General features: G+C 33.7%; 4 protein-coding genes across 6 annotated transcripts; 2 read left to right on the forward strand and 2 right to left on the reverse strand.

The window, feature by feature from the left end:
- Positions 1-14461: 14461 nt before the first annotated feature.
- Positions 14462-20051, forward strand: LOC107630856 (dual specificity protein phosphatase PHS1-like). Of its 3 annotated transcripts, none has more exons than XM_016334120.3 (11): positions 14462-14921; positions 15253-15342; positions 15437-15594; positions 15824-16025; positions 16379-16555; positions 16658-16818; positions 17050-18127; positions 18445-18591; positions 18662-18889; positions 19113-19270; positions 19473-20051. In XM_016334120.3, the coding sequence occupies exons 1-11, from the start codon at positions 14862-14864 to the stop codon at positions 19828-19830; spliced, it is 2817 nt and encodes a 938-aa protein (XP_016189606.1). In that variant the 5' UTR covers positions 14462-14861; the 3' UTR covers positions 19831-20051. The 3 variants fall into 3 exon arrangements, with proteins under 3 accessions (XP_016189606.1, XP_020974885.1, XP_020974884.1); XM_021119226.2 differs by having other exon boundaries at positions 19113-19280; positions 19473-19536; XM_021119225.2 differs by lacking the exon at positions 14462-14921 and adding an exon at positions 14944-15168.
- Positions 20052-20701: 650 nt separating this feature from the next.
- LOC107630857 (chaperone protein ClpC, chloroplastic) lies at positions 20702-26362 on the reverse strand. Its single transcript, XM_016334121.3, has 10 exons — positions 26117-26362; positions 24602-25183; positions 24145-24260; positions 23912-24034; positions 23639-23824; positions 23278-23493; positions 22856-23073; positions 22459-22534; positions 22297-22386; positions 20702-22135 (listed from the first exon to the last, which is right to left on the reverse strand). The coding sequence occupies exons 2-10, from the start codon at positions 25164-25166 to the stop codon at positions 20957-20959; spliced, it is 2769 nt and encodes a 922-aa protein (XP_016189607.1). The 5' UTR covers positions 25167-25183; positions 26117-26362; the 3' UTR covers positions 20702-20956.
- A 3292-nt stretch (positions 26363-29654) lies between these two features.
- On the forward strand, positions 29655-34073 carry LOC107634598 (uncharacterized). Its single transcript, XM_016338025.3, has 4 exons — positions 29655-31145; positions 31317-31577; positions 32973-33143; positions 33812-34073. Exons 1-4 carry the CDS (start codon positions 29949-29951, stop codon positions 33902-33904), a joined length of 1722 nt encoding a protein of 573 aa, XP_016193511.2. The 5' UTR covers positions 29655-29948; the 3' UTR covers positions 33905-34073.
- A 528-nt stretch (positions 34074-34601) lies between these two features.
- LOC107630858 (auxin response factor 2B) lies at positions 34602-39563 on the reverse strand. The gene is made up of 15 exons (XM_021119227.2): positions 39129-39563; positions 38917-39029; positions 38727-38822; positions 38569-38625; positions 38286-38441; positions 38106-38190; positions 37894-37984; positions 37648-37812; positions 37346-37465; positions 37115-37190; positions 36862-37033; positions 35853-36766; positions 35574-35764; positions 35282-35481; positions 34602-35126 (listed from the first exon to the last, which is right to left on the reverse strand). The coding sequence occupies exons 1-14, from the start codon at positions 39244-39246 to the stop codon at positions 35304-35306; spliced, it is 2532 nt and encodes an 843-aa protein (XP_020974886.1). The 5' UTR covers positions 39247-39563; the 3' UTR covers positions 34602-35126; positions 35282-35303.
- Positions 39564-72089: the final 32526 nt, after the last annotated feature.

A 72089-nucleotide genomic window follows, 5' to 3' on the forward strand; every position in this document is an offset into this window, starting at 1 on the left:
AGGGCGAGCAACATTCTAAGTTTGGTGTGGTAAAACAATTATGTGAAGGATCTATAGCTCAGTGGTAGAACATGTGGCTGCAAATCAAGAGATACCTCAGGGGATGCACTTCCCTCCACATAATTATTGGAAGCAACTGAGGATAGAAATACCAAAAATCACTAGGAATCAAGCCACAAAGGCAAGGAAGAGACATAAAAGAGCTCAAGAACATTATTGGTGCCTCAAGAAGGAAATGCCATCATCACTAAGGTTGACTCGTTCCTTGTTCTTACTTTCTCTGTTTTTCATTTTCTCTATGTTAAGTGCTTATCTATGTTTGTGTCTTCATTATATGATCATTAGTAGTAATTAGTGTCTAGTTTGATTTTATCCCCAATTAAGTTATAGTCTATTTTTCTCATCATCAGCAAATATGAATAAAATAGTAGATCTTTTGAATAAGAGGCAATAAAATTTCGAGTTTTTAATAAGAAAAATTCTAATTAGTAACATGTGGTGGCAATGCTTTCTGTCTTCTGAATGAATGCTTGAACAGTGCATATGTCTTTTGAATTTTTTGTTTAAGACTGTTAAATATGTTGGCTCTTGAAAGAATGATGAACATGAGACATGTTATTGATAATCTGAAAAATCATAAAAATGATTCTTGAAGCAAGAAAAAGCAGCAAAGAACAAAGCTTGCAGAAAAAAAAATAAAAAAAATAAAAATAGAAAGAAAAAGAAGAAGCAAGCAGAAAAAGCCAAAAGCTCTTAAAACCAAGAGGCAAGAGCAAACAGCCAATAACCCTTAAAACCAAAAGGCAAGGGCAAATAAAAAGGATCCCAAGGCTTTGAGCATCAGTGGATAGGAGGGCCTAAAGGAATAAAATCCTGGTCTAAGCGGCTAAACCAAGCTGTCCCTAACCATGTGCTTGTGGCGTGAAGGTGTCAAGTGAAAACTTGAGACTGAGCGGTTAAATTCAAGGTCCAAAGCAAAAAGAAGAGTGTGCTTAAGAACTCTGGACACCTCTAATTGGGGACTTTAGCAAAGCTGAGTCACAATCTAAAAGGTTCACCCAATTATGTGTCTGTGGCATTTATGTATCCGGTGGTAATACTAGAAAACAAAGTGCTTAGGGCCACGGCCAAGACTCATAAAATAGATGTCTTCAAGAATCATCACACTGAAATAGGAGAATCAATAATACTATCTGAATTCTAAGTTCCTATAGATGCCAATCACTCTGAGCTTTAACGGATAAAGTGAGATGCCAAAACTGTTCAGAAGTAAAAAGCTACTAGTCCCGCTCATCTAATTAGAGTCTGAGCTCCACTCAAAAACTCTGAGATATTATTGCTTCTCAACCTATTAGTCTTCTATTTTATTTGTCTAGTTGCTTGAGGACAAGCAACAGTTTAAGTTTGGTGTTGTGATGAGCGGATATTTTATACGCTTTTTGGGGTTAATTTCATATAGTTTTGAGTATGTTTTAGTTAGTTTTTAGTCTATTTTCATTAGTTTTTAGGAAAAATTCATATTTCTGGACTTTACTATGAGTTGTGTATTTTTCTGTAATTTCAGGTATTTTTCTGGCTGAAATTGAAGGAGCTGAGCAAAAATCTGATTCAGGCTGAAAAAGGACTGCTGATGCTGTTGGATTCTGACCTCCCTGCACTCAAAGTGGATTTTCTGGAGCTACAGAACTCGAAATGGCATGCTTCCAATTGCGTTGGAAAGTAGACATCCAGGGCTTTCCAGCAATATATAATAGTCCATACTTTGCACAAGGATAGATGACGTAAACTGGCGTTCAACGCCAGTTCTCTGCCCAATTCTGGCGTCCAGCGCCAGAAAAGGATCAAAAGCTAGAGTTGAACGCCCAAACTGGCACAAAAACTGGCGTTCAACTCCACAAATGGCCTCTGCACGTGGATTGCTTAAGTCTCAGCCCAGCACACACCAAGTGGGCCCCAGAAGTGGATCTCTGCATCATCCATCATAGTCTACTCATATTTTGTAACCCTAGGCTACTAGTTTAGTATTTAAACAACTTTTAGAGACTTATTTTGTATCTCATGACATTTTAGATCTAAACTTTGTACTCTTTGACGGCATGAGTCTCTAAACCCCATTGTTGGGGGTGAGGAGCTCTGCTGTGTCTCAATGGATTAATGCAAGTATTTCTGTTTTCCATTCAAACACGCTTGTTCCTATCTAAGATGTTCATTCACGCTTAACTGTGATGGTGGTGATGATCTGTGACACTCATCACCTTCCTCAACCCATGAACGTGTGCCTGACAACCACCTCCGTTCTATATCCGATTGAATGAGTATCTCTTAGATTCCTTAATCAGAATCTCCGTGGTATAAGCTAGAACTGATGGCGGCATTCATGAGAATCCGGAAAGTCTAAACTTTGTCTGTGGTATTCCGAGTAGGATTCGAGGATTGAATGACTGTGACGAGCTTCAAACTCCTGAAGGCTGGGCGTTAGTGACAGACGCAAAAGGATAGTAAATCCTATTCCAACCGGATCGAGAACCAACCGGTGATTAGCCGTGCTGTGACAGAGCGCGTGAGCGTAGTTTTCACTGGAAGGATGGAAGGTAGCCATTGACAACGGTGATCCACCAACACACAGCTTGCCATAGGAGGACGTGCGTGCGTGAACAAGAAGACAGAGAAAAGCAGAGATTCAGAAGACAAAGCATCTCCAAAACTCCAACATATTCTCCATTACTGCATAACAAGTAACCTTTACTCCATGCTCTATTGTTTATTTGCAATTCAACTGATAAACATAATTGACTTCCTGACTAAGATTTACAAAATAACCATAGATTGCTTCAATCCAACAATCTCTGTGGGATTCAACCCTTACTCACGTAAGGTATTACTTGGACGACCCAGTGCACTTGCTGGTTAGTGGTACGAGTTGTGAAAAGTGTGATTCACAATTTGTGCACCACTGCCTCCAGTTCTCTTCCAACATAGTTACAAAGGCTTGCTCGACTTCATCTAACATCTCCCAAGTATATCTAGATACCACTACATTCTTTTGCCATTCTAAAGGAAAGCTGGGCTCGCTATTCTCATCCAAAAAGAAAGGACGGGCTCCTTCAACAGCTCGGACCTTGAAAAAATAGTTCTTGAAATCGCAAAAAGATTCATCATACATTGAAAAAATTTTCTTTCCCTGGGCAGCTCGGAAAGATGCCCAAGCAGCCTTCTTCTTAGCCACCCCGGGTTTAGTCAAAATAAAGAGGTAAGGGAAAAGGGTTTGAGATGGTTTAACACCCAACTCCTGACACAGTAATTGAAAAATCTTAAGGAAACCCTACGAATTCGGGTGAAGATGGGATGGAGATACATTGCACGACCACAATAAATTGGTCTCAAAAGGAGTAAAAGGAAAAGTAATGTTCAGCTGGCTGAAAAAAAAGTCATAGACATAGAAGAATGGACGCTCTCCCCGGACCGAGGTCGGGAAACAAACCCTCTCATCGGGATCAGGCGCTACTAGCTCATAATTTTTCTCTTGTTCCTGTCTACTACAAATCCTGTGATGTTTCCTCAGCTCTACACAATACTCAGCATTTACCACAGAGACACACATCAACAAGAGGGAGTCCAACCAATCTGACATGCCCTCAGGGACACTGGAAGAGGTCTCGACAATGTTTTTGCGAGACGACATGGGTCAACTAGTCCTACAGTAAGAAAAAGAAAATGGATTACTAACCAAAACATCTTGGACAAATATGGATACAACTCGGGCTAAAGCATACAAAACAGCAAAAGGAGACCCCAGGACTCACACCAAGGTCCAGGGGCACCCTTTGGAGGCAACAACAGAGTAAGGGTTCAAAAGAATGCGACCTACGTCCCGACATCCCTCAAACAAGAAAACAATCCTCCTTTGACAGCGACATTCCACAAGAAAAAAATACAAAATAATCTATCAAAATCATCACCTTTTACAGCCTATCAGCAAAAGCAAAATAATCAAACATCAAAGCATGCAAAGGGGAAATCATCAAGGGCGCAACCTTTCTCATAATCCAACGGTTCGGCATTTCAAAGGAGAAATCATCAAAGGCGCGAATCAAGAAGATACAATCAGAGATAATACCAACATTCAAAACCTTAACTAGCAGGAAGCACGAAAAAGTCATACACATCAAGGAAACTCTCATAGCACACATTTGATCAGATACACAACAAAGGCAGAAAAAGGTTCAAGCTTTCCAACGTAAATTCAAGCAAAATCAAAACTTTGCTAAAAACTAGAATAATGCAAGCACGAAGAAGAACGGTGAAGAAGTAAAAGAAAGAGGCAGAAAGAAAACCAACCTGTAAAGGGGAGGAGACGATGAACACTGAGAAGTTGAAACAACAACAAAGCCAAAAATCACCCGTCAAAAGAACGAAGCACCAACAATCATTAATGGCGCCACAGGGAGAAGCGCAAAAATGTGAAAGCAAAGAGTCCCAGGTGAGCTAGAAAAATAGAAGGGTAAAGAATGGAGTTTCAAAGAAGCAAAGAGAGAAAACAGAAAGCAAAGTCTTTTTTTCAATTCAAAATGAAAAAGAGGAAAAAACGGAACATTAAGGAGTTAATGAGGCATTAAAAACCCTCGCACGTTCCCAAAGCAAGGAACGCACGTTTTCAAAATTAAAGAAGTAAAGAAAAAACGTTCCGCATTCAGAAGGAAGCTCTACGAAAGAGATCAACAAATGCTCGAGCTCGGCTTCTCCAGAGAAGGATTGAAGTCCTAAAACTAAGGACTCGACCTCAAAAGAAAGACCACACTCGAGTAGGGGCACTGTTCATACCCTGGGTCAAACTGTCCGACCTGGGCTAAGTCGACCGACCTCTTCAGGTCAGAACTACCCGACCTCTTCTCAAAAGAGGTCGGCCAAATCACTACAGAGGCCCAAGAAGGCCCAGACAAAGGAATACGGCCTAAATCTAAAGGCAGCCAAAGCCTAGAAAGATAAGGACGGTTCCCCTAAAGATAAGATGACTTCACTCAAAGATAAGATAAGATAAGATAACTATCTTATCTCCAGAAAGATCGTTCCACGCCATTATAAATACACTGGAGCACCCAGGTATAACTGAGACTCTGATTCTACTAAAAACCTGCTTAATACCCTTGCTAACTTAAGCATCGGAGTCCCTTGCAGGTACCACCACCCTCCGATGACAAAGGATCAGCAGCATCGCCAGTTCAACAAGTCGAACACGACAGCTCCGGCCACCGCCCACAAGTCGGACACGTCACCTCTAACCAGCATAGAAGATCTCATCCGAGATCGACCTATAGTTTCAGGTAACTCACGGAACAGAAACCGTTCAAACCGTTTCCTCGGGTGGGTAAGTTTACCAACTATACCCCTCTAACGGTATCTATTGTGGAAGTTTACCAAAAAATCGTAAATAAAGGCATACTGTCGAAACCTCGGCAGCTCAAAGACAAAACGGGTGAAAACAAAAGTTTGTACTGTGATTACCATAAGGGCTTTGGACATAAAACCTAAGACTGCTTTGATTTGATGGATGCTTTGGAACAGCCATTCGGGAAGGCAAGCTGACTAAGTTCTTGCAGTTCATACGAGAACCGAGGAGGAGAGAGCGAGAATAGTCCGAGAATGACCGCAGTCGAGTTGTGAAGCTAGGGCAGGGCCCCCTCGATAATGCTGACACCGCTCCAACCATAGTCATCAATGTCGTAGTCAGGAGAGATGCACCACCCAAGTCGAAGTCAGCAGCAAAAAAGGATGCTATGATCTTAGCAGTGACTTCGGGAAATCCCAAGTCTCAATCCACGGAACTCCCCGATATATCTTTTGGCCCTGAAGACCGATGGTGTCACGATCTCCTTGAAAACCCAGCCATGGTGATTACGGCAAAAATCGGGATGGGCCTGGTCAAACAAATCCTAGTGGATACTGGAGCTGACTTCAACATCATGTTTAGTAATGTGTTTGATGCCCTGGGGTTCAAAGGAAACGACATTAAAAACCACCAGCATGGGATCATCGGCTTGGGTGATAACTACATAAGACCTGATGGGCTAATCACACTTCCGATCTGTGTTGGATCTGGGGAGAGCAAGAGGTTAGTAATGGCAGAGTTCATGGTCCTGAGGGACTCTACAACTTACAACGTCATCTTAGGAAAAAGAACTATCAACGAGTTCTTGACTGTCATATGTACGAAGTTCTTAACAATGAAGTTTGTGACAGACAGTGGAGCTGTAGGTTCCATCCGATGAGACCTGGAAATAGTGGTCCCTTACGACATTGCTAGTTTGTCCTTAAGGAAGAAGTCAAAGGAAGCAGTTGGGGTGTTCCTAGCGGACTTGGATGCGAGAGTTGACGACAAGTCAAGGCCAGAGCCTCAGGGAGACCTAGAGAAGTTTCGAGTAAGAGACACAGAGGATAAGTTTACCTTCGTAAACCGAAACCACCCCCACGATCTAAAAGAACTTATCATTGAGGCTATCAAGGCAAACAAGGACTTATTTGCCTAGACCTCAGCTGACATGCCAGGAGTGGACCCCACCTTCGTGTCGCATCGGTTAATCGTGAAGCCAGATACCAAGCCAGTGGCACAATGGTGGAGGAAGATGTCACCAGAAAGGGCTAACGAGGTAGTCAGGCAGATGACTAGCTTGTTAAAAGCCGATTTCATAAGGGAATTGGAGTACTCAACGTGGCTCTCAAATGTGGTCCTTGTCAAGAAGGCCAACGGGAAGTGGAGGATGTGCGTAGATATTCAGATCTCAATAAGGCATGTCCAAAAGACTCTTTCCCCTTCCCAACATTGATGCCCTAGTAGACGCGGCAGCGGGGTACCGATTCTTGAGCTTCATGGATGCGTACTCGGGGTACAACCAAATCCTGATGCACCGTCCAAACGAGGAAAAAATGGCGTTCATTATGCCAACAGGGACTTATTGCTACATATTGATGCCCTTTGGGCTGAAGAACGCAGGGGCAACCTATCAAAGGTTAATGAACAAAGTCTTCAAGGATCATATCGGCAAGTCAGTGGAGGTATACATCGACGATATACTGGTAATAAAACGGCCAAGCCGAGTAACCTAGTCACCGATTTAGAGGTCGTATTTGAATCGCTTCGGAAGCACAATATGAGGCTCAACCCCCTCAAGTGTGCTTTCACCATGGAAGCCGGGAAGTTTTTCGGCTTTACGATCACACAAAGGGAAGTGGAGGTCAACCTAGACAAGTGCAAAGCCATCCTTTGGATGTCAAATCCAGGATGTGTCAAGGATGTCCAAAGATTGGTAGGGAGGCTCACGGCTTTGTCTCGTTTCCTCGGTACTTCGCCAGCAAAGGCTCTTCCCTTCTTTAACTTGATGAAGAAAGGGATAACTTTTGAATGGACCTCGGCTTGCGAAGAATCCTTCAATCACTTCAAAAAGATCCTGTCAGAACCACCAATGCTCGGAAAGTCAAAAGAAGGAGAGACCTTATACCTATATCTAATTGTGACGGAGGAGGCCATGGCGGCCATTTTGATTCAGGAAGAAGACAAAATCCAGCAGCCGGTGTACTTCATCAGTAAGGTACTCCAAGGAATAGAGTTAAGGTACACCAAATTGAAAAAGTTAGCCTATGCTTTGCTAATCTCCTCCCGGAGATTGAGGCAGTACTTCCAGGGGCACCCGGTCATTGTGAGAACCAACCAAGCCATCAAGCAAATCTTATAAAAACCCAACCTGACGGGTCGTATGATGACATGGCCAATAGAGCTATCCCAGTACAACATCCAATATGAATCCTGACATGCGATCAAGGCTCATGTGATGGCAGACTTTCTGGTAGAGGTGGCTGGGAATCCTCCTGGGGACGCGACCACAAAGTGGAAGCTCCACGTAGACGGAGTGTCCAACCAGGCTTTTGTAGGAACCGGGATCATCTTAGAAAGCTCAGAAGGGGTGACTTACGAGCAATCAATCAAATTTGAGTTTACAGTCTCAAACAACCAAGCGGAGTATAAGGCCCTAATAGGCGGCTTAATCTTAGCCAAAGAGGTCGGAGCAGCGAAACTCGAGGTCAATAGTGACTCACAGGTCGTGACGTCTCAAGTAAACGGGACCTACCAGGCCAGAAATCCTTTGTTACAAAAATATTTAGAAAGAACAAAAAGGTTGTATGAGGGTTTTGAAGAAATGGTGATCCAGCATGTACCCAGAGAGAGAAATGCTAGAGCTGACCTCCTATCAAAGCTGGCGAGCACCAAACCCAGGGCAAGAAATCGATCCCTAATCCAAGGTCTAGTGAAGGAGCCATCGATGACCCTTTGAATGGCCCAACTCCCAAATCTTCCCTCATGGATCAATCTAATTCAACATTTTCTTGAAGATGGGACACTTCCCGGAGAGAAAAAAGAAGCCAAGGTGATAAGGAGAGAAGCCACCAAGTATGTAGTAATACAAGGGCAGCTATACAAACAAGGACTTAATCAGCCTCTATTAAAGTGCTTGCGTCCCGACTAGATGGACTATGTTCTAAATGAAGTCCATGAGGGATGTTGTGGCAACCACATTGGAGGGAAAGCACTAGCCAGAAAACTTGTCAGGGTAGGGTATTATTGGCCCTCTATGATGGCAGATTCCCAAGAGTTCGTAAAGAAATGCAAGAAATGCCAAGAGAATGCAAATTTCTACAAGGTCCCAGCAGAAGAGCTAAGTTCCATGTTGGCCTCCCGACCTTTGTCCTAGTGGGGAGTCGACCTTCTGGGGTTGTAGCCCTGGGGTAGGTTAAGTACCTCATTGTGACCATTGATTACTATACGAAGTGGGTAGAAGTAGAGCCATTCGCCAGCATATCATCAACAAATTGTCGGAAGTTTTTGTGGAGACAAGTAATCTCCAGATTTGGAATCCCGGAGATCATGGTCTCGGACAATGGGACGCAGTTCTCTGACAAAAAGTTTTGGGAGTTCTTATCTGGATTGGGGATCAAGCAAAAGTTTTCCTCAGTGGAACACCCCCAGAGTAACGGTCAAGCCGAGGCGGCGAACAAGGTTATCCTCAATGGGTTAAAAAAGCACCTTAACCAGCGAAAGGGCTCTTGGGCAGACGAAGTGGCTTTCGTGTTATGGTCTTATAGGATAATGCCGCAGTCTTCCACTGGAGAGATGCCTTTCCGACTTACTTACGAGGTCGATGCGGTCATTCCTATGGAAATCAGAGAACTAAGTCCAAGGCTATTCCTGGGCGAAGATAGTAAAGGAATTGAAAAAAATTTGATTGATGAAACAAGAGAGATGACCCACTTATCGGAAGGTGCACTAAAACAGAGGATAGCCTTGCGTTACAATCGCAAAGTGCTAAATAGAAGCTTCAAGGAAGGTGATCTGGTGTTACAGCATAATGACATTGGCCCGCTGACTCCGGGAGAAGGCAAGCTGGTAGCCAACTGGGAAGGCCCGTACAAGGTAAGAGAAGTTCTTGGGAAAGGTGCATACAAGCTAGAACAAATGGATGGGAACGAGGTCCCAAGAACGTGGAATGTCGCGAACTTGAAGAGGTTCTACTCTTGAATGAGGTCCCAACCTAACGACCTTTTTCTTCACCCTTGTTATCTTTCATTTTACCACCCTCTTTGTTATATGTTTCATTTTCTTTCACGTGTTTGTAACTTCGTTCGGCTATTAAGGAGGCACTCTTTCCCTTTACCCTCCACACGAGGTAACAGTAAGGGGTTTTAACGAGACCTACTGTTGAAAACCAAGTGATTAATTTACGTTATTCTTAGTCATACTTGTGGTTTATTATTGTTTTATAAAAACGACAACCCGGGACTGATCACCCCGGAGACCACGGTGATTGCAATTAACGGATATCTAACGTATAGCAGTTTATGGCCTAACAGCCAAGCAAAGAAGCAACAAGTAAAATAGCCAAAACATTCTATGAATGAAAATGTTAGTTTAAAAAAGGCATCACTTCGGTCCATTAACGTTCTAAAGTCGATGGCACCAAAAATCACGACAACAACTTAACGACAATAAAAGTGAAATTGTTTCAAAGTTATAAGTCGGGGGTACCACATCGGTCCAATAAAACAAAACGCAAATAGAAAGTACAAGATTTCCATTTTTACAAAGAGGCCTCATTTCCTCGGGATGTCCACAATTTTTCCGTCTTGAACCATCTTAAAAGCCCCAATCAAAGAGGCATTAAGGTCGGGAGCATGGAGGGAGACTTGATCCTTAATCCCCTCTTCGGTAGCCTTGACCACTTCTCGAGCATCCTTGACAATTTCCTTATTCTTTTTCTTCAAATCCAAGGCATCTCGTTTAGCAGCCTCGGCCGTCTTCACGGCCTCGGAAAGCTTTTCCTCTAGCTCCTTAACCTTTGCCTCAGCTACGGTGGCCCGACCTTGAGTAGTGTTTAGTGAACTTGAGAGTGAGAGGTCGCGCTCCCCCAGGTGATTAATCTCATCAGCACTCTCCTTAGCCTTCTTCTCCTCCTTGGCAAGCTATGTCCTCAGAAACTCTTTTTGGGCTTTCAAGTCAGTGATTTCTTTTTTAGCAGTCTGGAAGTTCCCCTCCCAAACTTGTCCCTGCGCTAGGATGGGTTCCACCTTCTTAGCAATGGCGGAAGCCCGGAGGAGGCTGCGATATATCCACCTCGTTTGGGCAGCCAGGTCCTCTTCCTAGAAGAACTCCTCTCTATCATAGTAAGAGTCTTCCCGGACTCCAGGGTTTTTCTCTTTTTGGGGTTGGTAGTAAGGATTAGATCGGGATCACCCTTGCCCTGAGCCTCTTTATCCCGTCCCCCTTCATCAGTGATCGGGATCTCCTCAACAAGCACCTCGGGAGAAGGTTGAGGTTCAGTCTGAGCACTTCCCTTGACGACGACCTGAGGTCCGTGCTCGGCCGAAGGGGTCGCCGAGCTATCATCATCGCTATTGTTATCAGGGAAGAGGTGTGTCATCAAACAAGCCATCGAGGTATTCCACCAACCATGGCAACTACAAAAATTAAAAATAAATTAGGAAGTCAGGAAAACAAGAAAGTTTTGAAGCAAGCAAAGCAAACAAGCTAATCGTGAGAATAGAACGACGAATAAGTTCAAGCTTTACCTACACACTCATAACCGGATTCCCAATCGCCTATCAATAGGTGGGGGTTAAGATTCTTAGTGCCAAAGATCGCTAACAAGATGTCTGCGATTTGACCGTCCTCCAGACTCAGCCACTTGTAGGACACTTTTATTAGATTTTCAGAGGCAACACCGAAACTCCAATAAGTGGGGATTCGCCTCTCACCCTCCAAAGTAAGCCAAAAAGGTGATGACCCTGAGCCGGCCTGATCATGAAGTAGGTACTTGACGAATGGTTTTTCTGCTAGTAAAGAATTCACAATAAATTCTCGTTGTTAGTATAGTTTCTAAACCAACAAAGAATCCTTTCATACAAAAAATTATTTGGTTGTCACAAGTAACAAAACCCCTAAAAAGTAATAACCGAAGTATTTAAACCTCGGGTCGTCTCTCAAGAAATTGCAGGGAGGTGTGTTACTATTGGTTATGGGTTTTTGTTTTCTGAGAAATTTTGGAATGAGGAATGGAAAAATAAATGATTGTGAATTAAAGCAATGTAAATTAAAAGAGATTTATGTATTCAAAATAAAAGCCTTGAACGGGAGAAGATTAATTGGAAGTTCTATCCTTGTTGAATTTTTCTAAGTGTAATAATAAAAGGTTGTTGTTCTACTTGGTCATCCCTTACTTAATAAGGGAAAGTCAAGTAACTAACTAACTAACTCTATCACCCAAGTCCTAATCCTCTCCTAAGGGAGGATTAGAGTCAGAGACTAGAGAGTCAGCCAACAACTTCCAGTTAAGATTAACACTTGAGTATTCCAACTCAAGGTTCTCCTCTTAATCAACTCCTAATCAAGTTAGGGAACTACTCCATTAACATGAATACCATCTTCGTTGATATGAAAAAAGAATAGAAAAGAGACATGATAATTGAAATAAAATTGGAAGCAATTAAATAAATAATAAAATTAAATGAAAAAGTATTCCTTGCATTAATAAATTCTAAAAACAATCCAATTATAATTCTGAACAAAAATTAAGGATATGAAAGAGTAAGAGAAAAAGAAAGCAAACTAGAATAATAAAGACTTCACGAAGGTAGTAACTCTTTGTAATATCCAACTCAAAAGCATAAAACTAGGAATCCTAAATTCTAGAGAGAGAAGAGAGCCTCTCTCTCTAAAAGCTACATCTAAAACCTAAAATTCTGAATAATGAGCAGTCTTCTCCCATTCCTCCACTCTGCAGCCTCTAATATGTGTTTTCTGGGCCGAGAACTGGGCTAAAAACAGCCCAGAAATCGCTGGGGCCGAATTCAGAAACGCTGAGATTTCGCAGATGCGACGCGTGCGCGTGATACACGCGTGTGCGCCATTTATCTGTAGAGCAACTATAGCAAATTATATATCATTTTGAAGCCCCGGATATTAGCTTTTCAACACAACTGAAACCGCCTCATTTGAACCTCTGTAACTCAAGTTATGGTCAGTTAAGTACGAAGAGGTCAGGTTGGACAACTTAGCAATTCCTTCAGTTTCTGTATTCCTTCCACTTTTGCATGCTTCCTTTCCATCCTCTAAGCCATTCCTGCCCTATGAACCCTGAAAACACTTAACACACATATCACAGCATCAAATGATAATAAGAGGGGATTAAACATAGCAAATTTAAGGCTAAAGAAGCATGTTTTCAATCATAGCACAAAATTAGGAAGGAAAATGCAAAACCATGCAATTAGTATGAATAAGTGTGCAAAGACTTGATAAAAATCACTCAATTGAGCACAAGATAAACCATAAAATAGTGGTTTATCAGTACTCTTGAACCCATGAAAAGAATCTTCGAAGAGTCCGAAGATTCCGCAGTTTTGCACTGCTCAAAAGGACATGTAGCCTTTTTTGTGTTTGCCTTCTCGGGTAGGGTTGGTGAGCAGAAAGAGGTAAAGGAACACGTTAACAGAGGCCGAGAGCTCCAAGTACTCACACACCATCTCGAAGCAACGGATGGCTGCCCAGCTGTTCAGATGGAGTTGTGACGGGGCCACGTCATATCAACCAGTCGGCCACCCGAGGAGACGACATATTTATTTGGCATATGCGCTCCCGGTCCCCCGGGACGAAAACGTTGTAGTTCGCTTCTTCCAAACCACCTCCATATAAACCCCCCAGAATTGCGAAACTCTTCAAGTTCCTCTTGGGTTTCCAGGAAGCCGTATCCTTTACATCAGAGGTAACCCAAGCATACCGATCTACCAAGTTTGGGTTCGGTCGCTGCATCATACCTACAGTGGGGGCACCACTTAAGTTAACTCGGGAGATTAAAAACCCAGAAGAAAGGAAAAAACGAAGATTATGTGTTGCTACATTACTATCCTACACTATTTCGTATCACTCTAAGGACTAAATCCAGGAAGAAGACACCTATGGTACCCTCCTAAGAACTACCTAACAATGGCAAGTCTAGCCCAGGCAGACAAAAGTCACGAGAAAGACAGAAGGAAACAAAACGCACCAGAAATAATGCATGCAGCAACAGTGGTAGCAAAAAGCAAGCATGATAATCAACAACGAAAAAAAATGCTTACCAGTAAATGAAGAAGGAATGAAGTAAGCACAAGTGTGATGGGATTCGCAGCAAGCAAGGCGTAGAATTTCGGATGCGCAGTAGTGAGAAAGTGAAGAAAGGTGAAGAGAGTGTGTGAAAGAAGTGAAGAGGTTGTGAAGGCAAAGGATGCAAAATGGTAACCGTTAGAGGGAGCGCGAAAAGACAGGGGTAAAATTGACTTTTTTCCCTACTTTCTCCAGTGCGCGTGAGTTGTCTCTAACCGACGCCCCAAGCAACGATTAGGGACAACTCACGCGCACTGGAGCCATGGACCTCGTCAACGGGTTCCCGGACTTATCAGGACTCGACCCGAGTGAGCGCGAGTAACTCGAACACACCAACCACGACTTCTAGCTTCATGGTTGATAAATTGGGGGCACTGTTCCGGCCCAGTCCAACAAGGGTCCCGGTCCGACTGTAGACCGTCGACCCGCCGGGTCACTTGATCCGAACCTAAAGGTGACCCGCGCAAGTGCGCACCATCCCACGCCCTGCTGGGGAGACCTGACCAGCTAGCAAAAGCTTCCAGGCAGATGGACCCAAGCGAATGGCCTACCCAAATTCAGAGTATAAATGGAAAAGGACCTACCCCTCTCCAAAGATACGTTACCTTTTTACCCTAATTGGCTGCCTCATCGTACGGACACTAATTTTAACATCGAAGTATCTTTACAAGTAGCCCCACCTGCCGATCCATCAACGACTTAGACGGTTATCCTCCTCGAAAAGCTTGCACCCAGGTCCAGATCTCCCGTGTCACACCAGTCAAATTACCACCCAAACCTCCCATCACCCGAGCAACCGAACATAAATGATTCTGAAGGCATATCACCACCATCATAGGAGTCACGATTTGGCTGAAACCTTAAATAGTTAAATGTTGTTCCATCTCCAAGGCCATTTCGACCCTACACGGGACCCACGACCACCACCACTCCCTCAACTGAAAGCTCATAAAACTACCCAATTCTACCAATACCATACTACATGCAATATCAATATTCAGTAGACATAGCTACTGCTGATCTGTTGAGTGTTTCCGATGTTGAAATCTTGCTGTGTATGAATGCAGTGGGTATCATCATTATTTGACTTCACTTCCCCTTTCTCACGAAAACGGAACACCGAACACCACACGCGTTTTCAACTCCATATTTATAGACAAGACTATAGTCTTAAAATATGGGAAAAGAGCAAAAGCAGGAGAATGCAATCATCACCACCATACCTCCACAACCCCAGGTTAACAACTTAACACCCTCTATCACCTACATATATATAGTCATATATTAAAAACATTATAATATAATAATAAAAAGGAAAATAGCAAATCACACCGCAAACTCCCATTAATCAACCATCATGATGACATCTGTATTTAGATCATTATGTGCATGCCATGAATATTGAATTGTGTTGCGAATGTGATGATGATCTTTACAGCCTCGTAGAGTTGTAATCCAAATGCGTGCCATCATCATCATCATAAGTTCATAGCCTGAACCTATCTGTGATGTAAAGTTACTCTCTTTTTCTTTTCTCTCACATTTACATGTGGGAGTGTACTCTGCAGGACAAGGGCCAAGAGAACCAATCGGAACCCCAAAACGACGATTTCGAGCCTGAAATTGAGGTCCCATTGCCTCTCACCGATACTTCCCGGGTATGAAAATTCCGCAATTCCCATTCTACTTCATTGTCTCTCATGGCATTATGAAAGTTGTTTGAAAGTATCTGACATTGTTAGGGGAATGTAGGTTTTGTATATGTTGGGAGATTTCACCGCAGGGCCTGCGTTTAGGTTCACGCAATGGCTCCAATTGGTTCGTAAACGCACTGCCAATTCCAATTCCAATTCCTCTGGATTCCCCCACCGTCGCTGCCGTTCTGCCACCACCATGCCTTCTACTCCGACGTCAGTTGTTGCTTCCACCACTCACCATTCTCTTTCATTTTTATTTGCAATCATTGCCTCTGAAAATTTCAACAATGTCACTATGTTTGATTATTTATTCATTCTTTAATCCTAAAATCTACTAGTATCTGTAGCTCAGCTCACTGGATTCCATTACTTTGGTTTTGATATGCTTTGAAGTGCGGACCCTGTGTATCTGTTGCTAATCTTCATCATGGTTGTTGTTCAGCATTGGCGAATCAATTCAGGGTGCAAAATGCGATACAGCCCCTGAGCAAACAGAAATTAGTTTGTGGGATAGGCTTGGGAAAGCTTCCATGTTGGACATTGAATCGAGTTCATTTTCTTGGGACAAGCTCATTTCACTTCACCACATTGAACACAGCAGTAGCAATGAACTTATTGAGGATGAAATGAACAAAGCTCTTGAGGTTTGGATTTATATACTCATAATATAATATGTACACTCACCAACGCACTACTTGCTGTGTTTAATGGAAGGTCTTTAAGTATTGAGATGTGAATATGCAAACAGGGATAATATCTTTCAAGGCTGAGCTTGTCAATAATTGTTAGCTTCAAAACTCAGAAGTTAGAAAGAACTATAATTTCTTGCTGGTTTAGCTTCTGCCCAATTGATTGTCACTAAGTACTTCTGTGCATAGCATATGCACCTATCCCATTAATTCATATACTAGTTTATTTGTTTGTAGTACCAAATCAGAGAGAAGTGTATATGCATACTTTTTGGTTAAAACTGTTTTTATCTCATGTGCACTCATAGGTAACTGTAAATTCTGGAGGGGTTGTCTTCTTTGCCTTTTTCAACTGCACTGGGAATGATGATGCTGTTCCAAAAGAAGCAGCAGCTGTTATAAAGATATCATCATCAAGAATGGCAACACAGTCTGAACGCCTTGGCTATGAATTTGCCAGGTGTTTGGGAGTCCAAACGCCACAGGTTGTTTGCTTAGTTTTATAACACAAACACCATATTGGCAAGCTTAGGCTATCGGATTGTGTTCCTACTCTATTCACTCTCTTCTGTCATTTGGAAATGCAGGCTAGAGTCATTCACAATACCAGTTCAGAATGGCACCAAATAAAAGAAGCTGCAGAAAAGGCTAAAGAAGCATCATCTGATGAGGGTGATGAAATTGGGGAAGTGACCTGTTTTGAACTTTTGGAAGCTCTTGAGCTTAGCAGATGTCTCTTTTTTATGAGGTGCAATCTAAGTCTGACAAATAGCTGATTTATTCTTTTGTACTCTTCCATTAGTGGCATTGAGATATAGATGTGCAAGTACTCCACCTTGTCCCTATCGAGTAGGAAACTAAATGAAGTAATAAATGATATCTATAGAAGCCTAGAAGGATAAAAGGATATTAGGTAACTAATATTCCTATGAAGATGTCATTAACTAGCTTATTCTAAGTATTTCCTATCTTCTTGCAGTTATGTACATGGATCACCTTTGCTTGAGAACTCTAGTGCCTTTGAGTCCGAAGAATTTGCAGAAAGTACATCAGCAGCTCTTGGCAGGGTGCTGATGTTGGACCTAGTCATCAGAAATGAAGATAGGCTCCCTTGTCGTGAACTTAGGTGGCGTGGGAATTCTGCAAATTTGTTGTTGGCTGAAAAGAAGATCTCTACAAATACAGATGCAATAGAAGCCGCCTTTGATTCTGCAATAAATCGATATAGACCAAAAGCAATTAGGGCTCTTCAAAAAGAAAGAAGGTCAACTTCAGTTGACAGCAGACTCATTTCTCATAAGCCTGACTTGATATCACAAGCTTCTGATCTGTCTGATATTTTAGAGTCTCCGAGATCCGTTGACATGAGCCTGGAGAGGCAAAAAGAATCTCCCGATTTTAACATTGTAGCCATTGATTCTGGTGTTCCTCGCCGGCCCCCTGCTGGAAAACGTGCAAATGACCAGGTTAATTATCCTAAGTTGGTTGAGTTGTTATTGCATAGTTCTGAGTTTGCCTCAAACCTTTTATATGATATAACTGGAGGGAAATTAGGATGTCCTCCACCAGAAGACATGGATACACTTGATACACATGATACACATGCAAGTGACATGACACCAGTAGTTCATGCATTTCGTACCGGATTTCGGTCTTCTCTTAGAGATTTGCAGGGTTTCCATATATTCCTACTAACACTTCACCAAAGACTAGATATCTTGTTTCGATCATTTATGAACATTATAAGCAAAATATCTTTGGGGGAAGGTGACAAAGAGGATTCAGTGGTACCTGAGTCACCTTCAATGGCTACTGGTAGTAATTGTTACTCTCCAACCAGTAGGGAGAGGTTTTCTAATGATAACCATCAAGATTTTACTGATTCAGAATCTCAGAGATATGCTTCAAGGGCATCATCTTGGGGAAATAGAGATAGTTGTGACTCTGCTTCAACATCAAAAGAAAGTCGGTATGGAAAGTTCTATAGAGGAAATGGGGAGCCACTTCGCAGTCTCCGCTTAACAACTAAGATTCGTGACTTTCACAAATTCGCAAAGGTTGTCTCATAGGTAGCATAATATTGTTTACTGGTTCCATCGTTTTGGAGCTGCCAATGAAAATTTTGATACATTTTTCCCCTTTGATTTTATGGATCAGAAATAATGATTCAGTTGTTATCTTTTGCAAAAGAAGAAGACTTTTATCTCATGTCTATCTACAAAAAACTGTATGTTGTGGACATTGCATATGATTATGACTAAAATATCGTTTTGCTGCTTTCAGAAGTGAGAGCATAGATTTTGTGGATCTGTTTTGGCTATTTTGGTTTTGGAGATGCTATGAGTTCTCAAATTAAATATATTATGATTTCCAGGTCGATGCTGAATCTAATAAAGAATTGGAGCAGTGGAATGAAATGCTTAAAAGTGATGCTATCAAACTATGCCAGGAAAACAACTTCTATACAGGATTTTTTGAGGGTAGTGATAATAACATCATTGTTGATGCATATGAACTTAAGGTATCTTCATTGTCACTGATTAAGGATTCATATTTATGAAATATGAATACATTACCATTTTAACTTTCAGGTCAGACTTGAGCATATTCTTGAAAGAATTGCATTGATATCTGACGCTGCAAGTACAGAGAAACCATCTGCCGTTACAAGCACTGTGTTCATTGGTGGAGCACTAGCTGCAAGATCTGTTTATACATTGCAATACTTGGGAATCACACATATTATATGCTTGTGTACCAATGAAATTGGTCAATCAGATACTCAGTTTCCTGATCTATTTGAGTACAAGAATTTCTCTGTAAGCAAGTCATATTCCAGATTCTAACTAATGCACTCAATTATTCTACACTCAATTATTCTATCTTATTTTTAAAGATCTACTTTATTTGAACTAGTTGAACTCCTCCCACTTAATTTCTGAACTATTCTTTTTTGTTCAACTTTTACTTTTAATTCTAATATTAGGTTACCTTCAGGAAAATGTCTTGATATAGGTTCTGTTCGCCCTCCTATTTGGACAGGTGTATGACAATGAAGATTGTAACATCAGCAGCATATTTGAAGAATCATGTGATTTTATAGATCATGTTGAACAAAATGGCCAGAAAGTTTTAGTTCATTGCTTTGAAGGGAAAAGCAGAAGTGTGACAGTGGTCCTTGCTTACTTAATGCTCAGGAAGTAAGTAATGGTAAATATAGAATCCTTGGTAAAATCATAGGAGAGAATCGTATTTAAATATTTGAATCTTAGTTGCTATCAATTCTTCATGAGCTATTTATTTGAACAGCCATCAATTCTTCATGGTTTGATACAATGAAGTAACTAATATGATTCAGCATGTGGCCATTATAAGTAGTATATCTTCTCTGATATGTTGCAGGAACTTAACTTTATTAGAAGCATGGAATGCTCTGAAACGAGTTCATCGCCGGGCACACCCTAATGATGGTTTCGCAAAGATCTTACTGAAACTAGATCAGAAACTGCACGGGAAGGTGTCAATGGAGTGGCAGCAGCGGAAACCGAGCATGAAAGTTTGCCCCATATGTGGGAAGAATGCAGGACTAAGCAGTGGCTCACTGAAACTGCATCTGCAGAAAGCACATAAGAAGCTATCATCTGGGAGTGTAGATAGTGCCATGTCAATGGAGATCCAAAAGGCATTGACAGCTTTGAAGATTAGCCGTGGCGGAAGTGTCAGCCGGACACAAAGGTCCTCTCATTCAACAGATGAGTGAATACAAGATACTGTAAATCCAACTTACTTTACTCTAGCAACAGATAGTAAGTATAGGAACTAATGAGGGTAAATATTTTACTTGAGCAGCTACGCCTGAAGTATAGTTTTTCTTCTGTCCATTTCTTCTAGCTTCTCTCCTGTAAAACCTAAAGGGTTAAAGGTTGCAACATGTGGGGGTTATTATAGGTGAATGTTCTTCTAAGATGATATTTTCTCAACATTTGCATAGTTGTCTCACCGGTAAATATGATAGTGATAGATAAAATAATCATCAAATTTACTAATAAGATACTGTAACTAAAATATTTCACTATTGATACATAATTTACTGATAAATACAAGCAGATTATTCAGAATCAGTTACTGTTTATGGGAGAGGGGAATATCACTTTCAAATTGAGAGCGTGCAGTTTACTTTGAAAAAGGTTCGAATACCCAAAGAGCATACTGCTTGGAGATCTCTCGGTAATCAGTTATCATACAATTAGAGATGGCATGTGATGGTGATCGGTCAAACTGGGCAATGACTTCTGAATTATAATGCACTTTTTTTTTTTTATAACTTTTCTTTCTTTTCTTTTTTTGGAAGCACTATTACTGAATACTGATACACTTCAGTTATAATAAACATGATCTTCTTAATCTGTTTTTTCGTCAAGTGTTATTTATCGAGTTTCGATTAGTTTTTTAATTTTATTTTACTATATATGACTTACCCTAATTAAATTAAATATCATAATTATAGTTTAACAATGTAACTATTCTTTTAATTCTTGGGCTACTAACTTGAAATAATTAAGAAAAAAAACCCAGTAATTTGTATTTTGTAGTTCACCGTAATCATGAATAAGTGAATATCGTGCTTATGATTGGAAGAGTAAAGACATCCCGCTTCCACTAAAATTGTACATTGATGCACAATATCCGAGGTACGGCTCAAGTTCTCATTGTCATGGTATTGGTCCCTGTTCTATTTTCTTTCTTGGTGATGGGCAAAACACGCCATCGGACTACCAGTGTTGAAATGAACAGCTGTAGGTTCATTGTTGACAACTAAACAAAACTAAGACTGACTATGTTCAAAATGAAACAAACACAAAACATCTTAGACAAAGGCATTAACGTTACACAGGAAGAGGCTCGGGTAGTGAATCCGGGGCACCACTGCTACCATTGAGCACGATCACATTGCCATCAGAATCAGCATCCACAATAACACAGTCTCCCTCTTTGATCTCTCTAGCAAGCATCTTCTCTGCCATGCTGTCCTCCAAAAGTCGCATTATCGCTCTTCTTAGAGGCCTAGCCCCATAACTAGGATTATAGCCCTCCTCAACCACTCTCTCTCTGAACCTCTCTGTCACCGAAAGATCAATATCTTTAGCTTTCAGCCTCTCAAACACCTCCTTCAGCATTATGTCAGCTATCTCCTTCACCTCAAGTTTCGTGAGTTGCCTGAAAACGATCATTTCATCCAGCCTGTTCAAAAATTCTGGTCTAAAGTATTGCTTCAGCTCCTCGGTCACCAAGCTCTTGATTCGGTTATAGCTGCTGTCCTTCTCATCGTATTCGAGATCAAATCCTATTTTGCGGCCTCCCTTCTCAATCACACTACTTCCAACATTTGATGTCATTATAAGAAGTGTGTTCTTGAAGTCCACAGTTCTTCCCTTACTGTCTGTTAGCCTTCCATCTTCCAGGATCTGAAGCATCATATTGAACACATCAGGATGGGCTTTCTCAATCTCATCGAAAAGTACAACTGTGTAGGGACGACGCCGAACTGCCTCGGTTAGTTGACCACCCTCAGTATAACCAACATATCCAGGAGGGGAACCAATGAGTTTTGACACCGTGTGTCTTTCCATAAATTCACTCATATCAAGCCGAATCATGGCTTCTTCAGAACCAAAGTAGTATGCAGCCAGTGCTTTCGCCAACTCAGACTTTCCCACACCAGTTGGCCCAGAAAAGATGAAGCTGGCAATTGGACGATTAGGGTTCTTCAATCCAACCCGTGCTCGACGGATAGCACGACTAATGGCTTTTACTGCTTCATCCTGACCAATGACTCGCTTGTGTAATGTCTCTTCCATCTTGAGAAGACGATCGGATTCATCTGTTGATACTTTCTCGACAGGAATACCTGTCCAAGAGGAGACAATGTGTTGTATGTCAACTTCAGTCACAACTGGACCTGCATCTCCTGCCTCACTCTCTGCCTTGCTCATCTCCTTGCCTTTCTCAACAAGAGCTGAGATCTGTGCCTTGAGATCCATTTCTCTATCTCGTAGCTCTCCAGCCTATAAAGAAATGCATGCTTCATTATTCAATTAATTGAGGTGAAAAAACCAACATACTTTCTGTTAAACTAAACAAAACTAGAAACAGAGACAAATAAAAGAAAAATGCCCTCCATCTCTATTGTACAACTTTATGAGTGAGATAGTAAGTAAAGCAGTACCTTCTCAAAGTCTTGGTTGCGTACAGCTTCTTCTTTCTCCTTCACAATCTGCCTGACCTCCTTGTCAAGTTCCTTTGCTTCTTCAGGTAACTGTAAGTACATAAGCCCAATTAGCATAACAGTGGACTAAAATAGCAATTCTAGTTAAGACAAACAATTTACCTGTGCATGTTGAAGACGGACTCGAGAACCAGCTTCATCAAGCAAATCTATTGCTTTATCAGGCAAAAATCGATCACTGCAGGAGACAGCATTCATTATAAGCTAGAAAACACTTATGATATCCCAAAAAGCAGTATAGGTTTGGGTGTGGGTGAGTGTAACCAGCATTTTGATTAATCTACTGATATCAAACAGCTATATTAGACTTTCCAAATAAATACAGATAGAAGTAATACAATTCAAAGAGGAGAATTTATGCTCAATTTCAGACGATTAAATGATTCTACATCAAGTTTAGTAGAATGGTTGAAATTTAAACATGAAAAAAAAGGTCTGATCCAGCACTATATTAAAAGACAAAACTCCACAGAGAAGGTGTAGAATAATTATGACAAACCTGATATATTGGTGTGACAACTGGGCAGCAGCTACAAGGGCTTCATCAGTATAGCGGAGCTTGTGGTGAATTTCATAGCGCTCTCTAAGTCCTCTCAGTATTTGTATGGTTTCATCCACAGTTGGCTCTGGCACTTTAACTGGCTGGAATCGTCTTTCCAAAGCTGGATCCTTTTCAATGTGCTTCCTGTATTCATCCAGTGTCGTAGCTCCTATACACTACATAAATTTTAAGCCAAATACATAGTTAAGTGTCATTTCTTTAATTGTATCAAAACAGAGAATAACCAGAACATAAAAGAGCAACTCTTGTACCCATGTTGTATTTTTATAATTTAGTTCAAAAGGATGCAAAAACAAATTATTGTCAAGTTCAGACAACCAAGTAGCCTCCTTTTTCAACTTGTTAAGGAAAATGACTACCTGCAATTCCCCTCTAGCAAGAGCTGGTTTTAATATGTTTGCAGCATCAATCGCCCCTTCAGCTGCTCCTGCTCCAATCAGAGTGTGAACTTCATCAATAAATAGTATTATCTCATCACTCTGTTTGATTTCCTCCATTAGTTTCTTAAGCCTCTCTTCAAATTCTCCACGATATTTAGTTCCAGCTACAAGCAGTCCCATATCAAGGGTTATAACCTAAATCATGCAGAACAGAGGGCTGCTCAATAGCGTAGAAATGAAAAGGCATATATGGGTAACTAGCACAAGTGAGAGTATAACATATGATCAATTATAAAACGGATCACCATTTACATTCTACAGAGAGAATAATCCTGCTTACCTTCTTTCCCTCTATGGTTTCAGGAACATCCCCATTTGCAATACGTTGGGCAAGACCTTCAGCAATAGCTGTCTTCCCAACACCAGGTTCTCCAATAAGGCAAGGGTTGTTTTTGGTACGACGACCTAAAATTTGAGTGACACGTTCAATTTGTTGCTGCCTTCCGACAACAGGATCCAATTTTCCCTGAGGTTGGAAGGAAGAAGACAAATAAATACAGAATGATACCTAATCTACAATCTTCATTGAAGAAGACTAGGAAAAGCCAATTACCTCCTCTGCTAACTTGGTCAAATTTGTGCCATACTCCTCCAAAGTCGGCATCTTATTGCTGCTACTACCTGAGCCTACAGTAGCACCAACACTGTCAGCACTCTCACCAACCATACGGATAACCTGCATCCAACCCATAGAGATTATAAGATTAAGAAAAGGAAGTTAAGATAAAAATATGCATATATATCGGAAATATGCAGAAAGGAAGTAAACAAAGCCATAATACTAGCCTGAGTGCGAATATTAGCTGGATCAGCACCCAGGTTTTCAAGAACACGTGCTGCTACACCTTCACCCTCACGAAGGAGACCAAGAAGCAAGTGTTCAGATCCAATATAATTGTGACCTGCAAGTTAGTCAATTTTAATCAGGGTAATTCATCCAATCCTCTGCTCCTTTACTTTGTTCATCCAATTCAAAACTCATCAAACCTTAACTGACTCTTCAAATAAAAAATAAATAACAATTACAAAAATTTGGGGAAAAATAATATGATCTTGACCCAATTTAACCAAATCATTCCTACCACATTTCAGGCTACATTAAGTCAATAACAACAACCAAAAAAAAAAACTGCTAAGTAATAGACAAATGGGTGACGGGAAGCAATTTCTCTGTAATGGACATCTTCTTTGCAACTACTTAATTAGATATATGAAATAGCAAATAAAGGTAGAAAGTACTTACCAAGTTGACGAGCTTCATCCAGTGAGAGTTCCAGAACACGTTTTGCACGGGGAGTGAATGGAATCTCAACAGCAACAAATCCACTACCCCTTCCAATTATCTTTTCAACTTCTACACGTGCATCTTTAAGGTTAATCCCCATAGACTTTAGAACCTTAGCAGCAATTCCAGTACCTTCACCAATTAGCCCCAATAGAATCTGTTCTGTTCCAACAAAATTGTGACCAAGTCGTCTTGCCTCCTCCTGGGCCAGCATGATTACTTTGATTGCTTTCTCCGTGAAACGCTCAAACATGGCTTTAGGTATGCATCTGCTAGCCCTTGCTCTCCTTGAAGAAGAAGCAGTTAACACCTTTGAATGCAAATCTTGAACATGTCTCGACTTAGTATCCAAAGGATTAAGAGTACGTAATCCTGAGAAACCTATCAGCCTTGATCCAGGCACTTGTAAGGCAGACATCATTACCACTGATCTTTTAAATTTTCCTAATCCCCTCAGTTGACTATGCCTTTGCCTAGCCACTAGGCCAGGTAAATTAATTGACTGAGCCAAAACCGTCGGCATGATTTCTGAACTGCTGGCTGCATTTTTCAATTAACCATAATATTAGCCAATGGGTAACACACTTGAAAAAACAGAATGCAGCCCCCCCCCCCCCCCCCCCAAAAAAAAAAAAGCCACATCTTTGGACACATCAACCAGCCAAAATTATAAAATGGAACTGCAAACCATAAGTACAAGATTACAAGAAACAACTACAACCAAGCCTTTTCTCACTAAATGGGGTATGAAAAAGGTGTACATGGGCTCCGTCATTTTCACTAGTGAGCCCTCACTCCCACAAGCAAAGAAAAACTTCCAATGTATATCACCCAGGAGATTAAAGAGACGCATTACACAATCATTGTACAATTCCAAAAGAAGACATTACAGCTATGGAGAAAGCTGAAAACAAAAACATTTTCCATTCTGCTCGACAACTTCCCAATTTAAGCTAAAGTAAATCATTCAATCCATCAAAAAAACAAAGTACAGCCACCACTCCAGCAAGGAAACCGAACTTGACATGATGCCCACGGAGGTTCCAACAGAGTATCGAACGTGGACTAACAAATCAACACCATTGAACCAAAACGAAACCAATAATAATTATAACAAATAACAAGGAACTTGAAGCTTTGGAAACTTGACAGTGACAAACTTCATAAAATAATAGAGCTAAAGGCATATGAGAGAGAGAGAGAGAGAGAGAGAGAGAGAGAGAGAGAGAGAGACAGAGACAGAGACAGAGAGAGAGACAGAGGGGTCAGCCCAACAACAAAGGCACATTAAAGCATTTAAACAAACACCTGGTGCGCAAAACCAGAAACATACATAGTAAAACCCACACAAGCAAACGGAAGGGAAAATGCAACAACCCATGTACTCAACACAACCTTAGCTGCAAAACCTAATCGAAGCAGCTATTGAACTACCACACCGAACAACAAACGCAAAAAGCGCAATGAACTCACCAGAAGCCCTCGCCACACAAATTCAACTTCGACCCAGAAAAGATTGAGAAATATAAATGGAAAAAATTAAAGGATTGTAAAATAAATTCAGATAGAAAGATAAAGAGAGGGTTTGGGTTTAAGTTCGGTTTGTATGGTGGGGCGAGGAGGGAGGAAAAAGGTAACAGATAAAATGCGGTCGTCGACAACAATAGAACTACGACAGCCTTATATATGTCGTTTGCGCCCCTCACCTCTACCTACCCTTCCCTGCACCCTCTCTTATTATATCAAACTCTCCCCATACTTCGATAACACGTGTTCGCCTTTTATTGGTTCACTCTAGTGCTTTGGAATGTGACACGCAAGAAACGAAATGCATGAGGCTCTTTTTGTTGGGATGTGAATTCTGATGACCAGTTTGCAATTGGCAACTCATTTTATCCCCTTCTTAGCCATTCATGGGTAAAGCGTAATTATTGTTCAAAAATGTTATTTTTTTGGGAGATAAACAATGACTTTTTTAAATAATATGAATAATTATTAATCAAATAAAAATATATTATATTTTTAAATTATTTATCTAAATCTTAATATTAAAATAATTATTTGTACACTTAATGAAATAAATATTCAATATATCTATTATTTACATTATTTAATATTTTTATTTTTTATCTATATTTTTCTTATTTCTTTTCTTCTCTATTTGTTTTCTATGGACAAAGCGGAAAAGGAACGAAATTGAGTTCAATAAATGTTTCTTGCAAGAAAGATAATCTATTGTTTCGTGCATAATGAAATTACTCAAATTCGTTCATAACTAGATTAGGCATTAGATTTTTGCCTCAATCCGCAAATCAATGTCAAGGGAAGTAAGCATTCAAATGAAAGCAATGGGCTTTCATGTACCTAAATATTGGGCTTTTCTCAAGGATCGCCGCTCTGAACCGCCCCTTAAATTGTAGCAAAACTTAAAAGTGGGTAAAGTATGGTCCAAAAATAAACTGGGTTACCCAAACCAGTACTTTAAGGTGGGCCTTATTCAAAGACCAAGAAAAAAGTTGTGGGCCTTATTTTTAAAAACTAGTACTTTAAATGCTATTTATTTTTCACACACAAAAAAAAAAGAAGTGTTATTCTCTAAAATTATTATTTCATAGTGAACGAAATTAGAAATAAGTTGCCCACCAAAAAAAATTATAAATAAGTTATTTCAATATCATGAAAAGAAAAATAATAATGAGAAATATTTTGAAAATTATAATATGTATTGGGGGTGTAAACAGCCAAAGTTTCCTTGATGGTGGCGTTTTTCACCGCAAAAATCTACTCCTTAAAATAGCCGTATAACCGTAAGTCATTAAATTTTTTTATTTTTAAAAATGTTAAGTAACTTTAGTTATAGTTAAACTAGAAAAACCTACTACTGCTGTCATTGATTTCGCGGGATGATGAGATGCATCACTTTCAGCACATTGATGAAATGATGTTGATTTAAATAACTTGGTATTGGTATACGGCATATGCCCCACACCATCAGACACAGGCAAATTAAACGTACGTTCTGCAACATGCTCACGAGCTTAGTGGACAAACATTAATACACCATATATAATATATACTCACAGCACAGCTGCATGCAACTTAATTAAGATCTTGTCCCCCTTTGTTTTTCCAAGCATATTGGGCATATATCTTATGATGATTTCAAAACATTTTTACAGAATTCATATACATGCAGCGGGCCTCAACGGTTTTGGAAATTCGGCTATGATTTTGAATGGTTTTTGGTAAAGATACTTATTAGATCGATCAGTATATTTTTATATATAAAAAATTATAGTGTAATTTGAAGCTAGCTTTTATCAGTACTCATTAGTAAATAATTCATGAGTTAGAAATTTAAAATTATAACCGTATGTAATTTTAATAAATATTTTGAAAATAAATAAATAAAATATATAAGTTGGAGAAGTAGGGAAAACAGATGAGCGTTGTGGTGCGGTGGGGAGAGAGGTGTAAAATTGGTTTCAAGATTGGGCAGTAACTGTTGTTGACAAAGAAAGGGGATTCACGAGATGCTCGAGATTATTCAAACTGCTATATCCATATCCATCATTTTTATTGATTCTCATAATTTCTCACTTTATTTAACCATGCCCTCTTTTTCTTGTTTTTCTACCATCTTCCTCTCTCTCATATCAGACTTGACTTTCAAAACCCTAATAAGGTACTACTTCTTTTAATGCAATCCCATGACAAAACACAGCACTGTATGTTTAAGTCCTCATCAGAGAAAAACTAAACTTCTCTTATATTAATAGAGTTTAATTTTAAAAGATGATTCATATAATTAATATAAAAATTAATTATTTTTACTGATATGCATTATGTAATTAGATATATATAATTTTATATTATTAATATATTAAAATTAAATTCATATTAATATATACATAGCATATGTAGTGGCTGAATATCAAACTAATATACATCTGTATCTAATACACTTATACACATAGTATATAATTTTTTTAAAATATTTATCATTATATATAATTATAAAAAGAGAAAAGGACAAATAGATCCCTGACCTTTTACTCTGTGGACATTTTCGTCCCTGACCATTGAAAAATACTTTTAAGTCCCTAACTTTCACAAAACTTGGACGGATCAGTCCCTCACGGAGGCATTTGGACAGATCAGTCCCTGACGGAGGCATTTGGACGGAGGGACTGATCCGTCCAAATTTTGTGAAGGTCAGGGACTTAAAAGTATTTTTCAATGGTCAGGGACAAAAATGTCTGCGGGACAAAAGGTCAGGGACCTATTTGTCCTTTTCTCTTATAAAAAAATTCTTTTTGAGATTTTTTAATTAAACTGTAAATTATTGATCATTTTAACTAATCTTAATTTTATTATTCTTACACATATTTAATAAATAAAAATTTTAATAGATATATTAGTATCTATTGATATAATATATGAAAAAGAGAAAAATATAAAGAAAAGAAAAACGTTTACCTTAATAAGCAAGTGTTCCCCGCCCTCCTCAGCACTTTACCGGTTTATATTCTTTTGATATAATAAATTATTTATTTATTTTTAAGAATTTAATTTTAACACATTATCAATATAAAATATTTTTATATATGTATCTAATTATGTAACTTTACATCAATCAAAATAATTAATTTTTATATTAATTACGTTAATGATTATTAAAAAAATAATATGATTACACTATTATAAAACACTCTACATTATTAGTGTTTTAAAATTAAATTCTATTTTTAATTGATATATATTCAATTAGGAAAATATTATTTGTATATTAAACTTAGCCACCAATATATTTATATATAAATATATGTGTAGTTTAATTTATTTTCAATGTGTAAAAATGTATTTTATACGAAAAGTTAATTTTGGTGATTAATTTTGGTGTCCTTTGTAGCATAACCCATTAAATTATAACCGAAGGAACATTAATCTGTACTGACTTGCACACTGGTATTTACAGATATATAAGTACAGAAGTGGGAGTGATGCAAGCAATAAGTAGCATGTTTAAACCCTGTGGTGTTATTCATTGAATAATTAATTAGTGATATATATCTCCAAGTCCAAGAACGGAACATGCTGGTTGGCGGTAAGGAAGTGACGATATAGCGTTACAATACGTTACGCGGTATTGGGTGGTTGTTGAAGCTGGTTTTGCGTTGTTTCCCCGGAAAAGAAGCCAAGGCCTTGAGACACCTTCAGTAAAAGCAAATCCCTTTACACCTTTAACTTGTCTACTTTGTTTTTTTCCCCCCAACTTGCGTTACTACAACAAGAAGCAACAAGCATGTCCAGCACAAACAGCACTTGTCTCATGGAAGAAAGAGAGCTCTCTGATGCCAACAACACCTATGAACTTGTCCCTATTCCTATCATGCCTCCTCCTCAGGTAGTCAATGAAGATTGGTACATGCCAAACAACAACATCAACAACACTGTTACTACTATCCAAAATCAACCTCCGGATTCAGATTCAGATACAAGGGACATGAACTTCTTTCACCAAGATAACAACAACAGCAACCCTTTCTTCCATCCCTCTTCTTTCCCTTCATCCATGTCCTTCATCACCAACCTTCAACACTACCCTCATCAGGCCACTCCAAAACCCATATTTTCTTCTCTTCTAAGTGGCATGATGATCCCTAGCAGCACCACCAATAACCCTTTGTATGATCAAAATGGTGGAAATAATAATAGTTGCCAACAGGTGATGGGGTTTCTTGAACCTCAAGCTTTCGCTACCTCTTCATCAAACGTAGATGCTACTCTCTTGGGGGGTTTAGGATTTCCAACAAGTTTGAACAACTCATCATCAGACCCCAATAATAATAGCTTATCAGCAACCATGAGCTGTGTAATCCCACAAGAACATGAAGAAGAAGATAAACCGCCCAATAATAAGTTTGGCCTCTTTGAGGGTTTTCACAATAACATTGAGAATAATACTGGTAGTAGTTCATCATCATGGATGATGAACAACAAGTACTCCAACATACTCATGAGACCTCTTGAATCTTTACCTCCATCATCAGGTGCACAACCAACACTCTTTCAGAAGAGAGCAGCACAACACAGGAAAATCAACGTCACAGATGAAAGAGGAAAGGGCAAACTTGATGAGGAGGAACAACAAGGGAATAATAATGAAGAAGAGAAAAGGAAGCTGGAGATGGAAGATACTGGAGATGGAAGTTTGTTAAACAGCTATGATGATTATTCTGATCATGACATGGTTGAGGATAGTATTGACAACAACAACAACATGATGAAGATGGAATCAGAGAGTAGTAGTAAAAACAAGAATATTATTGGTGAAAACAACAACAGAAACAGTAACAATAATCTCAATTTGCAGAAAGGGAATAATAACAAGAAGAAGACAGGGATGCCTGCTAAGAACTTGATGGCTGAACGCCGCAGAAGGAAGAAGCTCAATGACAGACTCTACATGCTCAGATCCGTTGTTCCTAATATCAGCAAAGTAAGCAACGTGTTCTTAATAGCCACTGTTTTGTTCATTCTTCTTCTTTCACTCAAATAATGTGAACTGCATGAACTTAAGGTCTTAGCTTAAAGCATTCAAAAACGCATTTTTTATTAAGCTAACATGTATATATAGCATGCATGGTTATTATATATGTGGTTATGAAAGATGGACAGGGCTTCAATACTTGGGGATGCAATTGAATATATGAAAGAACTTCTGCAAAAGATTAATGACCTTCATAACGAATTGCAATCAATGCCTCCTACGGCACCTGCTTCAAGCTTGCATCATCCTTTGACACCAACTAATAATAATACTGCTACTCTACCGCCAGCAGCTGCTTCTCTTCCCAGCCGCATGATGATGAAGGAAACTGCTTCTTGCCCCACTTCTTCATTGCCAACTCCCAATGACCAGCCTGCCAGGGTAATATTAACTATTATTGTTCTTGTTCTTTCTTATTAACTTAACTTTATTTTAACAATGAGCAATACCATGTCTATCTGGAAGTTATATGTTCAGATGATTCTTTTTCTTGATATGAGACTTACTACAGACATTTGTTTAGGAAAAGAGTGAATTGGACAACTTTTCATGTATTTTATGTTGCTAAATTTAGATGTAATTAAGATGAGCAATTCTAAGATGAAGAGGAAAGTTAGGTGAAGAGTGAAGATTATATACTCTTTACACTTAAAAAAATACAAAATTAAAGACATCATGTGTAATGTACACTTTTTTTCAAAAATTAACTATATTCTTCATTCTTCACTGTGAGGAAGTCAAAATCAATTTAAATTGTTAAAGAAAATTTTAGAATAATCATAAAATCAAGTTATTAATGTCTAGTTACACATGTCATACTGTGATATGCATAAAAGGTTTGACTATTACTCATGGTCAACGATATATATACAATTTATATTATCCAACTTGTATACAAGACCAAGAGTCTCATAGTTAGTGGTGTCTTGTTGCCTCCACAAAAACAATATAAATAAGTGGTTTGGTTAACTTAGTTTTATGATGATGCAATGGAAGTTAAAATGTAGTAATTTTGGAAAGAAAATTGTAAGGTTTTTTTTATATGTTGTGTCTTTATATTTATTTTGTGTATTAAGTTATTAGTCATTCTTTTAGTTAGAGAAGACTGGTTTTTTAATTTTAGTATTCTTTTTGTATTTTAAATTAAGTGTTTACATCATTTGATTTGGTATTTTGAGTGGAGTATCACAAATTACTACTTTGTATTTTTATATCAGAGATTTGATTTGAGTTGAGTGATTACCATTTAGGATTTCTTTAAAAGAAATTTTGCTAAGGTGAAGTAACATCACTAATTACTACTTTTTATCTTACTAAAAATTTGGTTAAGATAGAGTGATTATCAGATTTTATAATTTTGTTACATTATGTTGTTTTTAGTAAAAGATTTAATATTCCTTCATTGTCAATGGTGTAAATTTTGCACTTCTGCTTGCACACTCCGTTTTTTAACCTTCACCAAACATCACTCTTCACCAAAAAAATTTCAAATATGATTTGTTATTTATATTGTTGTTGAAGTGTTCATACAATATTAGATAGTGGACCTAAAATTCCTTCTAATTCAAGATCAGGTTTATTACTAAAGAGGGAAAATGAAAGAAATTCTCTAAAGATAAGTAGTGTTGTTATTATAGGAGATGATTTTAAATTCGGATAAGTATATTAGTTAAGAGTTTGTATATGCATATAGACTATCATTAACACAATGCAATGCAGGCACGCAATTATTTGTGATTTCTGTTTTTATTAATTAGTTGTGTTCACTATGTAAAGGTTGAGGTTGGGTTGCGTGAAGGAAGAGGAGTAAATATCCATATGTTTTGTGATCAGAAACCTGGTCTGTTGCTCTCAACACTCACCACTTTGGACAACCTTGGGTTAGATATCCAGCAGGCTGTTATCAGTTTCTTTAATGGCTTTGCTATGGACATTTTTCGAGCTGAGGTATATATGCGTGCTAACATGCACTCTTTTAAATCTATATCTTTTGTTCCATACCCACGAAATTATTACTTGATATATTCCCAATACTTACCACTTCAAACTCTTGGTATAAGTTCATATTATTATTGTACCTTATACAATACAATAAAAATGCTATTTGTACCCTAAAATCAGCCACCATGTATTTAGTTACCCGTGGTCTCTTAAATGAGTATGGGGAGACTATACCATTTGAGCTATAACTCATGGCATATAGTTAAGTAGTTTATTTCATTTTTAATATGTATTTCTTATTTCAATGTGTATTCTATATTGATGACTGATTTTTAATAGATATATATGTTATCACAAAAATGCTATTTGCACACCCAAACCAGCTACCAAAATTAAGTATCATGTATTTGTGTATTAATACATGTGTAGTTTAGCTCATTGTCAATATGTATTTTGTATTTCAAAGTATATTTTATTCAGGTGGTTAATTTTAGAGGCTAATTTTTTTTATATCTAGCATAGATGATGTTATAAGTGGCAGTTTATATTCCATGCATCACAAGAGTTATATTAATGCTACTATGATTTATGCTTCTCTAGTACGTGCATTCATTAAGTTTCTTGTTTATTTCATGTTTTTTGGGTGAAAGGGTTAACTTTCCTACCTTTTTCAGCAATGCAATGAAGGTCAGGATCTCCACCCAGATCAAATCAAAGCAGCACTCATTGAAGCATCTGAAGCATCCGGCTTCCATAACATCATTTAGTGTGTGATATTGCTAGAAACTCATAAGTTTCTATTATTTAGTTCTCTTTTGGTCAAAGTGGGAGAAATTTTACATGGATTTTACCGGATAAACAGCACGAGCACACTGTTTAGCACCGAGTACATGTACATGCACATGTTGAACTTGAATTAAACTTAATTTCAATTCATGGTCCCTATGTATAACGCTTTTAGCATGCAAATGCAGGAAAGATTTAAGGGTTTAGCCAGCCAGAGTCCCCACCGGAGCCTACTTTTAGTAATCAAAATAAATGACCAACCCTTAGGGCCAAAGCTTGATAGACATAAAGGACAGAACATGGAAGATGATGAGGTCCACAACGTGCTACAATAGCGTTTGTGTTTCTGGTTGAAAAGTTGTGTTTTTATTTAAATGAAAAACTATAATTGGACCTTCGACCTTGGTGCTTTCTAGGAAGGAAGCTTTATCACGTAACATTGGTAGAAACTAGAAACTAGAGAGGACCACATTGCAAGTAGTAATGCCACATCAACAAATACCCACGACACATTACACTACTAAATAATTTTCAAATCCCCCATCAAGATTTTCGGACCAAAGTGTCCACTTTCTTCTATCAGGATATGACTAGAATTTTAATCTTCACCGTTCACGCGGAAACCCTATGACCGTAATGCTACCTCACCCACCAAACACCAAGGCACAAATGTGGAAAGGCACAGAATTATAATTATATTATACATGTTGCAAAATCCAAATTGATATCCACAATGATAATGATCTCCGATGAGTTCTCATATACTGGCACAAGTTATCACTAAAATAAAGAGAACAATCAAATTTAACAATCAGATAAACCGCCCTTGTATATGAAACATAGTTACATTAATTAATGGGTTGGGGTTCTAAGGATATGGTAGAATAACTATGTACACGGCAGGATTGTTGAAAAATGCAAGGCCAACATAACCCACCATATCACCTTGATCAAGACATCATGCATTAACACTATACTAAGCCTATTACTAGAAATGCATATATACTAATACTACTCATTCCACGACATGGTCCAAAATTGGATGGATACCCATTCATGCCATCCATATTCTGATTCCAAATACATGCGTGTACTTCAGAAGCAGTCAAGTTCAGAATTGGAAATTTCTTCATATGGTCATATTCTCCAACTGGATGGCTTCTAACAGTCGTCCCATACTATATATCCACTCCAGTCCGGAATCTGGATCAAGACAAAGTTAAGTTAGACCGGAAGATTCTTCCAGGAAACTAAGGTTCAAAGTTCACGCAATGCAACAACATGAATTGGACAAATATCTGGGGATGGAAAACATCATTGACTTTGGTGCTTATAGGAGTAGGTGAGAACAGGGTTACCTGGAAGCTACAGGAAACAAATCTAAGAATGATCAGGCGTTGAAGTTGGGTGATGCGGCTGGCATCTGATTTCTTGTGCATCAACACCTTCACTAGCCAACTGGTTCTCTTCGTTTTTTGAACTTAAAGTACCAGGGCTCATTTTCTGGATCTCCTCTCTGGGATAGATGTAAATTTTACGTACCATTGCACAAAACTCCCTGAATTAAACAGAATGAAAGCAAATGATCTCCCCTTTCTTAAGAAAATATACGATTTAATACTAAGATGTGTAATTAATAGTGATCCTTACTGCCATGGATCATCACCAACAAGCATCATGTCGCCCTCATTGTCAGTGTATACAGTAAGCCAGTCCTTTTTGGCAGAAATCAGTTCACCCCCAAATTCAAACAACTGATCCAATTCAGCAATTAATTCACCATAGCCACTGAATTTCGTAAGATCCACTGACCTACCAAGGGCAATCCCCTTCTTGTGAACCTAAAATAAAAAACAATAGATTAATTTTACTAGAAAAAGTCCAACCTGTTATTTTCTTTAAAGTCCATCGAACACTAAAGAATCTTACTTTAGTGCAACTCCTAGCAGAACCACTGTGTGGTTTGAGTTGAACATCTCTCAGATGCAGCTCATCGACTACAGCTAGACCATCTGCTGCTTTAGAGCCCATTGAATTTTCAGACTTCTGTTCATTTTCAAATGTACGATGCTGGTGTGTGGGGTACGTGTGACTCACTGTCTCACTTGCAACATTTCTTTGTGATGTAGGAGTCTCTGGTGCAGGTGGGCTACTGAGAAGTGAGATGCCAAATAGTTTACAGTCACCATCTTTGGGTCTTGCAACATCAGAGGTTTTCGCTGATTTCGGTTTAGGCAGCAGTTCCTTGGAACGAGGACTCTCATATTGAGCAAGAGGTGGTGGTGGCATTGACAAGTTTCCATGTGAATTCTCAACTTTATGACCATGAAGCACAGGGTATTCACCAAATGCACCATACCTCAAGTTCCCTCGAATTTGGTAAGCTGCATCACCACCTTGGGCAGAAACTTTTGCATTAGGCTCCAAGAGGTTGAGTGATAAACTAGAAGGTATTACAGACCATGGACTGCTACTTGGCACATTAGTTTTGCCTTCACGATCTAATAAATGCTTTCTACCAGGGTTAGCAACAGAATCAGACTGATCAATCAAGGATGACCGGGAAGAAGGATCTCCATTGGCTCCAAAGCCTGAAAGAAGATCCGAGTATGGCAGCTCATGCCTCCCCATTGACATCCAGCTCTCTGGCCCATACCTTCTAGAAGTAGAAACAACATCAATCTTCTCATCATCTACTGCTGGTGGCCACACGACAGACTTCTCAGCAGTATCCGACTCATTACTTTCTGCAAAGTTGCCCCGCAAGGTCGAGAATTCTTGACCTTGCAAGACCCTTGGAAATCCGCTTGGTGGTAAAGGGTCTACGCTCGCTTTAGATGATGCTGTCTAACCACAAAAGAATGTATCAGAATTCACATAACCAGCAAGAAAGAATACTTAAACACCAAAGATCCAATGTCACTTATCCTATACATACCTTCACGAGTAAGAACAGAAGAATCTGGGGATGATGGAATGGCATTCGAACGAGGCCTTTTAGGCCTGGGCATTGGAAGAGGGTTTAGAGCTGGCGGAGCAAGAGCAGGCTCTATTTTCCAAGGGGAAACTCTCTCAGGACGAGGTATGGTAGATGTTTCGTCCCATCTCACCTGAAAGACACATCACACATGAGGAACTTGTCTAAAACATGCCTGTCAAAACAGCCACTATCATAAAAACAAGAGAACAACCTTTAGACTTCTCCATTTGGATTCTGGCCACCTCTTGGAGTCGGCATCTTCAATCCCAACAATAGTACCAGTGAACCTACACATTTAAACATGCCAAGGCCAGGAATTTCTTCCATCAAATTGTATATTTATTAATAATAATGCAATACATCCAAATTTCATAAACAAACAAGAGACATAAAAGAAAAAGAAAATCACAATATATGACTAAGACACATTAACCATTCCTACCTTTGCTCAGGAGCCTCTTCACCTTCAAACCTCATTTTGAACCGCAATCCTATAGTATAATTGTTTTTAAGAGACTCCATATACTGATCATATGGTACAATGAATTCAGCTGGACTGGTCCTGCAAGTAAATATTGAAAGAATTACGGTAAATCCCACAATGGGCAATCAAACAGCAAGAAACAAACAATCAAACCAACCCGTGTGTGCATGCAGGCACCTAGCCATCCACACCCATAATATTCAATAATAAATTATTGCAAGCTTGAGATGGACATAGCTTTGGGGGGGAAAATTACAAACCTCGGCTTGTAATAAACAGTGAACATGGTCCCAGTCAAGATGGCATGCCATGCAGTTGCAAGCACACCAAGATGCATGCTGTGGCTAGAGATAACTGATGATGGAACATTACCCTGCTGTCTCATTGCGCGCCTGACACCAACTCGAAGTTCCCCATTCTCACCTCTGGAACTTACTAAATTAGTCATACTAAATAGAATAACAAAGCAGTTACATCTTAGAAACCCCACTCACGAAATAACAAACCTCAGAAATATAAATGCATCCCCAGCAACCAGCCTCTTGGAGCTGACAAAAACACTCCAACCACTTTGTAGTAAGTGTCTGCGCGGTTGACCTGGAATTTTCAGGCCTCCTCAGTGACAGACAAAAGAAATAACACAAAAGATACACTATCCAAACAAAAGATATGCCTCTCCTACGTATGTCATATAACTGCTAGAAAAATGAGTAATTACCGCGAAAGATATGCCTGAATCGCCACTCATTTCCATGGAGATCCTTGGCCACCAGTTCCTGGGTGGGTGGCTGCTTTGACATGTCCTGTTCACAAACAAACAGAATCGATGATAAATCCTCCAAATTCAGCTGTAATGAACCCAGATAAATGAACTGATAACGAATGGTGAAACCCATACCAAGGGAGGAAGACACTCGTCAGCGTGTCGTCTCAACACTGAAAATCCACCATGAGTACTAGTGTCGGATGCCGTTAGAGTCTTGCAAAACGAATGCACGTGAAATCGTGGCGGCGGAGCTGGCGGAGGCGCTTTCTCCACGGCATTCTCATCTTGCTGTGAATATTAAGATCCAATTTCCCAAAAGAAAACAATTAGAGAGAGAGAGAGAGAGAGAGAGAGAAAAGAAACAAGTTATTCAACAACTACCAAGCCAAAAGCCAAAAACAAGTGGATAACTTACATTTGGCTCCGGAAGTAAAGTCACCTGAGCAAACACCTCATCTGTGTCCGGCTCCGCCTGAAAATTTCAGTAAAAAAATTAGGAAAATAAGAAAACAAGAAATTCAGGAATCTCGTTGATTTATGAAAGGTCCATGAGTCCATCCAATTTCAGAGTACCTTGAGCATGACGTTGATGACGCGACAAAGGATCTTGGACGGGAGATCGTAAACCGGCATATGCTGCTCCGCAACTTGATTCGTGGACGCCTCCACCTACAGAAAGAAATATCCATTAGAGAAGGAAGAACAGGTAGAACCTCCGAAATGGAGAATTTAGTATTGAAAACAAGAGAGAAAGGTGCTAAACCTGCTCAATATGTCCTTGAGGGAAATAGAAGACGAGCTCTCCTTCTTTCGGCACTGTCACAAGGGGACCTGCACACGCGTGCCATAGCTCCTTGTAAAGCGCAGCTTCCGCGTCTGTGAAAACAAAGCAAAACCAGATACTCAAATCACGCTCCACGAACCAAATGCTTCTCATGAGAAACCATAAAAAATGAGAAGCTAAAAGACAGATACCTCTAGCTGATGACGATGAAGAAGAAGAAGAAGCGTTTTGAGCCTCTGCTGCGTTCATTCCACCATTGTTGTTGTTGGTTTCCACTTTTCTGTTCATCAATTCCTCTGTTGATGCCATTACTTCTTCCTCGCACTCTCAGATCTCTCAAAAAACACACACACACAAACTCTATCACATCACAGAAACAAGAAAAAGGAAAAACAACCGAAAATCTTTTGGCTTCGTCTCTTCCCTTCTTCTACAGTCCAGAATCTACACAAACAAACGCAACCCTCAAATTCTCAAACACACACACTCTTTCTCTCTCTAAATTATTGTTTCTTTGTGTTATTTATTTTTCCTCTCTGTGCGTGTGTGTGAGCTGAGAAATGGTTGAATGAGCAGCAGCACTGTCGGAGGGGGAAGACTTAACTAGAGTGGTCAAAACTGCGTGCAATTATTTCAACCGCGGTCAATTCTTAACCCACTTTCGATGGCAACCGGCTACAGCCGGTGATAAGCGCCGTTAACGTGACACATGAGTGATTGAGTGGGGCCGGGTGGGGATTGCCGAGTAAGGATAATAACTGTAAAAACTGAACCGATGATCCCGATCATGTTATTAGTTTATTGATTTATTAGTTGAATCGATAAATTATTGGTTGAACTGGTAAAACCGATCTCATATAAATGAAAAATGTAAAATAGTCAAAAATTTAAAATACACATATTTACTGACATTTTAAGAACAACCAACTTTTAAATTCTAAAAACAATTAATACAAAGATAGACATGAAATTAGTTAGTACTACTACAATAATATCTTAATTTGACACAATAAGAATAACAATTTATAAACTATATTCAAGAAGTAATTTTTAAGTTGGAGTATTGTTCTTCATCTGACAAATATTTTTCAAGGAATAGTTTCCAATTACTTCACGAAACCACACAAAGTTTGATTGCAAACAAGTTACATACAATACATTCAGTACACAACAATATGCATAACCTTCAATTAACTATAAATAAACCAACTTCACCTTTAATACCTGTATTTACAATTTAATCTCGAAATTTTTTACATAAGTAGCTACAATTAATCATAATTTGATTTATTTGTAATATCTTTTTATCTCATTGCCAAAAAACCGTTAAAAGATATGGAATAAAGAGATAAATTACAAATGAACAACTTGATAGATTAGAAGTGTGCACATTAGTACTTCTTTTTACATGAGAATCAACAATTAAATATTGTATTTTTTTAAGGATATTTTTTTGACTAATTTGCCCATAAAAATTCACATAAATTGAACAACATAGAGGGAGTTAAAAGATATGTACAATTTAATTGTCAACGGCGGGTTTATTTACATCATCTGCATCACTCCCACCAACATGTGCTTCATGGCTGACCCAATAATTGCTGACATTAGGACCTGAAACCTTGTACTTGCACATAAAGTTCATCGAAACAAACTACATGAAAAGAGAAGTACAAGGGGAAGAAGAACTTACATGCATATATGGATCCTCTGATTCGTCAGCCCGATCCAACAAGTAGGAGTATTCCATCAACTAGGTCATGTGATATAAAAACTCAATCAATTGGCATTACAAAATGTAACACCCTATCCTTTAAAGTTTTGTACTTAAGTCATAATTCAATGAGGGTTTGATGTTACGATACAAGGCTGAAATATAAATACTTATGTATAGAAGAAGATATTAAGCTAGAAGATTGTAAGAGGATTTAAACCTCATATAAAAGATAATTTGCCAATCGTTCACACTCGATAACATGCATACGCGCGACAGAAAAGTAGATAATTGAAAGCTTAAAGAAAGAATAAGAGTAAGGAGACATATGTAAGTATACATAACTATCTACTAGTCTCGGCCTACGAAGATTAAGCCAGCTAGAGTTATAATAGTATAACAGTTTGATATAAAAATTTATCTCTCCAAAAATACATTATAAGCCTCTAAAGGCAAATCTTTATAATAAATACATCACATAATTTTTTTCAAAAGAAAGAGAGAATCTAAAACCGAAACAGAAACAAAAGTCTTCTTCGCCATCTTTCAGATAAAACTCCCCCTCACTGAGAAGCGTTGGTACCTTCATCTGAAAAACAGAAATAATATATGGGTGAGAACTCAAACCACCAGATTCTCAGTAGGGTAAAAGTGCTTAATCGATACAATATAAGGTAACAGAAACTCTAAAGACAATCTTAATCTTCAAAGTTTCCTTGATCCAAACCTAGTGTTCTCACTACACCAGAAAATAGCAACTTGCCTAAGAATTTCTAATCTATCTATTTATTCTCAGTTTGTCACAAACCTCCAATCACCACATCAGGAATAACCCTCAGTGTCACCACCACTAACATAAAGGATCTCTCAGTTGTTCAAACACATACAAAACAGTATAAAGAATACACAAATAGATAGAACAGATAAAGCAATTAGCTAAAATAGCATATAGATACAATTATTCAAAAAGACAAGACAAATACAAGATGCACACCCAATCAATACACACAAATGTAAATGATGCATGCCTGCCCTACGGCCAATGAGCTCATCTGTCAGTTATAAGGCAAAACCCGACATGTCTGATAGCGAACTCTGAATAGTCCTTCTGTGCGCGCATCCCAAGAGGTATTCATATTGATCAACTTCTCTTGGGGGAATCATCTGGAAAGATCTAAGTGTCTGGCCATATCTTGCGACGGAAGGTCAACAAAGTGTCTCAAATTTCAACCCGAAGCAAATAAGACAAATCATAACCCTTGCATCTACCTAGGGAGTTCTAATCTCAACCCAGAGCAAATGGGGCGAACCACAACTGTTGTATCTACCCATAAAGTTCCAATCTCAACCCGGAGCAAGTGGGACCATAACTCTTGCATCTACTCAGAGAGGTATCATATCAATCAAAATCATTTCCATCATCCAATCATATAACTCATCCCTTTAATCACCCTCAACTCATTTCGACTCAATAATTTCCTTCCCAATGGTTTCTACCATCTAATCCACCGTCTCTATACTCAGGACTTGTGTATATGCAACACCTTGTGCGTGCGTACGAACAAATCAAAAGCATTTCCCTACTTGTGCATACCCATGACCAGTTGTGCGTATGCACAACTTGTAAAATTCCTCTCATGCGTGCGCACACTTCTTGTGCGTACGCACGAGTTGCTTCATCCGTTCTGACTTGTGCACACGCATAACCTTGTGCATGCGCACACATTCCAAATTTTATGATTTTTCTACAAACTCTTAGATTTTAAATTTAGGACCCAATTTTCAATCATTCATTACTTTTTCTACAAAAATATATTTTCTTTCATTCTTAGATGGTTTTAAAGATCTTTCCACTAGCTTTAATTTAAGACAAATTTTGCTTAAATCCAAACTCCGAGTGCCAAGTTATGACCCATCGAAGTTGGCTAAAAATTGGTTTTTTTTTTACCAAATTTACACCATTGCTCAATTTCATAAATTATCAATCTAATTCAATCCTAAACCATTCCAAAACCATTTTTACGTATTTCAAATACTCGTTTATTAATCCTCAACCATTCTAAGCCTAAATCAACCCACTTCCAACTTATTTAACACATTCCATCAACTATATCCATTCAATAACAACACACAACATTCATAATTCTAATATTCACAACCAAACCAAAGCCAATCATCGCACTCATTATCGTTATTTCCAATAATTTACAACTTGGTACACCAATGCTTATCTCAACTTACCAAATAGAGGATTTCTCACCCTATCATGGCCTCCGACTCGATTTTCTTATTAAACATTATCATAATCAATAATACCACTCAATTTATAATATCACAACTAAATTATAATCAATCATCCCATTCTCATTCAACAATGCACACCACTTACTTCGACTTACCACATAGGAGATTTATCATCCTATCACGGCCTCCGGCCCAATTTTCACAACAAGCAAGCATCATATTCAATCATACCACAATATCATTCACATATATGCATAAATTTATACCAATCTATCATCACATTTATTCCAAATCAATCAAACACCCAACATATCATAATTTTTACTAAACCAAACAATCAACCACAATAATTCAACAATAATTCTATGTCCATTAGCCTAAGATTTCCTGTCACATTACGTGGTATTTACCTGAAACTTAAATTTATACCTTAATGTCGCAAATTTCAAGCTTTTTCTTCCAACTTCCAAGCCTCAATTCCACAATCCTACCAAGTCAAGCTTCTGATTACTCAATCTAATACCATATCATACAATTTGGCACAATGTCAAAATTAGAGCTCATAGAAATTGATGAACCAAGTGGAAAAAAGGAATCTTTACCTTTACCGACTGAATTTAATGATGAAAACCACCAAGAACACAAGCTAGAGAACTCCTATAACATCAAAATCACTAAAAATCTTCAATACCCAAGTTCAAAACACAAAATCATATGTGAATGAAAAATTAGAGCTAGGATTTCAAGTTACTCACCAAACTAATCAGATATAATTGAAGAGGATGAGGAGAGCGTCGCGTGGCTGCAAACAGCTTGTTAATCGGAGTTTCGGAGCAAAAGTTATGGTAGATTGAAAGTGCATAAAGCTAGAGTTTATTTCTCTCTTCTTTCTCTTCTCCATCAGGGTTGCTCTCTCTCAAAATGAAGAGGATGAGATGAAATTTATTAAGTGTGTGAGCTATATATACTTAGCCTTGGGCCCAAGTGTGGCCCAACTCAAGTTCTTAGCCCCTTTATCCAACTTTGGGCCAAAACATTTAAAATAGGTGCTCGAACTTTCGTTTTAAATATTTTTCCTTATCGTTTTCACATTTTCAATTTTTCTCATTCGCAGTACCAGACAAATTTAAGCCGGTACAGCTAATTTTAATGTTGGAACGCGTTTTTCCAAAATAATTATATTGTTGCGCTCAATTTAATTTTCTTAATTTAAATTTTACTGTTAAATTTCTAAATTATAGTTTCTAATATTTTTACATATTCCGAGCGCTTTAATCCCAATTAATGCAGTTTTAATTAATCAATTTACTAGTTAATTTTTCTTGGATCTTACACAAAATATATAAATAATAACAACAAGCATCTCCTAGTTATCAGACCTCTGCCATTTTTTGAAGTATAGTCATTGGCTCACAGATAATAACTGGTAGTGTCACCATTGATGTTACATCTGCGCCAATATATTTCTGCATCATCTTCCAATAACTATCTCTATCCTATATATTCACAAGCCAAAAAGAGGGAACATGAATAATAATGTTCAGACAACAAGCACACAAAAACAACCATAAACACTAATAATTAAAAAAAAAAAACATCAATCTGCCATTAACCTATATATATTACACGGCCAAGAATCAACAAATTCAACAAGTTATGATTAACAATATAATATAAACAGATTCATAATCAACAATTTACCATCATTAATCAGTTATTCACTCACTTAATCAAATTAAAATCCAACGAATAACTAAAAAAACAGAAATAATGGGTTTCACTTCACGAACACAGAGAAATGAGGAGACCAACTTGTCCGAGAACGGCAAAGCAGACTCTGACGAGGGAGAGGCAGTAGAGACGGAGAGGATGCGACAACGACGACGAGAGACACGGAGCAAGGAGACGCGACGAGGCAAGTTGCTTGCGAGCCAAAGATGCGACGACGCAGGGAAGCCACAGACGCGGCGTAGTTGGAGACGCACTATAGCCGGCGAGACGAAGCAGAGGAAACAGCCAATGATCGTTAGTTATGGAGTGAGATTGAGAGAGACTGAGAGACTATGGTATGATGAGGTGAGGAAGAAAGCTTTCAGAGAGGAGTAACCGTTTAGGACATTAGGGTTAGGGGTGTTTTTTTTTAAACAAAGACCAAAATGACGTCGTTTTGGTAAAGAAAAAAAAAGAAGTTTCGAACCGGTCGAGTTACACAAAACTACTGTTTCTCCGATTTTATCAAAACTGACTGGTTCAAATCGGTTCTCTTCGATTCTTTACCTTGTGCGGTTTTCTAATCGAACCGGTCGATCCGGTTTGGTTTTTACAACTACGGTAGGAATTGGTGTGGGGAGTTAACGGCGTGTGTAGTTGACGGTGGCGGGAAAGTTGTTGTGTTTTTATTGGGAAATGGCACTGTCGTGCTATTAACGGGCAGCGATGTGCATATGCAATGGGGCATGGTATGGGTAGACAGGGCGCATTTAACACTCCCCACTCCCCCCTTAACCTAACCATGGTTTGCGCCTTTTTGTTTTCTATTTATTTATTATTTTTATGTGACGAATGACGATAAGAACTTTGATGCGCCTGGGAGGTAGGGCACCACACAACTGTGGACACCGAGCAGCAGCTGTCGCTCCATTTTCGTGTCTTTGCTTTGCCCTCTTCATGCTCTTATCTCATACTTTATATTTTTGCCCCTCCCTTCATTTATATTATCAATAGGGTCCATAATGTTCAACCTTTTTTTGGATCTCACTCTTCTTTTCCCCCTTGAAATCCATTCTTGTAATTAATATATTTGGATTATTAGGTTTTTTTGGTTCTTCGAAACAAGATTATAATGTTATTTGAATTTGAATTCTATATAAAACTGAAAATATTGTATTGAATATTCTATTTTAGCGAATTTATATATCTATCTTGCAGTGAATCCAATAATAACGAGCAAGTCATCTTCTACCACACATGTACAGTCCCATGACACATCTTTTATTATTTTCTTAACTTGTGCTCAAAGAAAAATGTGATTCTATCTTCCCTTCGCACGTTTCCAAATCCATTTTCTTTCACATTATTGTATGTATATTTAGCCATCTACTTGTGTCATCAATATATTAGGTAAGATACTATTTTTATTATTCTCTCTTTTAATTTTCATGTATATTACGAAATGCACCTAAATATAATATCAAAAAGAAAGACATTCATCCCTAAGTTATTAATTAATGCACTTTACATATTGTCTACGCATCTAAGTTTTAAATGACTAATTTCATTATAATTAATTACTAATTTCCGAAAGTATGTAGTTAATTAGTAATTACTTGGTTCCCGAAAATAAAATGAAGAACAAGGCTACAAGTAAAAGAAATTGAAATTTTGATTTGCATATGATCCTGTAAACGTTGCCACCTTTTACAAGTTCTAGCCGTAATTGAATCAAATCAAACTGCTAGTCAAAAGCCAAACATATCTTGGTCATGTTCAATGAAACTTATGAAGAATACGCACGCATGTACTAATTATAATTTGTGTACACACAACACGGAAGCATATCCCCTTATTAACAAATTAAAGTTTATAAAGTCTTAACGCATATAAACATGTCCTGCAATTTGGCACGTGCATGGATTACGTTCCAGATTTATTGTATTCGGTTTATACATAACAATTAACAATGTAATCTATGATTAAAACCGCATGCAGGGAATTAGTATTTTCTTCTGCAAGCTGTACGTGCCTACATGAAATTAAATGTTATCTGTGTTTTAATATTTATTAAGTTGTTGTATATTTTTTGCTAGCAATTATGCCATCACTTCCGATATTATATGAATTAATGGGGGAAAATAATACAACAATATTATTAATACTTATGGTTGCATTGCCACGCTTGCTTCATATGCATCAATTTTTCTTACATCACGTCTTCTTTGTAAATTTGATACGTATATAACACACGTAAAAGTAAAACAATATATATTGGATGGACACAAAGCAACAACTAGCCTTATTAAGAATTAATTATTCTATTTATTTTTATAGTTTTATCAAATTTTTAATTAAATTTTTATAATTTAAAAATTTATAATTAAATTTTATTTTTAAATAATTTTTGTTTAAATTTAAAAAAAAAATGTTTGTTTGCGTGTGTGATGCGGAATGAATTATGAAATACTATAAAAGAAAATATATTTTAGGATTACTATATTTTAAGAAAAAAAATCAATCACTAAGATTTTAATTATAAATTTTTATTTAATATAAAAATCTAATGACAAACTTTTAAACTGTAAATACTTAATTAAAAAATGATAATAAAAATATAAGATCATCAAAAAATTATACTAAAAGAAAAAGTACCACGAAATTCCCTATTATTGTAATGTGAATGTTCTTGATTTTGGTTCAGTTAGAAGTTATAATTTGTGTATATCTAAAGAATACCAACTTATAAGTATACAATTTATGACCTTATATAGTTAATCAATGAAGGAAGATTTTTTAAAAAGAATGACATAATTATAGCAGCTTCATCTCTTTTTTGGGATAAAATGGTACAATTCTAGCTGGACAATTTGACAATTATTCCTAGATACTCTTTGCTTACCAATTTTAATTAGTTGCATTATCTAACGTTGATTATCACTTTGCTTCTTAAACATGAAAACAAACAACTGTTTTTTTTTTTTTTTTTAACCATAATTAAGTCTCCCCTCCTAATTCCGTTTTAAATTTAATCCTGTACGCATACGGTTGCCAAATTTAAAACATAGTATAATAATTATATGGTCAATATACGTATATATACACCCTAATATGACTTGAACCACGCAAAAGTGCTGTGGCCTGTTGCTAACCAATTACCACTCATGTAGTTTCACCCGAGAGAGGGGAAGCTTCGTTGAAAACTAACTGATGAGTCACCTTTTTTTTTTTTTTTCATTATTTTTATTTATTTTCTCGTATTTTTAGTTTTTTACAAATGAGATGTTAGCGTACACGTTACGTTTTTCTAATTACCGATCACTAACAAAACGGAAATGGAATACTTGTCTGAAATATCCTAGTATTTTGCTTATTTAGTTATGAAAAAGTATAAGTAAATATTTTTCAATTAGTTAATTTTAAATAATTATAATTAATAATTATTAATTTTATATTTTTAAAAAATAAAATTTAAATAATCATTAATTAATAATAATTAATTAGTATGAAATATAATTTAAATATATTTGTTGATTTATTGTTAATTAAACTCTTATTGATTAGTTAACGGGATTGTTTGTTATACATTACAATGTACAGTATAATTATCAGCCAATTATGGTGCAAATTTGGCATAGCAAAAGTAAATTGAATTTCGATTCTATTTAATGACTCACTTGTTTAAAATAAGATTAACGCGGAAATTGGTAGACAATTTATCTAGAAATGAAATTTAATTTTACCTATTAATTAATTATGTTTATATATATATACACACATGATTGAAAACATGTTGAAATAATCACATTTACTCTCTTTGTTAATACATGTTTATTCGAAATTCATAATTAGTGATATTAACAAGTTTAATCACCCGTGCCATGCACGTGATAAGATTGAAATTATAATTTTAAGTTGTTATGTTAAATTTTATTTTAATTATAATAATTTAATTAATGAAAGAATAACTTGTATGCGTTGTTTTTCTTTTCTTAATATAGTGTTAATTGTATTAACTATAAAATAGTTATTTAATCTACTTTTTTCAATAAATCAGGCATATATACTCAATATGACTATAAATAATCTAGTAATACTTAAATCTACCAACAAAGTTTTATACGTTGGTTTACTGTGAAGTAAGAAAATATCAAAATCAGCTCAAAATGAAGAACAATTAACCCGTGCCATGCCATGCACGTGATAAGATTAAAGTTGTTATTTAAACTTGTATTAACCCGTGTCATGCACGTGATAAGATTAAAATTATAATTTTAAATTATTTTGTTAAGATTAATTTAAATTATAATAATTTGATTAATAAAAATATAATATGTTATGATTTATTTATTTTTTCTTAATCAGTGTTAAATATATTAATTCTAAAATAATTATTAATTGGTTTTAGTAATCTACTTTCATCAATAAATTAAACATACATACTCAATGTGACCATAAATAACTTAATAATACTTAGACCCACCAACAAATTTTTATATGTTGTTTTACTGTCAAGTAAGAACATATCAAAATTAACTCAAAATAAATAATAAATTATTAGAGAATTATAATGCACAAAATTCTCTAATAAACAATAAATAATTTAAATCTACTAAAAAATAACTCAACACTTTTCTTTGATGCCTGCAAAATATATACTTAAAATAATATTATATCAATGTTAGCATACAATTTTACAATCATCGACCGTATTTACTATACATGACTCTTTCTTAAAAGTTATTCTACACACGTGTGCAGTCGGAAGATAAATTACTGGACTTTATTTTTCTAAATTATTATAATTATGTATTATTCATTAAATGCTAATTGTAATATTGTAATAAAATTATAATAAAGATTTTTTTCTAAAATAATTTAGAAGAGAGAATAGTGCTTTCATTTTGGAGAAAAAATAAATTCATGAGGAATTGTACCTCACTTTTATTAGTTGATAATGTATTAAATATTGATTTTATATAATTATAATAAAAATATTTCTCTAAATTAGTATAATCATGCATTATTCGTTAAATGTTAATTGTAATATAATTATAATAAATATATTTTTCTAAAATAAATTTAGAAAAGAAAATAATGATTTCATTTTAGAGAAAAAATGAATTCATGAGAAATTAACACCTCACTTTTATTAGTTGGAGAAAAAATCCAATTTTAGTATATTTTGTCATTATTATACATTTTTCTCTAATCATATATCCACCGTTTTCTTTTCTTTATTTCAACATTTTGAACCTAGGTTTAACTTCTCGTAGTTCTCACTTCTTAGTTATTCTATTAGATGTAGTTGATAACTATTAAAATTCTTCGATTAATATAGGAGAAAAATATATTATTATATGATAGAATTAATATGAGTATATTTTATTATTAAATAAACAAAGTTAATATAAAATAAAATGATACATAAAAAAGCAAAAAAAAATTAAATAGCAAAAGTGATAAAAATATTATTTTTATAATTTTGTTTTGTCATTTTATGTATAAAAGATTAGAAAATAGTAAATTTTTAACTAAATTAATTTATATTTGTTGTATTCAATTTAAATAAGTAATAAAGTATCTTATTTTAATTTATTTCTTAAATTTATATATCATAAAAATTAAATCAAATAATTAATATACCTAATTTTAAATTGTGTGATACTTAAATATCTATTCAAATCAATTAGTTGATATAATTAATTCATCATAATGAATTGTCTTTAATGAGTTAAACAAAATAAAGTAGAAGCATGTTATGTTAATTCTATGATTAAAGGTAAAAATTCGATTTTTATATAATAAAATAGATAGCATAGATAATATAATAGACGGCGAGAAAGAGAAAGATAAACATTTTAGATTCTAAGTTGTTTTATTTAGATGTTGCAATGTGGGTATCACATTATTTTACTTATTCTACCCTATGGACCCTTTTGTAATTTTATTTCAGTATCAATGAAATTTCACTACCTTTGTGTACTAAATTAAAATTCAAAATGAAACTGAAAAAAAAAATAAAGAGTATAAAATTATTGATTGAAAAATACTCTAAATAATAAAAAGCCAAATTAATTTTAATATTAAATTCATTAATACGATATTAATTTTATATAATAGTTAGATAATAAATTAGTAAAAGCAAATAGAAGAATGACTTTAATTAGTATTTGATAAAATATTCATTTAGAATAATAAAAAAATATAAAATTATGACATTATTAAAAATAATACATTTTTATGTTAAAAAAATTATATTTAAATAAAATATTTATAAAATATAAAATTTAGAGTAACATAGTTTCATAAACATTAATCATTAATCAATTATGAACTAACATAAAATTATAATATAATTTATTTATGAAAAAATAATCAATAATTAATATTAATAAATATAAAAATTATCCAAATACTTTGATCAAAAGTATGAGTGGTTAATTATTATTCATTATTAATAATATTTTGTTCATAACAAAAACTGAAAATATAATTATTCAGATTTAGATTTTAGAAAAATAAACGTAATAGTAACAAATGATCTATTTTATCATGTATATTATAAATTAATTAATTAAACTAACTGATATAATAAATTATAATTAATTAATTGGTATAAATTATAATAAATTATATGATATTAAAAAAATAAAATGAATACAAAAAATAAAAAAAATAGAAGAATAGAAGACTACAATAAAATAAATTGAATGTGAGTTTTTTTTCTTTTTACAAATTTTATATCACATCCGCTTCGATAATAATAAATAAAAATATATCAACTTAATATCTAAGAGAAAATGATGAGATAAAATCATAACACAATTCTAAAATAAAAGCTTAAATTAAACCATAATATCGTTGCACAACACAAATTAAAATTAATTTCACACTACAATATACCACACAAATAGGTAAATAATTTAAGTTTAATTACGAATTTTTTACGGATTTTTTTATTTATGTATTCATGATAACACCATGGTCTATAAATGCTTAATGGATAACATATCATATATTGCTTTGAATGATGAGCACATGAGTTGAAGAGTGTGTGCTGATTTGTGTCCATGATAGTTGCCTTGTGACACGCCTCATAGGAAGAAAAATAACTGTTGTAAAAGCTACCCAACGAAAGGGTAATTAGTAAATGAATAATATTTTCTTCTAGTATTTTTATAGTGATAAAATAAAAACAGAAGAAATAAAATTATGTATTTTTATATTAGAAATAGAATTTGATATTTATCCTTATAAAATTAAATAACTAATTAGCTATATTTAAATAAATAAAATAAATTAAATAAAAATATTTTTAAGAATTAACCAAATCAATTAGTCGATGCAAATAATTAGTATAATTAATTTTATTTGATTTATTGAATTCAAAAAAATAAATTAGAAAATAATTGATTGAATTAATTAGTTGATATAATTAATTTATTATAATTGATTGGATTTAATGAATTAAAAAAAATAAATAGAAAACATAGGAGACAATAATTTTTTTAACTAAATTAATATGTATTTATTGTATTTAATCAGTATAAGTAACAAATCATTTATGTTATTATGTACCTTATAAATTAATAAATTAAAATAATTGATATAATAAATTAGAATTATTTGATTGATATAAATTATACTAAATCGTGTGATATTTAAATACCTAATCAAATCAATTAATTGATATAATTAATTTACTGTAATAAATTGTATTCAATGAGTTATAAAAAATAAATTAAGAAACACGCTAAGAAGTATCCCACGTCCATCATGAAGTACAGAAATTCAATTTTTATATAATAAAAATATACATTCTTATATATGTTATAGAAATATGATTTGATTCCATTAACTTGCTTATTTTTTTTAACTTGCCACCTATATTCAGCGTGGAATTTTTATTTTTCTAAAATAAATTTAGAAGAGAGAATATTACTTTTATTTTGGAGAGAAAATAAATTCATTAAAAATTGACACCTCGCTTTCATTAGTTGATAATGCATTAAATATTAATTTTATATAATTATAATAAATATATTTTCCTAAATTAGTATAATCATATATTATTCATTAAATGTTAATTGTAATATAAATATAATAAAGATATTTTTCTAAAATAAATTTAGAAGAGAGAATAGTGCTTTCATTTTAGAAGAAAAATAAATTTATGAAAATTTGACATATCACTTCAATTAATTAGGAAAAAATACAATTTTAGTATATTAAGTAGAAGTATATTATTATTATTATTATTATTATTATTATTATTATTATTATTATTATTATTATTATTATTATTATTATTATTATTATTATGATTAAAAATATTTTCAATTGATAATTGATAAGTAGTTTAATAATGTATTAAATATGAATTTTATATAATTATAATAAAGATATTTTCCTAAATTAGTATAATTATGCATTATTCATTAAATGCATTCATTTTGGAGGAAAAATAAATTCATGAGAAATTCATACCTCATTCTCATTAGTTGAAAAAAAATCTAATTTTAATATATTAAGTAGATTATATAAATAGAAATACTTGCTAAGTATATATAAAAGAGGAGATATATAATTATATATAATATAATTGCTATATATGTAACAGATATAAATTGTTATAATTATAGAGACTTACTATAATTATATTAAATTTAATTATTAATGTAAATAAATAAAAGTAATAATAATTAATATTATTTTTTTCTATATTTAATATTTACCGTAAATATAAAAAATATTGAGAAAAAAAGTAGATACTGACTTTATTTTATTTTATTTTATTTTACGTCATGGATTTCTTTACTAAAATTAATGAAAGAAAAAAAATCTTTGTTTATATATCAATCTCAATCACAATAAATAAGATGAATCGATTGAGCAACTAACAAATTTAATGGGCAAATGTTATTTTCCATTTATGAAAAAAAGGAGGTAATATGCATGCGTATATTAATATAGAAAGAATATATACTCACAACTTTAAAATCTTCAAGAATATTCGATTGTATTATCTTTCAAACCAAAAAATTCATCCTTTATTTTCATTAAATATTTATATTAATTCAATTAGATGAGTGTTTTAATTAAAAAAAAATATTATTATTATTATTATTATTATTATTATTATTATTATTATTATTATTATTATTATTATTATTGAATAATAATGATAATTATCGTTATTAATATTAAATTGGTTATTAATATATATATATTTTGTTACTTCTACAATCAATCGTGTAATAATATTTTCTTTCATTTGTTAACTAATTAAACTTAGTTATTTATATTAAATATATTTAATGATTACTAAAAATTAATCATATAAGTATCATTATTAATAACCAATTTATATTTTTCTAAAATATTATTTTCTATATTATTATTATTATTATTATTATTATTTTTATTAATGTATAGGTTACCATTAAGATAATAATTTGTCACTAATAAAATTTTAGGATAATGAATAAAAAATAGAATTATATCAATATAATTAAAATAGTTACAAATATTTCTGATTGATAATTAGGTTAATAATGCATTAATTATTGATTTTATATAATTATAGTAGAGATATTTTTTTAAATTAGTATAATTATGAATTATTCATTAAATACTAAGTATAATATTATTATATAATTATAATTAAGATAATTTTCTGAAATAAATTTAAAAGAGATTAGTATAATTATAATAAAGAGATTATCTTAAATTAGTATAATTATGTATCATTGATTAAATATTAATTATAATACAATTATATCAATTAAAGATAATTTTTAAAAATAAATTTGAAAGAGAGAAATAGTGCAATCATTTTGGAGGGAAAATGGATTCACGAGAAAATGACACCTCACCATCATAAGTTGGGAAAAAAATTCAGTTTTAGTATATTAAGTAGATAGATTGGTATAAATTATAATAAATTATATAACATTTAAAAAGAAAATAAAATGAATAAGAAGAAAATAAAAATAAATAGAATAGATAGAAGACTACAATAAAATAAATTGAATGTGAGAGTTTTTTTTTGGTACATTTCATATCACATCCGTTTCAATAATAATAATAAATAAAAATACGTCAACTTGATATCTAAAAAAATGATGAGATAAAATCATAATACAGTTCTAAAGTAAAAGTTTAAATTAGAACATAATAATATCGTTACACAACACATATTGAAAGTAATTTCACACTACAATATACTACAAATAGATAAATGACTTAAATTTAAATACGAAATATTTTTTATTTATGCATACATGATAACACCATGGTCTATAAATACTTCATAGATAACATATCTTATATAGCTCCGAATGATGAGCACGAAAGTTGGAGAGTGTGGTAGTGTGTGTCCACGATAGTTGCCTTCTTGCAATTACGCCTCATAGGAAGAAAAAGAATTGTTGTAAAAGCTATCAAATGAAAGATTTATTAGTAAACGAATGATATTTTCTTCTAATATACATGATCTTTTATAGTGGTAAAATGAAGATGGAAGGAATTAAATTTTATATTTTTATATTAGGAATAGAATTTGATATTTATTATAATAAAGTTATTATTATTATCAATATAAATGGGTTAACAACTTGCCACTAATAAAATATATGTTCTCAAATTTAGATTCATGTACCACAGAAAAATACCATATATAGACTTTAGTAAAACAAAATAAATATGTAAATTACCTATTATTAAGGTAATTTTGTAATAATGCATTAAATTTTGATTTGATACAATTATAATGAAGATATGTTTCTATATTAGTATAATTATATATTATTCATTAAATATTAATTACAATATAATTATATTAAAGATTTTTTTATAAAATAATTTAGAAAAATTATTTGATATATGTGAATCGGGTAACAAAAATTTTTTATTATTATTATTATTACTATTATTGATATTATTATTATCATTAAAATTATTAAAAGTATTTTTAATTGATAATTGATAAGTAATTTAATAGTGCATTAAATATTGATTTGATATAATTATAAGGAAGATATGTTGCTAAATTAGTATAATTATATATTATTCATTTAGTATTAATTATAATATAATTACAATAAAATAATTTAGAATAGAAAAAAAATTTATTCGTTTTGGAGGGAAAACGGAGGCATGAGAGATCGACACATCACCTTTAGTAGCTGGAGAAAAACCCAATTTTAGTATATTAAGTAGATTAGTAAAAAATGACCAATTTGAGTTAATAGTTAATTTATTAGTCAGATTAAATAAATATTCAGAGTTTAAATTTTATTTTATATATGTAATAATTTATTAATTAATAATAAATTTTTAAATAAAATTTTAATTTGTAACGAATTATTTTTTGATTGGCTAAATCGAGGGATTTCTAGAAAAAAAATGATAGAGAATTAATTAAGATTTACTAGAAAATAAAAAGAAGGCAAAGTAAGTGTGGGGGATGAAAGGACACAAAAAAAAGTGGTGGGATGAAAGAAAATATGGAGCAAAAGGAGACAAAGGGAAATGGGAGAAAGTGAATGCAAGTCACGTGGAGACGCAGAGAGTGGGACCCACATGCGGAGTCTAATGTACGTGCTACTATACCACATTTGTATGGTCCATACTCCATACCAATATCCAAGAGAATATTCTTTCTTCTCAAGACAAATTAATAAAAGGTTATATTATATGCAATATTTTATTATATTTTTTATTTTAAAAATATAAAAAAATTAAAATACTGTTTTAGTCCTTAACATTTAGAGTGAATTTTATTTTAATTTTTCATATTTTAATCGTTCTATTTTTATTCCAAAATATTTAAAATGATATCAATATTATTCCACAATCAAATTTCTTACTAACACTTAATAAAATTAATGTACTATTAATAATACTTTTATTAAAACTATGTCTTATTTTTATTTTCTCAACAAACTCAAACTCTATTTTCTTATTTCTTTTTTCTATCTCTTCAAACTTCTCTTAAAAAATTAATAGTGTAAAAGAGAAACCAAAATAAAATTTATTCCAAATATTAAAAATCAAATCATACAAACATCAATTTCTAATGAATATTATCAAAGTAACACACCTATGTATACATCACTCCGCTCTGTCCAAAAGTTCACTCCGCTTTCAATATATTTTTTTCTTACCAAATGCGGGATAAACTCCGGTTAAAATTTTTGGTTGATCAAATTACTGAAATGATAAGTGCATAGATATATATACACACAACACATTCCTTTTTTTAAAAAAAAAAGCTTAATTAGCAAATATATATATATATATATATATATTCTAAAGATCAGGTTGACCGAATTTTTATATATATTTTTAACTATATTATCAATGATACAAAAAAGAAACAAGACATGAATTGAAATTAATATAAAAAAGACATTAAAATTGAAATAAAAATAAAAAAATAAATTAAAATTGAATAAAAAATAAAACAACTCTACTTTTTATTTAATTTTTTGACGCAATAAGAAATGACTCTTCCACCTAACTTTTTTATACTATAGTTTAAAAATTGAATAGAAAGGACTCCTCAATTTTCTACCAAATTTTTTGATACAACAAGAGAAGAACTCACTCAACCTCACTTGCTCACATCATAGTTTTATCATGAAACCAAAAGGGGAGTTTTCAAACCTCTAATACTAAATACTGCATCTATAATAGTTAAAGAGGTATTTATAACCTCTTATTAGATTAAAATAAATAAAACTCTAAAACCCACAAACATAAAATCCAATTTAATAACTAGATAAATAAAAACCAAAATATATCAAAATAAACTAATAAATTTTAAATAATGTTTAATATCTTCATATCACGAACATTTGAAGCACGTATCATTCTCTTCCTTTTTAAAAAAGATTCGTCATTGAATCTTATAGCTGGAAAAATAATATATGAAAAGGGACAAATATAAAGAAGATAATTTTTTTTATATTTTTCTCTTTTTTTTATTGTATATTTTTTATTTGTTTTTTAAATATAAAATCAACAAAATATTAATAAAATACAAACAAAAAGGACAAGAATATAGAGAAGACATGAAAAACACTGGAATCTTTTATTTTTTGAATATAAGAAGAACAGATATAGATTAATAAGGATTAATCTAAACCTGAGTTCTAATACTAAATAATAAGAAAAAAAAATAAACAAGACATGAATTGAAATTGAATAAGAAAAATACATTAAAATTGAAATAGAAATAAAAAAGATAGATTGAAATTGGATACAGCGAGAATCACTCAACCTTTTACTCAATTTCCCAATGCAACAAGAGAAAGGCTTACTCAACCTCACTTGTCCACGTCATTGTTTCATCACAAAACTAAAAAAGAATTTCAAACTTCTAATTACTAAATACTGCAACTACAATAGCTAAAGAGATATTTAACTATTTATAATCTCTTATTAGATTAAAATAAAGAAAATCCTAAAATTCATAAATATAAAATCTAATTTAATAACTAAATAAGTAAAAATTAAAATATATTAAAATAAATTAATAATTTTTAGATAATATTTAATTTTTTGTATATCACAAACATTTAAAATATGTCAATTCAGGTGCATCCATTTCTTCAAAAATAAATAAATTTATCCGAGTTTAAGTTATTTAGCTAAATCCGGCCACTCTAACCTAGCTAGCCATCAATTTAGTACTTTATTATTTGTTATTTATATTCATAACAACATATATCATCTGTTACTGATAATGAATTAAGCTATAATTCTAATTCTACTTGATTCGTTACTGAAAATTATTGTAATTTGATATTCACCGTACATGATGTGTTATAATTCTTTAATTATTATTAATTAGGTTAAATTACACAGTTGGTTTCTATATTTTCAGTGAAATTGTAAATTAATTTTTATATTTTAAAAATTTGTAATTGAATCCTAAAAAAAATTAAAATTTTTAATTTAATTCTCACCGATCAAAAAGTGTTGATTTAACATAATATTCTTAAAATATGTTGAAAATATTTTGTTAAAATAGAAAATATACTAAGAATATTCTATTAAATCAAATGCTTTTTAAACTATAGGGACTAAATTATAAATTTTAATTATCTTTAAAGATTCAATTACAAACTTTTAAAATATAAAAACTAATTTATAATTTTACTAAAAATGTAAGACCAACTGTATAATTTAATCTGTTAGTTATTTTGAACTTGTCACCCATAAATTTAATAATGATCACTATCAACTTAATAGTCAAACGATCATAATAATATTATTTATCAATACTATGTTTATAAAAGGTACTTTTTATATCTTAACAAAAAAATAAGTTATATAATAAGTTTTATGAATTCTATTTTATGATTAGCTTATAAATTATTTATAATATTTTATATTCATATATCTCTTAAATATTTATTTATTTAAGTGTGGTAGTGTCTTTTTTTAAATATACCTACTTATTTTTAATTGGTTCGACTCTATTCACAAATATTATAAAAAAAATGTTAAATACCATTAAATTTATTGACGGATTTAGTATCGCACGTTAACGACCGATTTATCGTTGAATTTAAGCAATAATTTTTTTGGAAAAAAGTTATCATCAGATTCATATTTCTAATAATAAATTCAACAGTAATATTTGGAGAGAAAAAAAAAGTTGGCGTGCACGTTTACTATCGAATTTATTGACAGATAAATCCGACGGTAAACGTGTCCTAAATTTAAATCGGGAACCATCTCTACCACACTCATTTTCAAACTACTCTTCTCTCCCCCTCCCCCAAACCACCTCCAGCAGCTCCCTCCGCCAACGTCAGCCACCACCAACAGCGTCCAAAGACTGCGTGGACTTGGCTAGTGCTCCTTGCGTCGTGTTCGTCGTTCTGTCGACGTCGTTTTTGTCGCTCCCGCTACTCCCTATGTTGTCGGAGTTGCCTCCTTCCTCCTTCTCCCTATTATTTTTTTGCAATTTATTTAAAAAAAAACCTAATGCACCCTGCCAGTTGGTCACTATTGCCGCCATTGCGCCATCAGTGCTGTCACAACACCAGAAAAGTCCTCCGCACCACCACACTACAAGAAATGCACTAAGTACCGTCGGATTTAGCGTTGCACATTAACATCAGCTTTACCCACGGATTTAGTGATAGTTTTATTGTGGGATTCATCATGCCAAATAATTACTGGTGGATAGCCTTTTCTGACGGTAAAGTCGCCGGTAATCTTTAGCGGGAAAATAAGACAAATAGGCGCCAAATTTAGCGTCGGAGTTGCCATCGAAAAAATCTTATGGTAGACACTTTTAATGGAAAGCTACGTTTTGGTGTTCCGCAGTGTGTTACCGTTAGAGATATCCGCCGGTCAACGGTAACCGTGCCCTAAATTCAAACTGTCAACCCTCTTCGCCTTCATTTCGAATTCGCTTTCTCTCTAAACCTCTCACCTTCCTCTCTCCCTCTCTAACCACTCGCCCTTCCACACACACACACTCTCTCTCTAACCTTATCATCTATCCTCCGTCAACCTCCTCTGCCACCGCTGCTATAAACGCCCTTGCCGCCGCTACTGCAAACCCCCTGCCGTTGCTACAAAACTCCTGCTGCTTTCGCTTTTGCTGCCATTGCACCTCCACCCCTCTTCTCCATTTTCTCTTGTTTTGCATTCAAGATTTTTTGTTTGAACTTTGTTTCTTTCAAATTCTATTACTTAAAGTTAATTAATTAGTCAGTAGAGTTTAGTTAGTTTAATTTTCTATTTTAGTTGATTTAGGTGGTTAGAATAGGTTAGAATATGTTATATTAGACTCTGAGATTGTTGGAAAGTGTTGAATTATTTAGCTGTTTGCTAATTTCTGTCGCTAAAATTGTTTGAAAAATGCTTGACTGTATTGATAAGTCGTTGTTTTACTGTTGATTTGATGAATTTTAATACTGGAATTGTTTGGATAATTTTGATTGCGTTCATTCACTGCATTAAGGTCTTTTTTGCTGAAAATTTGCTGCTGGACTTGTCTGCATTATGCTTCGTTGTTGCTTGTTGTGACTGGCCATAACTTGATTAATCCTTGTTTTGAATTGTCGCTTGTCAATTGCTAATTGAGTGCAACAATTTTGCATCTTTAATGTTTGTGATATTGTCTTAAGAATGTTCTTTGATCTTTTGAATTGCATGTGTGGCTACCAGGTGATTTGAATTCATTATCTATATCTCGGTAATTGCTTATAATGATGCATTTGGTTACTAGATGATTCTTGTTTTTATGGTTTATTACCTTGATTACCAAATTTTTATGATCTTTTGAATCATGCTTGGTATGTGATGGAATTCAACTTCTATATCTCTTTTACTAAGTAACATAGCATTCATGTTTCTTCACTTTTTGTCCACTAGGTGATGTGAGAAAATTTTAAAAGTGTTGTTGATTGATGTGTAAGTTCAATATTTCATTTAGTTCATTAGGTCCTTTTACACATTCTTTATGTAGTTCCTGGGTTTGTGAATTCAAATTATATTTTCATAAGGAGCATCTTCATGTCTGCAATGATTAATTAAGTTTTGAAACTTTTGGCCTTTTATGTTACTTTAATAATGATTGAAAAAATTAATAAGATGAGAAGGGTTGATAGATATTTTACTGTGATGAAGTCTTTGAAGGATGGAAAAATTCGAATTTTAGGGGAGATTTTGTCAAAATTTTTATAAGATTTTGAGTGAAATTGAAAAATTAAAATTATGTTTTGAAAAGTTAGAATTATGTTCATGAGTTTTAGTAAATTTGAATCAATTGTTTAATTGGTACACTTTAAAACTTTACTTTTGCAAAAATTCACCATAAATGGTTGTCTTTTGTATCTATATTAATAGTGTTAAAGTGAGTGAATATAACTGTCTGTTGATTGATGCTGTGGATTGAGATTGGTAGAATTTGTATTAATAATAATATGTGCTAATTAGTGTTAATAATACATTCTCTTTGCAGACATGACGACCGGTAGCAGAGGTAGATCGAGTGGGTCTCGGGGTCGTGGTAGAGGGTGGGTTTCCACCGAATCCCCTGCGACTGTTCAGTCATCGCCCTCTACTCCGACTACCCCGTCGACCCCTGTGACGTTACAGACGGGTCCAGTGGACCAACAATTCATCATGGTCCCAAATCTGAACTACGTGCCTCCTTCTGCTACGTCCCATACAGATCTAGTGACGACAAAACTCGCGATGGGTGATTCCTCTAGTGTCATCCGGCTGAGAATTTGGCCCGATGGCATGCAGTCGTGAGTTCAACTTTTTAATGTTAAGTTTGTTAATCTTAAGTTTACGTATTTTTATGTGTTTGTTAATGTTATGTTTTTTCTTTGACAGGTTTGCACTAACCCCAATGCTTGCACACATGAGATCTCTGAGGTCATTAAGTCTATGTATGACCACCCGTAGCAGACCTACACACAGATCCCGGCTGAGACCAAAGAGTGATGGTTTCAGAAGTCAACGGTAAGAACCCAATTTGGTTTGAATTAAATAATTGTATTTAAATTGTATTTTATTCCGACTAACTAATGTTGGTGAATCACTTTGTGCAGTTAAAATTCATATGGAATGTAGAACACAATCTCATGATCAAGAAGATCTACGACCATCGGGTAGCCAAATGACTTCAGCAGATGATGATCGACGTCCATAAGGGGGCAACCACCTAACAAAGTGGATCTGTTTAGCCATCAGGAAGGAACTGGAGGCTTATTTTAGAGATAATGAGAGGTTCAAGCATCACTGTCTGACGAACGTTGCTAATAGGGCTTCGCCCAGGTCATCGAAGTATACGGGTGGGTCGGCGACCTTCATGAAGACGAAGAGCAGACTCGTAAAAATTTTGTCATTGCTTAATATTTTAGTAGTTATTTGAATTAGATTTTTAATTTATTCATTTATTTTATTAGTTGATATATTAATTTGTAGTCTAAGTCGTTGGATCATGAGGTGATACTGGCGGAGACCTTCAAGTATACCTATACTTTGAAGGCTAACAAGTAGAGATTTGCTGACGAGTGGTCTGCAACCCATTAAGTGAGTTTAAATTAATCCTAAGCTTCAAATTTATTTAGTTTAAATTCAATTATTTAACTATTATCCTAATCACAACTAACGTGTGTGATTCAGGAGGATTACACACAGAGGTTGGAGGCTGCGACCCAGCAATCTCAGCCGCCTAGTAAAGACGACGAAGCCGGCTCCGAGATCTCAGTGGTAGATCCTGATAGGGTTTGACGCAAGACCACCTTTGAACCCCACAAGAATCGCTGCTTCGGGTTGGGGTCGTTCTTCACCAATGGCCTCTGCTCCTTCGTATTGGCGACTTCCTCTACCTTTACCTCTACCACCAGCCCTGCTGATCCCTAGGAAGTTATCAACTTGAGGGAGGAGGTGCAGAAGCTAACATAGAAGCTTCACCAGCAAGTGGAGCAGTTTGAGCAGAGGTACAACGACCTTCTTGCACGCATGGGAGGAGCCATTGCCATCAGCTTGGACCTGACGGAGAAGCTGGAGGAGTACAACCAGTAGATGCATGCTGGTTCCAGTGACGACGGCAGCACCTACTCCGCCGCCTCGGCAGGGGTACCACGACGACGACAATGACGAAGACGGTTACCAGGATCTGTAGGGGTTAGGGTTTATTTTAACGCATTTTTGTTTGTCTACTTCATTGTATTCTAATTCTGTGACATTTTATTATATTCAAACCATTTATTTTTAATAAAATAATTTGTTGATTTATGCTAATTTTATATTTTTGCTAATAATTTTATTAACAAGAATTTTAATTTGACTACTAATTGTGATTTAACTATGCCAGGAAAATAAAAAAATACAAAATACTATTGTAGAATTTACCGACGGATAAATCCGACGGTAATTTGGTGCCTAAACACGTGAAATGGCGCCAAAGTTACCGTCGGATAAATCTGACGGTAATCATCAACTCACTCTCGACAAATTCATTGAGAATACCTACGAAAAATCTACCGGTAATTAGCATTGGACAAAAAAATCCGCCAGTAAGCAGTTCGGTGACGTTTATACCATCAACTCTAGGACGATAATAAATTCGACAGTATTCAACGTTTTTCTTGTAGTGCCATTGTCTCCAGCAAGTAACTCACCCACTAATTAGTTTAGAATAGTTAAACCTTAAACTCTAATTTCTCTCTTCAGGTTCATTCTCCGATTTTTTTCTATTCACGTTTAGCTTGTAATAACTCATCGAATTTGTTCAATAACTCATGTGTTTGTTTAACTCTTCTATTTTTAACTACTATTGCTTATTTTTTGGAAGTTCTTTTTGATATTAGGTAATTGTTTAATTCTGTTATTTTTAGCTCTGTGTAATTTTACAAACTAAAAATTATGATGAAGTATCTAATTTTTTTTGAGTGCGTAACGATTTAAATTTAGATATATAGTAGTTGCTAGGCTTATGGGTTATTGCCTCATGTTTATGCTTGACTTGTTAAATCTTCTCTAATTTTTGTGTCTTTATTTTCCTTGTCCTATTTATGAGTTTTTGTTCTTATTTTATATCTATTGTTCTTGTTTTTTTATCTATTTAATTAAATCTGGTTTTGGTTCTTGTTATAAATCTGGTTCTGGTCTATTGAATAGTATACTGGTTAATGTAGTGATGGGGATTATAAGCAAGGGCCTCAATGGAAGGTGAATTCCTTAGAACTTAAACACTGGTCATATAGCTAGATAGGTTCTTCTCCCAATGAATATAATATCTTATACGCATAAGTCGCATAATATTAAATTATATTATGTTACTACAGTGAGTATAATTAACGCTTTTATCCATTATTTAAATGCCAATTCGTTACTAAAATGGATTGAGGATCCATTAAAATGCAGTGTTGTATAATATTCATTAGGAATTGATTGGTTGAATAATTATGTATATTTATGAGTGATGGTTCGATCTACTATATGTATGATAAGTGAAAATATGTATGTATTCATTGGTTGAATAATTAGAGTTGATTGTTATTAATTTTTTGAATTAATTATTGATTTATTATTGCTTGTTATTTATTTTTTGAATTTATTATTGTATGAGTTAATTATTTTTTGAGTTAATTAGTGTTGATTATGATTAATTCTCTGAATTAATTTTAATTTATTAAATTTTTTGAATTAATTATTGACTTATTATTGATTATTATTAATTTTTTAAATTCTATTATGTGTTGCTTCTGACTTTTCGTATTTGGTGGAGTATGTAGTCATGCAAAAACTGAATGTTAGTATCTTAATATACTTCTGTATATCAATATCTATAATATCTAATCATAGGGTGTTATACATAATTTGAGTGTTAAATGAAATGAAATGTTATTTTTTAGAGAAAATTATACTTTTTTTTTCTGCGAGATGCTAAAATGACACTCTCCTCTCTTTTATTTTATAAATATACATTTTTTTCCTTCTAACTTTTAAAAAACATCCTCTTTAATTCATTTTAAACTTTTTGTGTTAACTAATGTTAACTTTATCTATTTTAAAAAAAATAAATTATTTTTAAAAAAATACCATTAATAAAAATTTTATTTTTTATCATTAAATTTTGCTTACCAAAATATCCTTTAATAAATTATTCTTTTATTGATTAAATTGTATTTTTTTAGAAAATTTACTAATTATATAATTTTTTTCTAAAATACCCTTCAATAATTTTTTAATTATTAAATTATAATTTTACCAAAATTTTCGTTAACAATTTTTTTATATTTTACTATTAATTTTTCGATATCTATATATATTATTTTAATATTAAATAAAAAATTTTAGTAAGATTATTTTTCAATATCAATATATATTAATTGTTATATATATTAGCAGTGGTAAGGTTTTTATTTAATGTTAAAATAATATATATTGATATCAAAAAATTAATAATAAAATATAAAAATAATTGTTAACAAAAATTTTAGGAAAATTATAATTTAATAATTAAAAAATTATTGAAGGGTAGGTATTTTAGAAAAAAATAATTTAATTATTAATTTTTTTAAAATTATTTTAATAAAAATACAATTTAATCAATAAAAATAATAATTTATTAAAAGAATATTTTGATAAGCAAAATTTAATGATAAAAAATAAAATTTTTGTTAATGGGTATTTTTTCAAAAAATAATTTATTTTTTTTTAAAAAATGGATAAAGTTAATATTAGTTAACACAAAATTTAAAATGGATTAAAGAAGAGATTTTTTAAAAGTTAAAAAGAAGGTGAATGTACATTTATAAAATAGAGGAGAGGAGAGTGTCATTTTAGCATTTCGCAGGAGAGGGGAGTAAAATTTTCTCTATTTTTTATTAATAATAGGAAAAAAATCGAACAGAAAACATAAATTTATGGCTAAGGTGAGAATTGGAGTACACTGAAGTCTCACAATTGCTGTTACCTCTTATACTATCTTTATATATTTTATTGACTGTAAAATCTTGTCTTACTTTGTTCAAGTTTATAAATGGAGTAACTTGTTACTAGTAAATCTCTAAAACTACTGATTACGTCAATTAAAAATTTGTTTCTGCTGCAAAGAAAACAAATAATCAAGGTTACATACCATTTGTAGCTTTTTGTGACAATATATGCATTATTTAGATTTTTTATCATTTCTAATACATGTTTCTTGCTCTATGTAATTATAGTTATCTCCATTTTGTATGTAATTGCAAGAAAATGCAAGTTATTTTGTAGATATGATAATCCAAGCATTCAATGATAAACTAATGGTTATTGTAAAAGGCTTTCTTGATGTATATATATTGGGCGCAGTTTCATCAAGCATTTGTTTATAAATTGGACATTATATTTTAGTTGTGTTTATTGAAAGATATCATATATTAACTAAAAGTTATAGATAAATTATTATGAAAAATTATAAAATTTTAAATTTTGTTAGTTTAGATATTATTGAATTTAAATATTTAAAATTATATATTAAATTTTTAAATATTTTTTTAATAATTAAAATTTAAATTTATTGTCGAATTCAATTATTAATTTATCTCTAATAAATCCAATAGTAATATATAAGCTTCAGAATTTTACCAATTAAAAATTTATATTTTTCATTAAATCCGCTAGTGGTAAACAAAAAAATTTATCAATAAATAATTATCGACAAAATTTATATTGTCAAGTTTATTTCACTGCTAAATCTAACAATAAATAGATTATCGTCAGATTTTTTGATAAATTTGTCAATAAATTTGACAACTTTTTTATAGTAACACATTGAATTTCTTGTGTCGAAACTCTCCAATCAAATTATAGTTCAAAATTATCACTTCATTTTTTGACTATGTACCCTATAAAAAAATATGGAACAACGAACCACATGCACAACAAGCTATACGTAAAAAATAAAAATAAAAAAGATAAGTGATCACCAATAGTTGGATGGCATAATTTCAGTGCAAAATCTAGCAAAATTTTCTCTTTATATTGGTATAATTATTTTCTATTACAATTTCAGTACATCATCAGTCCTTTTATCAAGTATATATTCTATATATTTCTATTGCTTTATTTTCAAATGATATCTTATTTAATATATGTTGCAACTTTTTACATATTTATTATTTCAATTTATATTATTCATGTCATATTCGATCTTTATTATAAAGCAAATATTTTGTAATTAATTATTTTAATTAGCATGTTCATATAATGAATCCCACGGTAATCACCAATTGTAGTGAGTCAGATTCTTTCAACAGATACACATCTTTGGATTTTACACTAACTTGTTTATAAATATTTTTCTAATTTTGTTATAAGTAAATATAAATTGTCATTAAACTTATATCTTTTAATTTTGGTGAAGATTAATATGAAATTAATAATTAAAAAATATTAGATATTTTGACATATTTAATTAATTTATTATTTAATAATTTTTAACTATTAATTATTTTATATAAAAACAACAGCATATGAATTTTTATCTCTAATTTTTCTGGACAACCTCCCTCCTTAGCTTGGATCTAAGATTTTTTTTTTCTCGTTAAAATCAGCTTTGAGTTTAATTTATGTCTTAGCCATTCAGGTGAGTCTTTTGTGTTCCCCGGTCCAAAAGAGAAGATAAATCTCGATTCATTTTTTATCCGGTCATTCTTTTTGAAATTGCACCATATTAGTATTGTATCTACTGATATTTTGAACAAAAAACAAACTACAATAATATTTGTCATCTACAAATATTCAGAAATGATCAAATAATAATAACTTTTTTTTGGAGGGTTGTGAAAGCTAGACTAAGTAAGGTAATAATCGATATTTAATATTATACGAAAGATAATAAATGATAAAGTCTAATAATAAATATAAGATGACCAATTTTTTTTTAGATTTATCTTAAATTTTAGTCAATATTAACAATTTTTTTAGTTAAAAAATCTGCCCTAATAATTTTCATAACTAAAGATTCATGATGTGACTTATGGGAGAACCAAATAAAGACGCACGTGTTTCACGGTTTCATCTGTGTTGTGTCAAATGAGTTACTATTTTTGATGCAAGAACATGGACTATGGAAAAAGGAAATAAGATAGATATATGTAGGACAAGACTTGTCTAAGATGAAAAAATATGAATTAGAAACGTGCATTATTACATTTATTCTCTGCTTTCTTCAATTCTTATTAGAAGAACGTGCATGATAGTGCCCTTTCTTTAGAACCAGCTGTGAACAGAAGAGATTTTTTCAAAATAAAAATAAAAATGAAACACTACTTAATGGTAAAACTATTTTTGGAAAAACATTCGGAAAGAACAGGATACAAAATTGGTAATTTCAAGTCGTGTAATCTTTGATATCTGTCATGCACAGCATATGGCGAAAATTTTCAGTTCTTTTTAGTAGGGAGCCACACATCACACATGAATACATGCTATGCTTTAGACAATGTGTCATAAATTATAAACCAATCGATGTTAAATTCAAAAAATATCTTCTTATGTAACCCGCACAAACATTCAAATCAAATGTCCGTGTGGTTGAAAGTTCGTTATGGTTATTATACTAGCTAATATCAAACAAGACTATACAAGAAGAACAAAATATTATTGTTGACACATATAGTTACGTTCTATGTGTTTGCATGCATAAACGTTATTATTAATTAGGAATTATATCATATTTTATTATCTGATTATGTTGTATATATTATTATATATTCCCTTATATCAGATACGAACAAGTGTGGAACAAGTTATCCCTGGTAGAAATATGGTGGAAATTCAGATGTAAATATTTTTATGTAAAATTGATAATTAAGAATGATTAAATAATTTGATGATATGTTTGATTAAATTGTCATCGAATTATCTTTAATTAAAATTTTGCATAAAAATAATTCCATACAAATTTTAACTTTTAGAAATATAGTAATTCCATCTTGTTTTCTGGTAGAACCGTAGAACTTAGTAGGTGGTTGGCAATCGTGATGCTATTTGGTAAGTTTAATTTGCATTGGTACTTTCACAATTTTAAAAAAAATGGAATAAATAATAGTTTATAGTTAAATTAATGCATGCAGCATATGATGAATATAGTTTAAATGAATGGTTTATTTTTAATATATATTCTAAATTATAAACAAATTATCTGTCTTATTAATTAATTTTTAAAATAATTAATATAATGTAATAATAAGCATTTTGTATTATTAATGAAAAGTATATACATCTAATCATATTATATATTAAAAATTTTAATTAAAATTATCAATATATAGTAAGCGAATTTAAGATTGAAGCTTTAGTAGAAAAAGTTCGTCAACCAATCTGAACTAAATTATGTGTTGGAGTCTCTGGTGACTTTCATAAGATTAACAACATAAAACAAAATTCCGAAAGTAACCTACCCCGGGCTAGTATGTGTTACATACCATAAATAACATTGATCTCTTTTGAGTTCAATAATGTAATTAATTAAATTTACCCCCTATTTTTAATTGTTAAATTTACACTTGTTATTCTTATTTATTTTGTTCTATTAACGTTTATAATATTAAAATAATTATTCCTGATAATAATAAATTTGAATCTCTCAATTATTATTTTCAAAAAAATTAAAGTATATTTTTTGTACTTGAAATTTGTTAAAAATTTTAAAAATATCTCTAAATTTTATTTTGTTTTAATTTTGTTCCAAAAATTTTTAATTTACATTAAATATATTTCTGACAGTTAATTCTTAAAAAATTTAAGATCAATTTAATAATAATTTTACAAGAACAATCTTTAATTCAAGCAAATCAGACATAATTATAATATATTATTGATAGATTTTTATCTTAAATTTTTAAAAATTTATCTGTTTAAAATATATTTGATATAAATAAAAAATTTTAAAAATAAAATTAAAATAAAATAAAATTTAGAAATATTTTTAAAATTTATAATAAATTTTAAAGATTTCTAAAATAAATAAAAAGGTTATTTGAAAAATAAAAGAAAAAAAGGTGGAGTTAATGTAGTGTGGTTAGGCGTAGAGTGGGTCCCTAATGAATGTTCTACTATTATAAACGGTGTGGGGCCAATCCAGTTGTGCCTCCTCACTTGTGAGCAATAGTTTTGTGATTTTGTCCCTCTCTTTGACCCCTGACCTGCAGACCAGACCTCTCTCATTTCATTTATTTATTTAAACCCTTTACTCACTCACTCACTCTCCTCCCTCTTTTGGTTCTTGCTTGCTTTGCTAACCTCACTAACGACACGGACACATTCTGCTTTATACACAGCTCGCACTTCTATATTAGGATTTGCTAACTGTTTTTATATTTTTAATACATTAAATATATTTAAAATCTTTTATTATTATATTTTTAAAATATACTCTTAGAATACAAATTAGTTAAATTTTTATATTATTAATCAAGATTTAGTTAAGAGTTATATATTAAAATTATTATTATTAATAAAAAATTAAAATTTTCATTTCAATAAAATATATAAAAATGATATTAAAAATTTAAATTTCATATATTTCTTATATGAAGAATTTATTAATATCATTAATATTATATCCTTAATAGTTAATTAGTCTTATTCTTATTATGATAATAATATTGAGTATCTCAATCTAGTTGGTATCCGTTGTGAGTTTACACTCTGCTCTATCGCATAATGTTATTAATGTAGGTGATAGTTACACAAACAAAAGTTGCTACTTTTTAATCACAATAATGTTTAGGAGAAAAAAGACTACATACAGTTAGAGAATCTAACTCCACTAACATTAGCGGTGGAGTTAAACCCTAAAGTGATCTTTGAGATTGGTATCGTATGTTTATAAAATTTCAATTGTACTAATTATGTTTTTGAGATTAACAAAAGTACAAGTGTACAACACGTTAGTCCCTAACCAATTTTCTGTTAACAGCGTGCTGATATGGCTTGATAACATGAACCATTAGTAACATGCATCACTTCATAATTTAATCATGTGTAATGATATGATGACGGGTCGATCAGTGACACATGGTATGCTGACGTGGACAAGTAAGCCACATGCCACAATGCTATTTGGTCATGTGTGCAATGATCCAACCTTCAGTATGTCATAATCATACTAAAAATCGAGTGCTACCAATTTGCTTTCCTTAACTTTAGTTATTAATTATTATATGAGCCTAATTTGTTGTTAAAATATAGTTTACCTTACATGGTAACTTTTTTTTTTAAAAATGTTTGGATTGACAAGAAGAAACATACACAGATAAAATCATAAATAATAATAAATAAAGCAGTTATAATAAGCAACCACACATATATACGTACATCTCGTATCAGTTAATAGTACTCAGTCATCCAGTCCTTAGTGGTGCACAAATCTTAGTTAAGACACCCCTAGTAGTAGCTAGATAATAACTATATACACATAATATCCAAAGTCTTGACCTATTTAAGAAGCCCCTAAGTTGGCGCTCAGCCTAGTTTAGATTATAAATCTACCTAATCCCTCTAGACTACAAAAGTGAGAAACAATATATTCTAGGTCTTCAAAATTTGGATCATGTTGAATGTCATCAAAAGGCAAAATGTCACATATTACTCTTCTGCACGATCATACGTCGTTACGGGACAACTCACTGGTACTTCATCAAGTAGCCACATAACAGAAGCCTCGTGTGGAGGATCTAGGTTAGAGTCCGTAAATAAACGGAGTCTGATGAGCGGATAATTTATACGCTTTTTGGCATTGTTTTTAGTATGTTTTTAGTAGGATCTAGTTACTTTTAGGGATGTTTTCATTAGTTTTTATGTTAAATTCACATTTCTGGACTTTACTATGAGTTTGTGTGTTTTTCTGTGATTTCAGGTATTTTCTGGCTGAAATTAAGGGACTTGAGCAAAAATCAGGTTCAGAGGTTGAAGAAGGACTGCTGATGCTGTTGGATTCTGA

Source organism: Arachis ipaensis, chromosome B3 (genome assembly GCF_059453495.1).
Source record: "Arachis ipaensis isolate K30076 ecotype BB chromosome B3, ASM5945349v1, whole genome shotgun sequence".
Taxonomy (NCBI): Eukaryota; Viridiplantae; Streptophyta; class Magnoliopsida; order Fabales; family Fabaceae; genus Arachis; species Arachis ipaensis.

Bases quoted from the DNA above. Each gene is read 5' to 3' on its own strand.
- LOC107634598 (XM_016338025.3), top strand. From the start codon at position 29,949: ATGTCCAGCACAAACAGCACTTGTCTCATGGAAGAAAGAGAGCTCTCT. The intron at 31,146-31,316 runs GTAAGCAACGTG...TGGTTATGAAAG, and splicing joins TTGTTCCTAATATCAGCAAA to ATGGACAGGGCTTCAATACT. The intron at 33,144-33,811 runs GTATATATGCGT...TACCTTTTTCAG, and splicing joins TGGACATTTTTCGAGCTGAG to CAATGCAATGAAGGTCAGGA.
- LOC107630857 (XM_016334121.3), bottom strand. From the start codon at position 25,166: ATGCCGACGGTTTTGGCTCAGTCAATTAATTTACCTGGCCTAGTGGCT. The intron at 24,261-24,601 runs GTAAGTACTTTC...ACTAACTTGCAG, and splicing joins GGATGAAGCTCGTCAACTTG to GTCACAATTATATTGGATCT. The intron at 22,387-22,458 runs GTAAATTGTTTG...ATGTACTTACAG, and splicing joins TCCGTCTTCAACATGCACAG to TTACCTGAAGAAGCAAAGGA.
- LOC107630858 (XM_021119227.2), bottom strand. From the start codon at position 39,246: ATGGCATCAACAGAGGAATTGATGAACAGAAAAGTGGAAACCAACAAC. The intron at 38,626-38,726 runs GTACTCTGAAAT...TGAAATTTTCAG, and splicing joins TCATCAACGTCATGCTCAAG to GCGGAGCCGGACACAGATGA. The intron at 37,466-37,647 runs GTTTGTAATTTT...ATTTACTTGCAG, and splicing joins ACTGTTTATTACAAGCCGAG to GACCAGTCCAGCTGAATTCA.
- LOC107630856 (XM_016334120.3), top strand. From the start codon at position 14,862: ATGGGAAAAGAGCAAAAGCAGGAGAATGCAATCATCACCACCATACCT. The intron at 15,343-15,436 runs GTATGAAAATTC...AGGGGAATGTAG, and splicing joins CTCTCACCGATACTTCCCGG to GTTTTGTATATGTTGGGAGA. The intron at 19,271-19,472 runs GTAAGTAATGGT...GATATGTTGCAG, and splicing joins GCTTACTTAATGCTCAGGAA to GAACTTAACTTTATTAGAAG.